This window comes from Pistacia vera, unplaced genomic scaffold, assembly GCF_008641045.1.
Source record: "Pistacia vera cultivar Batoury unplaced genomic scaffold, PisVer_v2 Contig119, whole genome shotgun sequence".
NCBI lineage: Eukaryota > Viridiplantae > Streptophyta > Magnoliopsida > Sapindales > Anacardiaceae > Pistacia > Pistacia vera.
Genome location: NW_022195237.1, coordinates 1 through 64,225, shown reverse-complemented (window position 1 = coordinate 64,225; position 64,225 = coordinate 1). Strand labels below are relative to the sequence as shown.

The following is a 64,225-nucleotide window of genomic DNA, read 5'->3' as shown; positions in this document are numbered from 1 at the left end:
TGTTATTAACAATATACAGTATCACCTCCTGGAATAACTTTAAATAATTTATATTTTTAGAAGAAAATTAAAATTATTTTAAATGATATTTTTGAATTATAATTTCATATGACCAAATTATAGTTATTTTAATTTCATCTAAATTACAAATATTATATAGAATAATAATAAATATTTTTATTCATATTAAAAAAAGTAATTATGCGAACTATTTAATCAATAATCAAAATTAATTTTAAAATAATTAATATATTTCTCATATTATATAAATATCATAATTATTAATATGTGTTGTGTGTGATTTTTCCATCAAGCTCGGAGAAGTCAAAGTTCAGTGAGGTTATAGCTCGACCCAGAATCAGTTCGGCTCAAACGATTGTTCGACCTAACACAAGCTCGTCGAAATATAACTCGACCCAGCTTAAGCTAGTCACAACCAATCTTGACAGTTGTTCAATCAGCTCACAGATAATCTCAGATCCCGGATATCTATGAAGGGATCAGATCGACGACAATCTTGGCACAATCTCAATGCTCAATCAGGAGAATATCAGAGTTGCATTTTAATCATAATTGTAATCCCTTTATTTTCGCTCTGTCCTCTATAAAAAAACTTGTATATAAACCTCTTCCAACAATGGAAAAAAGGTTAGCAAATTGTTCTAGGAATACTCTTGTAAGCTTTCACAGCAAATACAAAGAATGGTGGACGTAGGCTCATGTATAACTTGTTAAACCACTTTAAAATTTTCTTGTCTCATTTACTCTATTGCATTTTCCATTCATACATTGCTGATTATCCTTAATCATGAACACATCAATTCTGATTTCGTCAAAGTCAATCAGATTGCTCTAGTTGATGCGGTATCAACATTTTGGAGCTAAAATGAGGGCCTCTGCCAAATTTTAGAATTTCCAGCAATCAATTTCAGTGACTCGTTCATCTGAAAATTCCAATGGCCTGTACCAGAACAAAAACCAACACCGGAAACCATGACAACATGGAAAGCACCAATCAGGAGGTTCAATAGATTGTGCCTTCAGGTCGACCACTAGTGTCGCCAATGTAGCAAATCACGACCCAGTAGGGGGTAGGGAAACAGAATCCCGAGAATGGGTAGTTGGTGGAGATGATCAAAACTATGATTGCATAAGCAGTGCAACAGAACGTGGTTGCGTTAAGAAATCAGCAACTGGCCCCCTAGGACCTTGACCAGCCACGCTTACAAATGTTACCTCGATAGGTCGAAACTCAGCCAGTGACCAATCTGGTTCGTCGACACCAAGGAACGACCGACACCCCCGACACCACAGGGTACAGTCTGCTCATGAACGAGAGTGTCGCGGGCAAACTAACCCTAGGAGGTGACCAGGTAAATAGCTTATCAGGGAAAGTGAAGGCAATGGTCGCCCGAGGGATACTCAACTTGCTCGATGATATCCTCAACGACAGCGTGCCAATTTTAACCCACGCCAAAGGCGAGTTCAGGCCTCATAAGCTCACGAGATGAGTCATGTGCGCTAATCTAGCAATGACCGGCGTTTTGGTTTTAACCAACGTCATGAGCAGCGCATTGATGAGTATGATAGCACCTATCAACCCAACCATCATGACTCAACTTCATACACCACTGCGCACGATGGAAGAGGCTCACAAGCAACGGATCTCCAAACTCATTTGCTTGAGGTAAGGTTGATTAGAGCCCACAACCAAAGTACTCCTCATAATGAGGATTTAGATTGGGTGCAAAAAATGCTCGACGATCTAAGAGACCACCAGAACAATGAGGCAGATGAAATAATGAGTTCTTCATTCACAGAGGAAGTTCACCAAGCCCTGCTCCCCCGGGGATTCAAGGCACCAGAGAGCAAGTTCGATGGGAAAGGAGATCCTAGAGACCACCTAGACTATTTTAACGATCTGATGGAGCTACATTAGGTCTGTAACTTGGCAAAGTACCACTGTTTCGCATTCACGTTAGTAAGGGATTCCAAGAAGTGGTACAAGAGGCTTAAAGCGAACTCAATTCAGTCTTGGCAACAATTATCCTCGCTATACTTACATCAATTCCAAGCGAGGAGACAATTCGCAATGCTGCTTAGCTATCTAATCAATATTCGTCAAAAAAGAGACAAAACATTGACCTCGTATTTAACGAGGTTCCAGAATGAACAAGCAAAAGTCGTGGACGCACATGAAGAGTCAATCCGGACTTTACTGATAGCGAGAATCAGGCCGTAAACAAAGCTATGGAAGGAGCTCCAAAGCAAAGACCATGTGAGCCTGACTAAATTCTATTAAATGGCCACTAAACACCAGAGACTGGAAAGCTCTCTACCGCCCTAATATGAATAATTTAATTCATAGTTACCCAGCATTATAATTTACATATTATTAATTATTAATGATTTATTATTAACAATAAGATATAAAAATTTATATAAATAATATTAATATAAATTATCATTATATTGAATAAAATTATATATTCAGTATTTTATTCTAATTAATATTATAAACTAAAAATATTGAACTTTAGTAGATAACATAAAAAAAAATATTTTTACGTGTATAATATTTTTTATTTCATATATATATATATATATAACTAATTATTTAATATATTTACTTATTTTTAAGAATAAGATATTGGTAGTGACGTTGAGATCTCCCAAGTCCCAAGTCCTTAGTTTGGTCCTTCCTCATGTAGCACTCCAACCCTATAAGCCTTCATGCTAACTTTCAAGCTTGTTTCTCTCCTATGCATTAGGGTGACCATGGTTAAAGGGTAGAACTGGAACCAGCCCCATTAGGAATGGGGCTGGTTCTCGTTCTGAAAAATTGGAATCGGGATTTCTCGAGTCCGATTTCGGTTCCTATAGTGTTGAAATCGGGAACCAAAACCAGAACCGAGGTCTAGGAACGAGATAGGAACCGAGACTAAATTATAACTTTTGCAAACTTTTGGGGGTATAATTGTAATTTTTAGGGGTGTATTTGTCATTTTTTAAAAAGTAAGGGGTAATTAAATTTATCCGAGTACTCAGAACCGGAACCTATTTTTTAGTTTTCAGTTCCAGGTTTCTAGGAACCGAAACTGGGCGGTTCTGATTCTAATTCTGGTTCATTTTCCTTAAAAAAATGCAGTGTACTTGGAACCAATCACCTCTCTATGCATACAATCAACCACTCAAAAGGAGTTAGTGGGGGTATCATTGAACTTACCTATCGACGTTCAAGTCATTTAAACTTTTCTCCAAGTCTTAAAGCCTATTAGGTCTTAGGAGGTTCAAATAGTAAATTTAGTTGAACCGTATTGTAATATATAAATTTACTGGATTTATAAACTTGATGAATGTGTTTGCACAAGAATTAATTTTACGAGAATGTTTGATGAGGTTTTTGAAAGTTAATAAAGGATGTAAGAAGAATTCTAAGAATGCCTTAATGACTACTTTTATTTTTCTTAATAATAAAGATTGACTTACAATCCAATCTTATAAACTTTCTTTCACACTCCCAATATAACAGCTAGTAATTGGATAGATGAGACCTATTTGTGAACTGATTAATTACCAGTTATGTTTTATCGAAATTGTGAGAAAAAGTTTGTAAAATTGATTTAGAAGTATATTATTATCCTTTTCTCAAAAAGCCTTGTTTTACATGTACCTTGAGAGTGTGCCATGTGGCCATCAAATGGTATGCAGCCTATGGGCTTCCCATCTACTTAGGTGGTGTCCAGCAACGCCTTTTTTAATTCTTGAGCACTTACAAGTTACAACATAAAGTGCTGGTCAGCTTTCATTAATTAACATTAAATGTTGATTATTTCTTTTGTCCACTAACAACACAATTGCATGCCTTTTTAACGGGTAGTTGCTTTTTTCCAAGGGAGATAAATCTATGGATTTGGAGAAAACCACTTGAGTGACCTCACCTGACGGCCTGAATCCGTCAGTTCACAGCGTGCTATCGTCGTAGGGGTCCTACTGTCCTAGGTCACTGAACCTAACGTTGTTTCTTTACCTGCCCCTTGACCCTGGACCACGCCAAGTCTATTTCGGGCCTGCCACTTGTTACATTTCAGGCTTTATTTATAGTGTGGATCGATTGAGACTGTAATTAGACGTGGTGGTGAAGATAGTTCTTATCATCTTATATTATTTAATTATCAATAAAACCATGTTAAAAATTTTATATCGAAAATATGTATCAATTTACGTATACTCCTAACTTATATTATACCTAATTTTTTTATAATTATTTTTTTAATGAACGGTCGTCTATTAAATATAGACGGTCATTCACTCATATAAATCCATGTCTATATTATATGGACGAGGGTCCATTTACTATAGACAAATATCCTTATTTAAAGGACACCCGTCCATAAATAAAATATAAAAAAAAAAAAACTTTAGAGATGGTCATCCATAAATTTTGAACGGATGTCCATTCGACGGACATCCATTAGCCCGTCCATACTTTAAAAAAAAAAAAAAAAAAAACGTTTGAATTTTGGTTTCTAAAAATTAAAGAAAAACTTTGGATGGACGGGTGTCCGTAATAAGTTTTTAAAAATAAAAGAAAAACTTACAATTTCACGCAAGGCTAATGGGTTCGAGATCGCCAATGCAGTTAGGAAGTGTTCGTTAGTTGCAGCCATTGAATTCAACACCTCAGCATCACTTGTCTCGTCCTCTAAGCAATGACATCCATTTTCTCCCGGATACACTAAAGGACCGCTTCAGTACAGAGAGCAGCAAGATCTGTTCCCACATAACCATGGGTATCTCTTGCAACTCTTTCAAGATCAACCTAAAACATGCCATCAAATAAGAACGTCACTATACTAAAGAAAAAAGACATAAAATGATTTATAAAAAACCATGAGATGAAGCAGATAACAGTCCTACATCTTCAGCAAGCTTTGACTCTCACCAGCCAACTTTGACATTATTTCAGGTCCATTAATCAAAAAGAAGAAAGAACCTTGACTCTCACCAGCCAACTTGACATTATTTCAGGTCCATTAATCAAAAAGAAGAAAGCACCTGTCTTGTTAGCAACAGCTCTTGCAATCAAGGTTTTTCCAGACCCAGGTGGCCCGTATGAAGCTTGCTGAAGATGTAGGACTGTTATCTGCTTCATCTCATCGTCTTTTATAAATCATTTTATGTCTTTTTTCTTTAGTATAGTGACATTCTTATTTGATGGCATGTTTTAGGTTGATCTTGAAAGAGTTGCAAGAGATACCCATGGTTATGTGGGAGCAGATCTTGCTGCTCTCTGTATTGAAGCGACCCTTCAGTGTATCCGGGAGAAAATGGATGTCATTGGTTAGAGGACGAGATAAGTGATGCTGAGGTGATGAATTCAATGGCTGTAACCAACGAACACTTCCTAACTGCATTAGCGATCTCAAACCCATCAGCCTTGTATGAAACTGTAAGTTTTTCTTTTATTTTAAAAAACGTAAGTAATGGCGTCCATTCCTTACGAATGCCCATCCCATCCAAAGTTTTTCTTTAATTTTTAGAAACCAAAACTATTATTATTATTATTTTTTTTTTAAGTATGGACGCCCGTCTAAATATAAAGGACGGGCGTCCATTAGGAATGGACACCCATCCAAACGTAAGGGACGGCTGTCCAAAATTTATGGACGGCTATCTCCAAAGTTTTTTATTTTTTATTTTCATATTTTATTTATAGACAGATGTCCTTTAAATGGGGATGCCCGTCCGTAGTAAATAGACCCCCGTCCATATAATATGGACGGGGGTCTATGTGAGTGAACGGTCGTCCATATTTGATGAACGACCGTTCACTAGAAAAATAATTATAGAAAAATCAGGCGTAATGTGAGTCAGGGATACACGTAGGCCGATACACATTTTCGGTACAAAATTTTCGGTGTCCGTAGCTTTGTTGTTTAATTATTATGTTTAATTGATAAATAATATAATATTTTAAAATTAATAATAATTATTGTTAGCTATATAGAAAATAATCTTATTATCTCAATTTTTTTAAGTATTTTAAGATTATTTGATAATATTATTTTTGTTAAAATTTTAGCTTTAACTATTAAATTTTTTGGATAATAATATTTTTAATTTGAAAACAATTTATAAATATAGTCATGAACTATTTTATCCTTATATACAAATTTTTTAGGATATAAATACCATTAGATTTTAAAAAAATTATCCAATGGTGATGGCCAGATCAATCGTTAGCCATTGCTAGAATGACACATGATCGGTCAGATCTGTGCTGATCGTGCGTCGATCTAATCATTTTTTGTCAGATCTACGACTTCTAGTTGTTGACGACGATTAGATCTCTGGCCGTCGTCAACGAACAACGGCTAGATCTCTACCTGTAGATTCTGATCATTTCTAGCATAATTAATTCAAGCGTTATCAATTCTCAAAACATTATAAAAATAGTTGAAAATGCCCTAATTATTATATATTTGTCAAATTTACAAGATAATAATTGATAATCAGACAAAGCGAATTTATCCCAACGCTATAATGCGCTATAAATTGCAATAAATAAGGGAAAATAGGGAAGGAACCCTCGCGTCTTTTGGGTTTGTATTGGGCCAGTTTATTCATACTATTCAAACTCATTTTCGGAAAGTAAATAACTTGAAAGATTCATTACAGCAGCAATTATTATATATGCATCGAGGAGAATGAATATTTTCACAGAAGTAGAGCAATTCTGAATTAAAAAGAACATCAATCTAATATTAGTATCGAGACTTCAAATTGATAATATGCATATCACGAAGACTTATATCCTCTGTTAATGTTATGTTATTTTAACAAACAAGTTCAATATTACAAGTCCAACATGCATGTAGCAGTCTAACTATCTCAAAGCAGCGTCACAAAAACCATATATAGTCAAAAAGTAAAATTCCCTTGAAAGTAATTTAATATTATAACCCAAATTTTTTTATTTATATTTGTAATATAAATTTTGTGTCATTAATCTTACTTAATTCATTGAACTTGAAAGAGAAATTAAGGGAGATATTTTAGTATTAACTCAATAAATTTTAAATTAAATAGAAATTAAGGCTAATAGTCCCATGGCCTTGGATGGCCTCGTGACTACCGCTTGGCTTTGCATAGTCACTCGAGGCCTTGAAATCCTCTGTCTGCCTCGGAGGCCTAGCAATGAGAAGGAAATGATGAAAAAATAAAGAAGGGAGAAAAATATAAAGGAAATAAAATGAGGGCAAAGAAAAGAGAAGTAGAGAGATAAAAGAAAGAAGAAACTCATAAATAAAGAAATTAGTAGCCATATAATGTTTTATTCTTATATTGTATTTAACACCATACTAAAATTATTATAATAAAATCTTTAATATTTTTATTTGTACAGTTCAATATTCCAACTAGTTGAACTCAAACTTTCTTAATTCATAATTAGATTCTAAAAATTATAATCACGGTTAATTATATACGTTCACATATTTTAAAGCTTTTACAAATAAAATTAAGGAAAAAAAAGTTTATTTTATGGTGTCTCGATACACCTCATTAACAATCTAGTTTGTGCCTAGCTAAAGATCAACCAAACGTCAACAACATGTAGTCTTGAAGTCCTTTGAATTTTTGATAAAATGGACAAGACGTAGGCTATCACACTCAAACTTTATTTTTCTAAAATATTTTCTCAATTTTATGAGGAGTAATTTTTTTTTTTTTTCTTTTTCGGAAGTTTGCTCCAATCCCAAACACATTCAATGTATTTCAAAATTAATTTTTATCACAACTCTTCAATGACAGCATAAGATTTCAGATAATTTCTGCATAAGAGAGATGGGAAGTTAGTTTGAAACTAATAGAAAATTCTTTCACTAGAAAGTGAAGTCTGAAAGTGGGCAACCACGCCAAATGCAAATTTCTTCACTGCAATTATACAAGTGAAGACAATTATAAGAAAAGACTTTGAGCCTTTTGAAGCGATTAGTCAATGAAAAGCTTGCTAATTATGGGCTTAATTGATCACTCATTTTCAACCCCTTTCCTTTATAATAACCAATTAAGAAGTAGTAAACTGGATTAATTTGACAAGTTGGGACGTGTTTGTTCATTAATTTTCTTCCACCAAATGGTGCAAACTGCCCAATTAATTTCTAGCAAGAAAAAGTGATGATAGAGATGTGATGTTTGCCCAAGTGACCAACACCTCAGACACCCACTTTCCTTCACTAATTTTAATGTCAATGTCTGTCTCCATACATGCATGTATATATCCTTCGCTTTTCATCGTCTATTTAAGATTCCACCTTGTTTAATACCTAACATTTCTATCTTCAAAACTTTACATTTCTTTAAAGGAATTAATTGATGTAACTGAGAAGCACAAGTTATGTATGCAGAAAACAGTTGATTTTAAATTAACAACAAATATTTTAATGATCGGCTGAATATGTATTCATTAATCTGACCAACTTGAAGGTTTTCTATGAATCTAATGAGCAGTATATTCTACAACTTTCTTATCTTGATGCATGGCAGGCTGGCCGGTCAGTGCCTTGTGAATTTTGATTACTGTATTCACTCATCTATAAATTTACTTTTCATAATTTTTTAATGCACTTGCTCACCATATCTCATAGAGCTCCACTCTAATTGTTTCCAATTGCTTGAACCATTTCCATTTGATCATCAGAAGGTTTTTCTTATGTATGTGCGTTTGTACAATCTCAAAATATCTTATTGAATTGATTACTATTAAAAAATATAATAATTATTTGAAAAAAAAAAAAAAAAAAAACAGAAATAATATAACTTCTACCAAATTGGGACGAATTTAAGTCAAATATAATTACTCCTAGATTTGACGAACCGATTTACATTGACTTGATGTTAACGCAGCATGATAATGCATTGATTAATGATTAATATAATTATATAGTAATTAAGGTAAGATCGATAAATTACACTAGCATGTATATGATGTGTTTCTTATCAATGATATATTTTTTCTCCCCATTGACGCACTTTGGCATAGAGATGCAGACAATTATGTATATTTCAGAACTTATATATATATATATATATATAGGTTGATGAAATGTTGGGGTAAATATGGCGCGTTTTAATTACCTGATTAAAAGAAGCAAAAAAACATAAGTATCAAACACGTGTCAACTAATTCATTAGTATATGATCAATTCACAGGTTAATTTCAGCATAATATAAGGTTTTTATGGTGCGAAGTTTGTCACATTCAAGAATTTGTCAAATATTACATTGGCAGCACCTAGTGACTAAGAGCTTGAGTTAGCTTATTATAAGTTTTGGGTTCTTAAAACTAAGTACATGTGTTTCGAGAAAATAATGGTTGCGTGAATCTTGAAAGCAAAGTTGTCCGAACTGGATTTAAAGCGTATAATATCTTTTTGACTCGATCTTTCATTATATCATCTTGGAGTACCTTAATTTTCCTGTTGCAATCAAATTCCAGTATTAAATTTTGTGGATGAGATTATGAACCGCAAATGCATTCAAAACCAGTATACATGGACTACAATTTACAAAATTAGAAGTGATAAAATACTATTATGAATCAGTAAGAACCATGTTTTTACATTCATTGAAACTTTAAGCTAGGGACGTCATTGAACTTTAAGTTTTTAAAAGTATTTCTTAGGGTCGAGAAAAAAACCAGAGTTTTATAAGATTTCTCTCTTAAACAATTCTGATAGTGGCTGAAGCATGTAGGAGGCACCATTTATTTTACGGACTTAGTGTGGCTTAGTCAAAAGCACTTGCTCCAGCAATTTGCTATGAATTTGAATACCTTCATGGGATTCTTCAAATAATTAGTATTATTATAATTTTAAATGGAAAAGGCATTCATATTCATCTAATAAATTTTATTTTATTTATTTTGAAATTCATTACTATCATAGTAAATACTTAAAGCAAAAATAATAATAATAATAATAATAATTACATTACAAGCGTAAGAATAAAATGATTGGGTTGTCCATCTAAATTTTTTCGCGGCTCATATTAATTGGAAAGCCCACGTGAGTTTCGAAAGTTGTCCAATCCAAATGGCGCCATCGATTAGATTATTTATAAATAAGTCATTCCTTGTTTCCTATGTTCATGTTTTAGAGGGAATATGCATTTGACACCTAGAGATTCATGGTAACAGATATTGAGAACGTCTTATCATAAATCAACCATGTTTATCTTTTCCAGTCAGCCAGATTTAAAAGTTGAAACTCATCAATTGTAACTCTTTCTTTCCCATAAGCAAGTTACTTAATATGCTCTATGTGTCACCATATGACATCGTCCTAACAACACCCTAGAAATTACCAATTCATTAATAAGAGATTTGTAGAATCTAACTCAAATAACAAACATCAGAGTGAAGGGGGATCTAAATCCTCTTAGATTGAGGGCTTGTGCAATATCAAAAAGTATTCCTCTAAAACATCAATTCATGTCAAGTTTCATTCATCCCAAAAAATGATTACCTTTCAGAAAAAGATATTCCCATTTCACCACAGTGAAATACCTGATTGTCTGAATAAAATCAAGTTCCTGCACCCTAACAAGCCAATATTTGTTCCCAATTTTTTTCTTCTTTGGCTGAAAGTTCAACATGCCTCCTGAGCTTAAAAACAAAAGCTACATAAATTTATATATAACATTAACACTGTTGCATCTTAATAAAATTTGATTTATTTATAATTCCCATTGTAAAACAGGCATAATGCCAATCCATTACATCAATAAACCAGTTTTTAAACCAACCTTTCACCATTCAATACTATTACAACAACTAAGTTGTGATCTTTAGAACCAAATAACATAACATGTGTTCATATAAAGGCACATACAGCAAAGTAAGCGGTATATCACACAAAAACCAACAGCAGCAGTGAGTATACCCAAAAAAGTAAAGAGTATTTTTCTTTATCTGCACATCATCTACATGTATTGCACATCATCTACATGTATTGCACATCATCTACATGTATGAGGAAAACATCACACCAAAAATTGTTGCATCCACAAAAGACCAAAAAAAAAAAAAAAAAATACCCAACTCGATAGCCTTAATGTTGTGAACCACCAACCCCACTTCCTGTTAGTATGCAACACCATATTTTAGACTACTTAATCTGCACTAGACAATTACAATTGAAAAAGGAATGATATCATTCACACTAACCTCTTGCACTTTGCTCCTGAGTTAGATTTGAAACCTGGCTTGACATTTGACTTGAACTTGCTCCTGCAAATAGTTTATCAGCACACAAAATTTTGGAGAAAAAGGTAATCCAATATCATAAAATTGTTGCAAATAACAAATATACGAATGAGTACCTCTATTAAATGACTTGTGTTGTATTTGAGCAACCATCAACTATACCATTATTGGTTGATGTTGTAAATTGAGTCTAATTAAACAATCCTAAACGTATTCAAACAAACACAAACTGAAAAATTAAAGAAACCAAGAACACCACAATTTTACCGTGGTTCACTTGTTCAAGATTGAACAAGCTACATCCACATTGAGCTTCAGAATATGGAGCCTCGCTACGCTAATATTAACACCTCAAGATTAAAGATTACAACCTTGATTTTGCTCACAAAATCAACCTCGCTCGTTAACCCACTCTAGTCCCCTTTACACCGCAAATCTGAAAATCCTAGAGAAACAATTACTCTACCCTTGAAGGAAACCCAACCCTGAACAAGATTATACCCAGATTTACAAAGGAGAGACAACAAGAATGAAGAACCCTAGCAGAGAGATTTCAATAGCAAAAACAGAGAGAAATCAAGAGAGAGCAAATTGGGGATTTGCCATCTTTTATAGCGTTGATCGGCTGGGGAGATTATGGCCATTGGATCATTCACTCATCAAGTGGACAAAATTGCTTGGGCTATGTTAAAACGGTACCTTAGGCTTCACATATTTAACAATCTCCACCTTGAAGCCTCCAGTCACCTCTCCTGGCAGAATTCTCTTCAGTGCAGCAAGTATCTTCCATATTCCTTCTTAGCTCTAATGGTTTATTTTACATGCAATAAGTTCAAGCAATACTTGAACTTTGCAAGTGTCACCACCTTGGTTCCCATGTCTGCTGGATTATCTTCAATAGGTATCTTCATCAGGTTCAGTTCCCCTCTTGAGATCATGTCCCTTACAAAATTATACCTTACATCTACATGTTTAGTCCTCTCATGGTATACCAGATTTTTTCCCAAGTGGATGGCACTTTGTCTGTTATAATAGACAGTCACAAGTCCATCCAACAACTTAGCCCTTAAGATCCCTTGAAGCCATATGGCTTCCTTGAATACGTCGGTTACCGACATATACTCTGCTTGAGTTGTGGACAGTGCTAGCAGTGGTTGTAATTAGGATTTCCAACTGACACAGTTACCTCCCAAAGTGAAATAATAGGTTGTTGTGGACTTTCTTGAATTTCTACCACCTGTAAAATCAGAGTCGACATACCCAACTAGATCAAGTGATGTGTTTCTCTTGCAAAAATTTAATCCAACATGCACAGTACTCCTAATATACTTAAGCAACCATTTCAATGTAGTCCAATGTTCACATCCAGGATTTGACATAAACCTACTTAATAATGCTATAGAATATGACAAGTCAGGTCTTGTACTTATCATGGCATACATCATAGAACCTATGGCATTTGAGTACGAAATATTTTCCATTTTTAGCATTTCAGTTTCTATTTTTGGACTTTGTACTTTACTAAGGGTAGAATGGCTTGCTAGGGGCATGGAAACACACTTAGAGTCATTCATTCCAAATTTGGAGATCACTTTCTGTAAGTAAGGTAGTTGATGGAGTTTTAAGCTATTAGTTTTTCTGTTTCTATCTATTAGCATTCCTAATATCTTCTTTGCACAACCTAAGTCCTTCATGTCAAATTCAACATTCAATTTTCCTTTCAAATCATCAATATGAGACTTAGACTTACTTATCAATAACATATCATCTACATATAGGAACAAGTATATAGGAATGTTATCAATATAGGCAAAGTGGAAACAATTGTCATATTCACTCTTAGTGAAGCCTATACCTACTATAAATGAGTCAAACCTCTTATACCACTGCCTAGGGGACTGTTTGAGTTCATACAATGATTTATGCAATAAACATACATGATTAGGCAAGTATTTATCCCTAGAACCAATGGGTTGACTCATAAAGATCTGTTCTTCTAATTCCCCATGCAAAAATGCAATATTTACATCCAACTGCTCTAATTCTAGGTCATGATGTGCAACAATTGATAGCATTAATCTTATAGTTTTAAATTTAACCACAGGTGAGAACATTTTGGTAAAATCAATACCTACTCTTTGAGTGTAGCCTTTGGCCGGCTTTATATCTCGGCGGATCAGATTGGTTGATGCCTTCCTTCAGCTTATACAACCATTTGCACTCCACCAGCTTCGGTTTTGGATTTAAGGTCTAGGTTTTGTTCAACTTTAAGGACTCCATCTCCTCCTTCATGGCAACAAGCCATTTTTTTCTATCCTTGGAGTTGATGGCATCTTCATAGGAGTCAAGTTCAGTCCTCTAAACCTCTACACCAGCAAGCAATGCTTTGTAGATTAGGTCAGCATAGCTGAATGTTGCAGGAGGTTTGATTTCCCTCTTGACTCTGTCTCTTGCTAGCTAGTATGTGCCAGGTCATCTTGTTGGGCCTCCTCAACATTCTCTATAGGGTTTATCTTCATCATCATGATCACTGTCAATTGGTGGATGTTCAACTACAAGTTTAGGCTCATCAATTGTGGCTGCTTGTTCAGAATGGTTAGTTGACTCCATCTCAAATTGAGTACTTTCAATTTCATCAAAATTTTGTAAATCATGGCTTGAAGTACCTACATTGTTATTAGCAACCCTACAAGGAAACACACACTCATTAAAAACGACATCCCTACTAACAATGACCTTGATTCCTTGGGCAACTTTTTCCTACAGTCCATATCCCTTGGTCTCTTCTTGATACCCTAAAAACACACATCTAAGGGACCTAGGTTCCAATTTCCCATCAACATAAGCTGCACACGTAAATACTCTTAGGTGACTAAGGGATGGTTTCCTTCCTGACCACTTTTCCTTTGGATGCTTAAATTCCATTGCACCAGAAAGGGATCTAGTAACTAGATAGGTTGTTGTAATTAAGACCTCAACACCCCCCCCCCCCCCCCCCCCCCCCCCCCCCCCCCCCCCCCCCCCCCCCCCCCCCCACCCCCCCCCCCCCCCCCCCCCCCCTCCCCACCAAAATGACTTAGGCAGTCCAACAGCAAACCAAAGACACCTGACCTTTTCTAGTAAAGTCCTCTTCATCCTCTCTGCAACTCCATTTGTTGAGGAGTCTTCCTAATTTTCTTATGCCTCAAAATCCCCTAGTCTCTACAGTATGCATCAAAATTAAAGTTACAAAACTCCAATCCATTGTCTGTCCTAAGGGCTTTGACTTCTTTTCTGCTTGGTTTTCTAGCCCTTAAACTTACTTAAGGCCTCATTTTTAGACCTAAGAAGGTGTACCCATACCTACCTACTGTAATCATCCACAATGGATAGGAAGTAGCTGTCCTTCCATCTGATTTAATCCTTTGTGGACCCCACAGGTCAGCATGTAAGTACTCTAGACAATTTCCAGACAGGTGAGTTCTTTTTGGGAAACTCAGCCTATGCTATTTACCCAAAATACAGGTTTCACAGAAACTTAGGTCAAACAACATTATCATTCCCAAAATACCCCTACTGTTTCAGTGAATTCATACTTGTTTGGCCTATATGGCCCATTCTTAAATGCCATTTTTCTGTAGAAGAGATGTTAGTAGATATAAAAGCAAAATTAAAATCATTTAGGTAATACTGCCCACACAGAATATACAAACCATGCCTTTTAACCCCTTCAAATAATATTTGATCATTCTTATACATAGATATGCAACCATTTTGTGCCTTATAGTTGCAGCCAGCTTCATCCAAGGTTCCTAATGAGATCGAATTTCCTTTAAGCTCAAGTATGTATCTAACTCTTGTTAGCATTATGAGTTTACCATTACTTAGTCTAATGGTAATGTTACCTACACCACGAACCCTACATGAATAGTTATTCCCCATGAATACAGTTTCAGGTTCACCATTTTTCAAATCTTGGAACCAACCTTTGTTAGGACTCATATGGAAGGAGCACCCTGAATCTAGCACCCATTCACTAACACTCGCAGAGTTTGAGGCAGTGAGTGCTTCAGTAATTTCAATATTATTGCTAGTGCATGCTAGGTTACTCTCAGTATTAGCTTATGTCTGCTTCTTAATTCAATCATATCAATTCTTTTTAAGGTGTCCAGGCTTATTATAATAAAAACACTTCCTAGTCTCTGACTTAGGTTTATTATTAGCTTTTCCCTTCTTTTTATTCTTAAAACTTAAGTTGTGTTGGGTACTCCTACCATTTTCTTTCCCTAATTTTCTAGAGTCTGTCCTACCTTTCACAAATAAATTATTGTCGTTTAACTTAAGTTCTCTATATTTCAAACCAGCAATTATCAAATCAACATTGGGAACAATCCCAGTGTATTGTAATGCATTCTTTACTACTAAATATCCATCAGGTAAAGAGTTTAACAGGATCATTGCAAGGCTTGAATCTCATAATTCCTTATCAGTTCCTTTCAGTATTAATGTCATCTTTAAGAATTCATCTGAATTCTCTTCTAATAAATTAGAAACATCCATTTTAGAAGAAAACAGGGCACCCATTAAAAATGCTAAATTAGGAACAGACTGTAATGCATATAAAGTTTTGAGTTTACCCTAGAGTCCGATTGGTGTGTCTAGGCCATCTACCTTTCGCAGCACATTGTCGGATAAATTCATAATGATCAGGTTGTAGGCCTCTTCGTCTATCTCAAACTTCTTCTTCAACTTTTCTTCAAACCACTTAGTCGCATCTTTCTCCAGTGCTATCCACACCTTATTGTGGGAAATAAGAGCCTTCATCTTCTTCTTCCAAGTGTTGAAGTCCATCTTCCCATCATATTGAGAGATTTCTACGTGCATAGTAGTACTTATGATTTGGTTTTAGAAAAAACCCTAGAAATCACTATTTGATCTTTGCTTGATTTCCTCTAACTTGACCCTTTGAGATCGAAATTGATCTTTGGTATTCAAGAATTGAATAAAGACTCAAAGATTCGAAAACCCTAGAGGTCTAGAAATCACTAAATCGAAAAACCCCCAATTTTGACAAAACCCTAGAAATTGCAACTTTCCCAATTTTGGATCGGTTTAAAGAATAGACAAACCCTAGGACACTAGCTCTGATACCACTATTATAAATTGAGTCTAATTAAACAATCCTAAACATATTCAAACAAACACAAACTAAAAAATTAAAGAAACCAAGAACACCACAATTTTACCGTGGTTCACTAGTTCAAGATTGAACAAGCTACATCCACGTTGAACTCCAGAATATGGAAACTCGCTGCACTAATATTAACACCTCAAGATTACATATTACAACCTTGATTTTGCTCATAGAATCAACCTCGCTTGCTAACCCACTCTAGTCCCCTTTACATCGCAAATATGAAAATCCTAGAGAAACAATTACTCTACCCTTGAAGGAAACCCAACCCTCAACAAGATTATACCGAGATTTACAAAAGAGAGACAACAAGAATGAAGAACCCTAGCAGAGAGATTTTAATCGCAAAAACAAAGAGAAATCAAGGGAAAGCGAATTAGGGATCTACCATCTTTTATAGCGTTGATCAATTGGGGAGATTATGGCTGTTGGATCATGCACTCATCTAGTGGACAAAATTGTTTGGGCTATGTTAAAACGGCAACATGTCACTTAAATGGCAAAATGACACCATAGGCTTCACATATTTAACAGTTGATGATCTACTTCTTCTCTAGAAAGAGAAAATTCAACATATTTTAATAACATCTCATAAATTAATGAAATGCAACAATGATTAAATATTCACCATTACCTTATGTTTCCTATCCTCGAACGAGGTGGGGATTCCCCAAAAATTTCAAGGGCAAGACGGGTAGAAGAAAATTCCCCATCTCCATGTACAGGGATACAGTTGTCCCCGCCCTGCCCCGCAAACTATACATTTATAAAAAAATTTATATTTTTTTCCTTTATTAGATTTGGTATAAAGTTAGCATCCCATTATTTAAGAATTAAGATTTCAAGTCATGTATCAAAATTTTTGATTGTTATCTTAAATTTATTATTGTATACTTTAATTATAGAATAAAAGTAACTTAAGATGAAATGGTATGGTTAATATTAACTTATACTCTTATAGGTGATAACTTAATTCATTTACTAATGTTTTATTATTTTTGTTATATTTCTTAATTCTTATTGTTAATTTGTTATACATATTATTGGTTTCCTTAATTTCTACTTGATAGAAGATGTGTTTGTGTTTGTATAAATTATGTGATTGAATTCTCTTATTATTAGTGACAATTAACTCTTGCATGTATGTTTTTCTTTGATAATATTACATAAGATTAATCACTAAATTATTTTAATAAGAGTTCAAATATTTAATTTAATTTATACTAAAATATTCTAAACATCTTGTCTGCCACATGGTGACATAGAGTTATGGACAATTGGATACTTAAAGATTGTTTAATTTTATAAATTTTATAAAAATTAGATATTTATTTTTATAATACTTTCTAATATTTTTAGAAAGTATTATAGACTCCCTTGCCAAAATTTTATTAAATTAATTGAAAAATAATTTAAAGAGGGAGTCAAATAATAAAATCAATATATTATTATTTTGTTAATTTCACAAAATTCTCTAATAAATTGATGTCCCAACTTATTATTCAAGGGCCACTTGCCCCCAAAAATAAATTTGATTAAATTATTACAAAACCAATATAAGAATACACAAAATTGCATCATAAAAATAAAAATATCAAATTACACAAATTCAATTATCTTTTTAATTAATTAATTGATCAATTAATTATGATGTTAAACTTGATTAATGTTCAGATAATGAGATCTATCTCTTTCACAAGCAGACTAATTTTATTAGTTGGAGTGGAGATAATGATTTATGAATCAATTAATTAATTTTCCAAGTAAATTATGTTAAGATTGAATACAATTTTATTAATTTTATGAAAATAACAAATTTTTTCTAAATTCTCGATAGTATTTAATTCAAAATTTAATATTTATTAAAAATTTTATTTTTATCCAATGGTTCACAAAATTACAAATTAAAAAGGCTTGATGTATGATGTATCTCTAATTATATTAATAATTTCTTATTATTTCAAATTTCAAATTAATAAGTAATTAAATAAAATAATTGATCTATGCTTACCATATTTGATTATCACAAAAGAGTGTTATCAATCTTGCGTGTATTTTTAATTTTGATAGATAGTAATTAACATAATAAAAGTTTTGTAAACATTTGAAAAGAAAAAATTTGCAATCATATGACGAATGAGTGACGAAAAATCATCACAAGGATTCTTCCACGCAAAATCCCCGCATACAAGGCAAGGTGGGGACAGGGTCAGGGAATGAGGTCCTTAGCCCCGCTTTACCCTACGCCTATCTCTAGGTTGCAAGAGTTTTTCTAACAACTTCTTCTATTATGTCCTACAGTGTTGTAGAATCCACACCTGAGTGTGGAAGACCTTTTTAGCTTTGACTCTTCATCCGCATTCCTCTTCCTTGCCTTGGCAAGTCTTCATTTCTTAAAATTTTTTGGAGGTGGCCATATCGTTTCAATGTTTACTTCTGACTAGCCCAACTTATCAGGCATTGAATGAATATGATATGAGTATGACTTCATGTATAACTCAATGGACAGTGAATGGGGCACATGTTTCTCATAGTTCTTGATGTTTCTTAACATCAAATAGATCATGGCATGGATGCAAGTGACCTCAAAGATTTTCCAAATTCCACAGTCATAGTTTTGTGCTTGTACTCTAAGTGTGTAAGTCCTACTTGGAATGAAGTTCTTATCTTTCACCAGGCCATATCAAATCTACATTCCTAGCAGGTTCTATTAAACTATTCAACTTCCTATACACCACTAGTGGAACTGGAGTGATCCACTTAGAACCAATTTGTTGACTTGCTTATATGCTAATCATGATCCTTCTTTGGTAGAATTCTAATGAACTCAATATTGGTAGTTCCTTGTCCTCTCCCAACCATTAAAGCATATATACATGTTTATAATGTGTTCAAATTTGACTTGAGGATTGAAATTGTGTCTTGACCAGCTGAGTTGTGTGCATCTTTTATCTATTGCTTTGACTTCATTCAATGCCTTGAGAAACTTTATCTTATTTGCTGCCCTACTAATAGTCGAAAACAAGCTCCTTAAATGAAAACTAAGAAAATCTTTTTTTGAAATTAGCATACATATGTCTTGCATAGTGCCTAACATTAACATTTGGCAAACAAGTCTCTATCACATTCAACAACCTTTTTTGCCTATCATTCATGATAGTGATAGGTTGAACATCCCCAAGAAAATCATGAAGCGTACTCATAAAAAATCCCTATGAGTGCTTGTTCTTGTTAGAGTAGGTGTCCTAGAGCCAATCTGTTTATTGTATATTGACTCTAATGTATCATGTTTATTCTTTAATAAAGGCAATATTTCTATATCATCTAATTTGTATTAATTTATGCTATAATATATGTCCTTAGAATGGTAGAACTGTGACGAGGGAATCAAGTGTTTTAAATCTTGATTGTGAGATCCCTGTGAGCACATTTGATGGCCATTCTAAAAACCTTTGTAGCCTCGATACTATTGGGAACAAAGGCATAGATAATACGGTAAGGCTAATATCGTGTTGTGATAAAAGCTTGAAAATACACATATACTTAGTGGTTTATGAGAATTCTTTATGCGAAATTAGGTTTAATTTATGTAGTTTAACTTAATTATTTCATAAATGTCTTTTATGAGATCACGAGTATGTTTTTAATGTTTTCAGGTCACCAATGCTTAAAGATGATATTCAGATGAAGAATAATGCTGGCAACAAAATGTGTGACGATGAGGACTAAACGGTTCATGAATCAGAGTTGAAACAAAGAAGTTATGGTGTTTTAAAGTTGAAGTGCAAATCTTGAAATACACTCTAGTTTGAACATGTTTCAGTATTTTGATAATAACTTGAGATGTAGACATCAGATTGAGATAATTCATAGACTGTTGGAAATCTGATTCAAAGGGCTACATTTCATATGTTTACCAATTGGCCATATTCAAATGTTATCATGTCCAAAAGTTACCATCTTTTTAGTGCCGCAGCATAATGCTGAGGCACAGCAGATTTTGGACAACTTAAGAGTTTTAGGGTAGAATCAACCCTGCTGAAGGATAATGCCGTGGCACAACCAAGATTTTGGAAAAATTTGCATCCGTTTTATGATGGGTATTTTGGGAATTAGGAGTTCTAAACTAAATAGGAAAAGGGGAAACACCACCCTAAAACCCTAGAACTATAAATAGGAGTCTTTAGCCATTATTTGGGGGGGGGGGGGGGGGGGGGGGGGGGGGGGGGGGGGAGAGAGGGGGGGAGGGAGAAGAAGGGGGGGGGGGGGGGGGGGGGGTGTGGAAGAGGAGATTAGGCTCTATTTTTAAATCAAAACAACAACTCTTGGGGTTTTTGGTTCATCATCTAGGGAAGTTTTCTTTTATCTTTTTTCTTGAACTTATGTGTATAATGGTTGTTCATTTTTATTTGATTATGATCTAAACAAAATTTCTCGGTCTAAGATGTAGCCCAATTTTATGAATATGTGTTGATGTGTTGTTGTTAATTATTGTTAAGCATATGTTTTCTAAGTTTTATTATGGTTCTTAATGCTTCAATTCTTATAGGCTTGAGAGTTGATTGATTTAATGGACTAGGTTGAGATCGAGAGATGAAATCTAGTTAGTCTAATGTAATAAGACCATAGGTTGAGCGAATGCTAGAGATAGGTTACCACGATCTGTGAGGCTTTGGTAAATTCTATAAAGCGTAATGATCTCTTAAGACTTAAATCCAATTTAGAGATATCTTGGGTTAGTAATAAAGGTTTAATCTAGTAATTTTTTGAGAGAAAGTTATTGGAATTCTAGGGAGTTTGGCTTGTAGAAAAAGCTTAATAATATTAGCAATAATTATCAATACATAGGAGTAGAATTTGTGTGAAGTTTATGCCCCAAGTTTTGTCAAATTTGTATTACAACCAGCGCTTTCTAATATAATTATAATTTTTTTTTTACAGATTTTTAATTTGTTAATTTTAGTTTATCCTTTCTTTAAAGTTTTGGTTAACCAAATAATAATAAGATAGTTTATTTTGGTAATTGGTAGCTAATAATTCTCTAGGGTTTGACATCTGTATACTTACACTTTATTACTTCCACGATTTCATATACTTGCGAATATTCACATCATGTTGAACGACCCTGTAGAAAGACAAGGACAGATCTCACTTGTCAAGGTTGTTCGGTGACAACCTAGTGCGAAACATGGATGCTTACTATAAGCAAGTTCACTAGACTGGCCCTCTAAAAGATTCCATATAGAAGGTAACCCTAGTGTCTATGGAATAAATCCTCTAATGGATGGTGGTGCATGTGATCCTTAGACTTAACATTACCAAAGTGCCTTGTATATCAATTGGTGTAGTTTGGCCTAACGTAGTCTTTTTTAGGGTTGTCAGAATGGTAGTGATTGGCTACATCGAGGAGTACATTGAGGCTATGGTGGATTGAGAAAAGATTCATCAGTGCCGGGTACATGAGAAGTTATCTCACTGTGCAGTTCGGTTATAATGGCAACGAGTACAAATCTCTATAGTGGGATTGAGTTGTCGCTAATCCAATTTTATTTCGATCGTTGGTCCATTAACCGAATACCAATTTATCAAAGATTCGATTTGAGGTTGACACCATTGATGAGATAATAGATGATGAAAGGATTAGATTGCATGGTAACCATATCGTTGACAGGTAGTAGTTCTTTGTTGAATTTCTATTTATTAGGTGGCCATGATGCCTTGCTAGAGGCTAATCTTGGTCTGTGAATTGTTGTATCGTTTGAAACAACTACTAGCAAGTGCACTAGTCTCAAGTAATATAGTGTAACAAAGTACAAGTTATCGTACCCAAGGGATTGCATAAACAAGTACTAAAATGTTAATTAATCTTAACTTTATCTAGATAATCAAAACTTAGAATGGTGATCTTTAAAACTAAAAATATTAAAAGCTAAAATATTAGAAACGAACAATTGCAAGAAAACTAAACTTAAGAATTCAATGAGAGAAAAGTACTAAGACTTAAGGCTCATCTATAACTTCTATGCACCCCTCAATTTACTGTGGTCAATGAATTTATTTAATTAGTGTAACAACAGGATTTCCTAGGTTAACCAATATTCTTTCTCAAGCGATATTGATTCTACTTCTATCTCCCAACCTAGATATCTCTGTGTAGATTTAAGGAAATAGACGAGCATTAAGTTTTATGAAATCCTCTAGCTTTCAGCACAAGTTAATCTTGCCTATGATTATTGCATGTATCAATTCATATATCTGTATATCCAATTAATCCATGGTACTAGAGCACTCATGTGACATCTCCTCTTGGTCTCAATCACACAAAACAATTCTATCAGAAATTGATTAGGTTCCTAATAGCATTAAGCACATAATACAAGCTCATCATTAAAAAAATAATTCAATAACCATAGTGCAAAAGATTGATCACAGATCCATAAATAAAATATCCCTAGTCTTAGCATAGAAAATTAGTTCATAATAAAAAAAAAAAAATAAGAGCAAATTTCAAGAAATAAATCATATTGAAAAAGTAAAGACAAACTCTGTGATGAATTTCGTTCTTGATTCTCCTTTTCTTCGTTGCAAAAATAATCTCTCCAAAATATGAAAAATTTGACCCCTAACAAGTAATCTCAACCACACTTAAATACCCAAAAGAATACTAAGCAAACAAGGAAAGAAAGCCTAAAAAAAACCCTAAAAGTGTCTGACACGGCTAGGGTGTCCAAATTTACATTACCACGGCCAAGGTCATGGTGCTTCCTGCCCTCGATATTTTATCCTTATTCCACCACCATGGCCGTGGTGAACCACCAAGGCATGGCCATGACCTTCAAAATTGTCAGCTAATCTCAATTTCTTCAAGTTTTGAATCTCAATTTCATTCCAATGCTCCAATCTACTCAATTAAAGCCTAAAAATCACAAAAATTCTCCAAATCAATAGCTGACCATTCACATCTCAAACGTAACACAAACTAATATCAAAACAAAGAAAACAAATTAGAATTTAACTAAACGGCTATAAAAACAAAATGTAAAACAATAAATTTACACAACTTATCATGAATAGTGAGAGGATTGATTGGTGGTCAATCATGATACTATTCATTGTTAACATAATAGGGAGCCCATGAGTCACATGCAAAAGAGGGTCGAATGCCAAAGCTTAAGTATCAAGTGGTTTATAGAGTGAACTATCGAACTCCTAGAATTGTGTTGTTTCATAATGCTAGGAATTAGGGAAGACAATTTTGATCTCTTCAAATAAACCAAGTCAAGAAGGTGATTTGAGAATTTTTAAGTGAGAGTGAATTTTGGTCATTTTGATCGAAAAGGTATTTTGGTAATTTTGCCTCGTAATGAAATAATATTCTGAGGATGTCGCCTTTACCTATTTCTTTACAAAATAGAACTAGCAAAATCACAAAATTGTTTTAAATTAAAATACCTAAAATATTGAACCTTTTTTTTGTATGACTAGGGTGTTCGGGCTAGCTTGCGCACACCTCAACTAATCCCCAAGGCCTATTGAACACCTTACAAGCCAATGTTTCAAGGTAAGCTACCAATGTGATAGGTGGCCTCAGGGTGATTCGAACTTAGGAAGTCAATGAAGGGAGCAAACCTTCTTGACTGCCAGACAAACCCCTTGGGGTTGAATTGAACCTATTCCCATTTGTAATAGGGTTATAATCCTATTCCTATATGGAATAGGGTTATGTTAAGTGTGCATATAAAAGCACACTTAATAGTAGGATTTGGGCAATAATTTATTCAACACAATTATTTGTGTGGAAAATTAGAAAGAAATAAAACCCTTGCCATTCACTCTCTCTCACACCAAAATTATCAATCACAATTTCGTTTTTGATCTAGCAATCAAAGTGTTCTTGGCTTGCTTCGGCTACTCTTGTGTGGACATTGTATGTTCGATTCTATTCTTGAACCAGGTTGCGAAGGATATCGAATCTAGAGAAGGAGCCTCCAATGTTGGGGAGATTTCTTAATCCTTGTATGGATTTTATTATTATTAACATGTAAAACACATATAATCGTTCCCTTGATCTTGGGAATTAAAGGAATTTATTGAAAATTTTGTTTGTATTCTACTGCGTTATTCAATAATTTCCTTATAGTTCTCTGTTTAACAAATGCAAATTGCAAGTGAAAAAATTCCACTATGGGAATCCATTGATACTACAGACAACAAAACACCAACAAAGGGGCTTTTAAGGTGGCACCCATCCATACTTATAAAATGTCTACACTCTTATATGAACCCATTCTTCTGTGCAGCAAAACTTACAAAATACCTATAAAACTTTGGACTTTTAGGATTTGTATCGACCTTAATTAGCAATTGTTTAGACTTGGAACCAAAATTAGTATTCATCGAAATGTAGTGGTAATTTTTTAACCATGAAAATGAGTCAACATGTTCCTTATCTAACTTTCTTTCTGCCCTTTTTCTACCTTGGTATAGCTTTTGCCTTTGTAATTCTAAGAAGTGAACCCTCCCAATTTCATCAAATACAGGTTTGATGCTTGTTCTTTTATGTGATACGATGGAATCTCCCTTTTTTTTTCAACCACCTAAGTACTTGTAGCTTCAGGGTTATTATAATCCCTCATGCAATAATGTGTGTGCTCATATATTCTCAGTTGATAAGTCTGTTTATTAGGTATAAGAGCACCATACAAATGAAAGGGACAACCTATTTGTTTACATACTGCCTTGAATCTTCTTTTCTCATTATACATCTTCCTCATAGCAAAACCTCTTTGAATTATGTAATTTTTGACAATGTTTCTAAATGAGCAACACTTTTAAACACTTGCCCTACACTATGATAAATTTTTCCATTAGGACTATTTTTAAACTCATAGCCTTTCATACTCTTCCTTAACCCAGTTACAACATCATCATTTTCATTGCACTCTAAATTGGTAGCATCATCATTATTTGATTGATAGTTAGACAATTTACACCCATTTTCATAGCCTTCACTGCCGTCATTTCCAAGCACATTTGTCTCTACTTTGGTTTGTTTCCCAATATGAACATCATCATCAGATTGATCACTCCAATAGAATTCATCTTGACAACCTGTTTCTTCTATGTCATCTCTAGCCTAGGAAGGAGTTTCATCTTCATATTCCTAAGGTGGGGACTAACATTATTGGGCTCATTCCTTTCCATTACCCTTATAGCTTTAACAATGTTAAGGGAATGGCTTCTACATAAAATTTGATGGTTTTTAGCCCCTTGACCCTATACTTTTGAAAGATAAAGTTCATATCCTTGTCATCATTTACTAAATACCCAGCCCTTGATAAAGGTAACTCAACCTCAACCTTAAATCTCTCAATTGGGAAAAATTCCACTATTTCATTCTCATTAGCTATACAAGTCTTAACAGTTTTAATAAAGGGGTCAACCCTCAATATCTCATATTCTTGTTCAGTTAAAAACAACTTTAATTCCTTCGCAAGTACACGGGTCGCTATTGCAGTAAAGTGCACAAGTAAGGGTCAATCCCACAGAGAGTCGAGCTATCAATTAATCTAATACTGTGCAAAAACAACTAAAATAATGAAATCAAGTGAGAAAATAAAATTACCCAACAATTTAATGAATCCAAATTAACTAAAATTCAAAGTAAGAATAAAAAAAATAATAAAATAACAACTAAGATAAAAACGAGATCTAAACAAATGATCAAACAATGAGAAATGGTCTAATGTGTCCAATTTCACCATAATTATCCTACTTTATCTTATTAATCTAACTGATGTTTCTCGATCCAAATCTTAGGGTTGATACTTACTAGGTAAGGTCGTGTCATGGCCAACCAGATCAACCTAGTGTTTTCATCATCCAAACTAGCTAGTGGTGTGTAGCCTAATCTAAACAACAAAAACCCATTATGCACAAAAGTACCAAAATGAACACAAACCAACTCACATGTGTGGAGGGCATCGCACAGACATAAATCAATTGTTCATTAGAGCAATCTGAGATTAGCTACTGGTTTATAGCCTAACCCTAACTCACATAGTCAATCAATCAACTATTAAGCATGATCAGACATCAACAACGATCAAAGATCAAGAGATATTCAAGATTAGCTACTGGCGTATAGCCTAACCTTGACTCGTACAACCATTCAACCATAAATCAAAGGCAATCATGCAATAATAATGATTAATCAACTCAATAAACATAAATGAATGAAACTAAGATACCATGGATCAATTAAACATTCGATTAAACAATAAACATAAAGTAGTCTAATTAGATTACATTGGATACACTAGGAAAGAGTTTACCTACTCATAAATACAAGAAAACAAACCTTGATCTCACCTTTACACATTTGGAATCAAGATCCACTCAAGATGATCAAGGCTTAGCTTTATACAATCAATCACTCTCTCCCGAGCCTCAAAAGTTGCAAAAGTGTTTTATATAACCTAATTATAATGAAAATCAGATAAAGTTGCCTTTATATAGTTTTTAGGAAAAGTGGCAAAGTTGTAAATATTGGTTGCCAAATTTAGGGTTGAAAATGCGAAGTTTTTCCAAATATCACGATTTGCGCTGCGGAGCGACTCCAGGTGATTTTTCCTTTGAAAAAAACCCTATCACGCCATGGCGTAGATTAATTGAGTCGCAGCGCAATTTGGATTTTGTCGGCTTTATGCCCCAGCTCGATGATTCTTCGCTGGGGAGCAATACGAGTTGCATCGTCTTCACCTGCGGCTAAAAAAAGTGTGATGCGGCTCAGTTGCAGAATTTCACTTTTTTTCCGCTCCCCTTGATTTATCCGCACTCAACGGGTGCAATATGTCCGAACACTAACACAAGCACGAATAATCTATCTTTTTGCACCTAATTACTTGAAAACACAACAAAACCCATTATTCTGGAAGATAACAAAACAAGTAAGGAAACGCATTCTAAATAATGTGATAAACATTGAATTCCTTATAATTTCACCCCCATATCACAAAATAAATCCGCATTTTTACCACACATCACAACCCCCAACCAACGTATTGTCAATCCCTACCAATGAAAGCGATAAAATTTAGTCCTAACTAAACCACTTCTGTAGGTTGACATGGTTGCATTTAGCGTATGCAATAAGGCTTTAAACCCCAAGGTCTCCCTAGTGGACGAGTTATAGTCTCGTGAGGGTTTTCAACGATGCTACCGACAAACATCCTACCAATTCCTAACACACATATTATTATTATTATTATTATTGTTATTATTATTAAACCACAAACCCGAGAGTTTCGAACTCAAGCAAAAATCAACATTCAGGATAATTCTCAAATTAGTGTCAAAATCACCTCTTCTAAATACTACATGTCATTACAGTCAACAATATCACAGACATTTGACATTATCGAGGAAACACAAACTTCCATAAACCAAAAATTTTTAGGCATGCAAAAATTTCATGCTTTCCCACCCTGAACCAAAATCCTACATTGTTCCCAATGTAGCAACAAAACAACGTAGAGGTAAAAGGGAAAGAAACGAGTTACCCCCCTTTGAGTAACAAATCAGAAAGTCCAAAAGTAACACCACTGAATGCATATCCTGTAATCACATGAAATCTACCAACACAAAAGAAAAGGACACATGGCGTCTTAGATAGAATCCATGTTGTCTGTTAATCTGCATAATGATTATGGAAATAAAAATAAAACAGAAATGAAAAGAACATCGAATCAATAATAAAGTAACTAAAGTTTATACAATCGAAAAGCAAAATCACACATAAATAAACTAAAAACAAAAGTACAGAAAATAAAATAAAAAGCATGATATCCATCAGTAAATCCATCCACTCTCTCACTGCTGGCCACCACCATCACCATCACCATCACCATCACCATCACCATCATCTATATCATCACCATCCATGTCAACATCACCCCATCACCACCTACAACACCAACAACAGGTGCCCTTGGCTTATAACCCCCTAGGTAGATAGGAAACACAAACTGTGTCGGATCCATTCCTGACTAAGATAACTGAAACTGCTGGATCTGCTGTATCGTCTACAAGCACTCAGCCTGATATTTCATCTGACTTGTGACCCATGTCTGCCACTCTCTCATCTCTGCTCTTGAGTCAGCTATCTGACCATGTACAAGCTAGGTGGAAGATGTTAACAGGCGTAGGGCTCTCTGTCTACGCGGCTGTGCTTGGGCTGCAGCTCTCTTACCCCTACTGGTAATCTTCTGGAGGTACTTTAATGTCAACGGTGGAAGTGGTGGTCTCTTCACTTCATCGTCCCCAATAACAACTCCCGCAGATACACATAAGGCAGTGATAAGGCTAGGAAACAGATAGGATTTATAAGATCTGGCCGCATACAAAATCTAAAAATGGATAATCTGCCTTATGTTGATCCACATCCATTGAGATATGGCATACATCATGAGAGCTTTCTCAGTGTCCATTAGGCTAAGGTGCCCTGAAGGATGGATCTTAGCACATACAAAATACTCCTACAACTTGTGAGTGAAGTCACATTGAAACCCTTTCTTCTATTGTTCCGACCAAGAATCCACTCTCCCTGACCCTCTGTCAAACATTGTAGTACCTCATCTTAGTTTGGGTCTTTGAGGAATTTAGAGAAATCATCATCCTATTCAGAAATAGTCGATAACCCATAAATCTGGTTAATCATCTCAACATCAAATCTCACCTCCTTCCCTCTAATCCTAATTCTTCCATTTCTATGCTCGAAGGCATCAGCGTAAAACTCTATAAGAGAGGCTCAATAGCTGCGTTTGGTTAGGTTGTAAATTCCTCCCAACTCAAATCACTAATAATGTCAGTAAGTCCCTCATAAGGACATTTAAAATCAAAGTCTCATTCATCCACAAATCCTCTACCATTAATAGCATTGTCCTTATACCTATCCTCAATAACTGAACTCAGAAATCTAAGGTCATGGGTGTCCTGTGAAAAACCTCCAGGACCTCTACTAGAACTAGCCAAATCTCTATCCCTCTTAGTTGATGCCATAACAACATATCAGTATACCGATACTCCTAAAGATTAAACAATAACACAACTCCACCAACAATCTCGCCCAATGCCAAATTACATAGCAATCACACAACACCCAATACACCGGATCACACCAGAATCAATTTGCCCAATTACATGACAATCACAAAGTATAAAATCAATCTCAATCCGCACCCAAAACAATATCCAAAGCAATCAATCAACTCAACTCAACTTTCTAGAATCAAATCGGAATCGGCGATCAAAACCTTGGATTGAGATGTTTTTGCCCCAAAATAAAAAATGCCCAAATCAATCCAGGCCAAAATCGATCCTTAATCTACAAAATCAATGTCAATCAAGTGTTTAGGATGTGTTTAGGTGATGAATGAAGTGATTTTTGGAAAAAAAAAAAAAAAAAAAAGGAAGATCAATTGAAAATTTGAGAGAAAAGTGAAGAATTGCGCTGTAGTGCAACTGAGAATTGATCTGTCTTTTTATAATCTGCGAATTGCGCCACGACGCAAAGTTTTGTGCCTCGACGTAATTTGATTTTCAATGCTAAAATGAAGAACAACATAAACGTGCCACAGCCTAAAAAATTTGTGCCCTAGTGTATTACGGATTTGAATTACAAAATCGCTGCATTTGAGCAGCGGCACATGAAATTGAGCCACAACCTAAATACGCGTTTGTGTCATCGTTAGGTATGATGCCACAATTGTGCCCCGACTTGAATAAGTTACACCAAAGCGTGAAGTGAATTTTCTAAAAAAGTTAAATTAAGTGTTAGATTTCCAAAAAATTCAAACACATAAAATAAAATACACAAAATAACACACTCCTAATGTAATTAAAATAGTAAACTGAAAATAAAAATAAATAAATAAATTAAAAAAAAAACGAAACAAACAAAGGAAAAGAAACATTCGGGTTGCCTCCCGAAAAGCGCTTGTTTATCGTCTTCAGCTAAACGGATGCTCAGTCGTCCTTCAGAATCATTAAAGTACTCCACTTCCTTGTTTGGAGCATAATTTTCCTTTCCCGTCTTCAAGTTTTCTATCTCCACCGCGCCATAAGGGTACACCTCTTGAACTTTGAATGGCCCAATCCATTTTGATTTCAACTTCCCTAGAAAAAGACGCAACCGTGATTCATAAAGTAACACTTTCATACCTGATTGAAATTCTTTCCATCATATTACTTTGTCGTGGTACAACTTAGTTCTTTCGTTGTAGATCTTAGCGTTCTCATATGCTTCATTCTTAAGCTCATCCAACTCATTTAGTTCCAATTTCTTTTCCTGTCCAATCTTGTCCATGTCAAGGTTCAATCTCTTGATCGCCCAATACACCCTACGCTCTAATTCCATTGGTAGATGGCATGCTTTCCCAAAGACTAACTGATAGGGACTCATCCCGAGTGAAGTCTTGAAAGCTGTCCGATATGCCCATAGAGCTTCATTCAGTTTCACCATCCAATCTTTCCTTGATATGCAAACTGTTTTCTCCAAAATGGCTTTGATTTGCTATTACTTACTTCTACTTGCCTTGAAGTTTGAGGATGATACGGAGTTGCCACCTTATGTTTAATGTCATACTTCTTCAACAATGCTGCAAAAGACTTGTGACAAAAGTGACTCCCCCCATCACTAATAATAGTTCTAAGGGTACCATAATGGGTAAAAATAAAGTCTTTAATAAAACTAAGTATAACCTTACTATCATTAGTCTTTGTGGCAATCGCCTCAATCCACTTGGAAACATAATCAACGATGACAAGTATATAAGTATAACCAAAAGAGTTAAGAAACGGACCTATAAAGTTGATGCCCTACATGTTGAACAACTCAACCAACATAAATGTCGTGAGTGACATCTCATCTCTCTTGCCAATATTCCCTGTCTGTTGGCATCGATCACATCCTACACAAAAGATAAAAGCATCTTTAAATAAGGACGACCAATAGAATCCAGATTGCAATACCTTAAGTGCCATTTTCTTGCCACAAAGTGTCCTCCACAAAGTGATTCATGTCTATATCTTAAAATGTCTTGCTGCTCAAAGTTGGGGGACACATCTCCTTATTATTTGATTTGAACAACTTTTAAACAAATAAAGATCGTCCCAGAAGTAATGCGTAACAGTGGATAAGAATTTCTTTTTTTCCTGCAAGGTCAAATCAGGGTCAATTATACCACATGCAAGATAATTCACAATGTCAGCATACCAAAGTTCTTTTCCAAGGATGGAAAAAAGTTGTTCAGTAGGGAAGGTCTCAATGAGGGGGTACTCCCCATCTTGATTATGCACTTCATGGCTTCTTGTCTCAACAAGTCTAGACAAGTGGTCAGCCACTACATTCTCACTTTCCTTCTTATCCTTGATAGTCAAATCAAACTCTTGCAATAATAAAATCCATCTGATTAACCTAGACTTAGCATCCTTTTTACTCAACAGATATCTCAATGCAGCATAATCTAAAAACACAATCACTTTAGAACCAATCAAATAAGAGCAGAATTTTTCTAAAGCAAACACAATAGCCATGAATTCTTTTTCAATGGTCGAGTAGTTAATATGTGCACCATTCAAAGTACGACTAGCATAATGAATAACATGATGCAATTTTCCTACTCTATGTCCCAAAACTGCCCCTAATGCGTAATCAAAAGCATCACACATCAACTCAAATGGAAGTGACCAATCAGGTGACATAAGAATAGGTGCAAATGTGAGTTTATCTTTCATAATATTAAAAGTAATCAAACATTCATCATTGAAATCAAAAGTTGTTTCTTTAGCCAAGAGATTACACAAAGGTCTACTGATCTTAGAAAAATCCTTTATGAACCGCCTATAGAAACCTACATGACCAAGAAAACTTCGTACACCCTTCACAGATATGGGTGGTGGTAATTTAGCAATCAAATCAACCTTAGCTTTGTCTACTTCAATACCCCTACTAGATACCACATGCCCTAAAATAGTTCCTTGCTTCACCATGAATGACTCTTTTCCCAACTCAATGTCAAATTCGTTTCAACACATCTTTTCAAAACCAAAGTCAAATTATCAAGGCATTTGTCAAATGACGACCCAAAAACAAAAAAATCATCTATAAACACCTCAATAAATTTTTCAGTTATATCAGAAAAAATGGACATCATACATCTTTGAAACGTGGATGGAGCATTTGCACAATCTGAAGGGCATCCTCCTATATGCAAAGGTTCCAAATAGAAATGTGAATGTCGTCTTCTCTTGATCCTCTAGAGCGATAAGAATCTTATTATAACCTAAAAAACCATCAAGGAAACAATAATAAGAATAACCAGCCAATTTTTCTAACATTTGATCAATAAAAGGAAGAGGAAAATGATCCTTTTTAGTTGTAGCATTCAACTTCCTGTAATCAATGCAAAATCGCCATCCTATTATCATGCTAGTCAGCACTAAACCATCATCAGAATTTCTTACCATAGTAATGCCCAACTTCTCTAGTACCACATGAACTGGACTCACCCACTTGCTGTCTAAAATAAGATAAATGATCCCAACATCAAGTAGTTTCAACACCTTAACTCCCACCACCTCTTGCAAATGCGAATTCAACCTCCTTTGAACTTCACTAGTTGGTTTGGAATCTTCCTCCAACAACACTTTATGCATGCACATAGTGGGGCTAATTCCCTTGATGTCTGCTATTGTCCAACCTATGGCTGCCTGATGACCACTCAACGCCCTAAGCAATTTCTCCTTCTCCGATATGGTTAGGTCTAAAGCTATAATCACAAGGAGGGTTTGATCTTTTCCTAAGTAAGCATACTTAAGGGGAGGTGGTAAAGGTTTTAAATTAAGCTTAAGTGGGGATTTAATCGAAGAAACTAACTTGACATTGACATGTTTAATCGCCATCCTCAATTCCTCATCAGACATGTCCCTAATCTCACTATCCAACTCTGCCACATACTCCCTAGCCTTATTATCACTCAACTCACCATCCCCTGCTATCAAAGCCAACTCCTGTTTATCTTTAGTCTCCCCCTATAGAAAACTAGACACAATGATAGGATCCAAAGAATCAACTGCAAAACAATCATTAGTATCTAGAGGTAAAGACATAGAATTGAAAATTGAAAATTCAACGGTTTGATCAAGAACTGTCATTTTTAGCTTTCCATTTTGCACATCGATGATGGTCTTTGTTGTGGCCATGAAGGGACATCCTAGCAAAATAGGCAACTCACTGATGTGCCTAAAGTCCACTCCATATCTAACACCACAAAATCAACAAAAACAATTAGTTTGTCAACTTGAACTAAAATATCTTCAACGATACCTCTTGGATATTTCACAGATCAGTCTGTCAATTGCAAGGTCATTGTTCAAGGTTTTAGTTCTCCCAGCCCCAACTGCTAATAGATGGAATATGGCGTGAGGTTGATACTTGCAACCAAGTCCAACATCACTATTTCTTCTTTCTTGTTACCAACAGTGATGTTGATAACAAAGCTCCTCGGATCTTTTAGCTTGGGTGGTAACTTGCATTGGAGCACCGTACTCACAGTCTCTGAAATCATCACTTTCTTGTGCGGCTCATACTTACACTTGCAGGTGTTCAACTCCTTGAAGAATTTCAGGTAAGCTGGCATGTTCCTAATCATATCAAGCAAGGGTAAGTTCACGTTAACCTTAGAAAAAATGTCATATATATCAGAAAATGACTTATCCCATTTGCTTTTAATCAAGTGACCCAGAAAAGGCACAGGTGAAACATAAGGCTTCGGTGGCACATATGGATCTTCAATCTCCTCATTCTGCATGGGCGCACTTGATTGCTGCCCCTTTTTCTTTTTACCTACAAAATCAGACAAGGGCTATTTATTTTCAGAATTGATATCCTTGTTAATTACCTTACCACTCTTCAAAACTGTGACCGATTTTTCTTGCTCGAATTGGCTTAGTAACTTCCTAGGGACATGGCCTTGCAATGACTCTGTGATTTGGCCTATCTGGACCTCCATCTTCCTTATGGATGCATCTTGTTGTTGGAATCTCTATTTGAAGTTTTGATTGTTCTTTTGAGAAGCTTGAATGAAACTGTTCAATGTCTCCTCCAATGATGGATTCTTTGGTTGCATGATGTGTTCAGAACTTCCTTACAACTGGTTGTTTCTCTATGAAAAGTTTGGATGGTTCCTCCACCCAAGATTATATGTGTTCAAATACGGATTGTAGGGTCTTTGGTTGTAAGGTTTCATCATGTTCGCTTGCTCCACAACTTCTGGAAAACTCTCACCTGAAGGACAAACATTAGTAGTATGGCCAACATTACCACAAATAGCACATACGTCATTAGAACTACTATGTCCCTGCCCCATCATCATGTTGCACATGGTCTTGACTTGCTTTGTCAATCCGAACACTTGCATCGCCAACTCAGTGTTAGACTCACTTCATAAATTCCCTTTGCTTTCCTTCCAACACTTTTATGTTGTGAGTTGGCGCAAGCGTCTCATACAACACGTATGTCTCCTGTGCAGTCTTTTCTCCCATGGCACCACCTACAGCATTATTAACTATGGCTTGGCAAGCCTGTGTCAGTCCATCATAGAAAAACTAATTCAACAATTCTAAAGGGTATCTATGATGTGCACATTGAAACTAAAATCAATTTAAATCTTTCCCAAGCCTCATGGAACGGCTCACCATCAAGTTGAGAGAAAGTAGCAATTTTACCTCTTAGTTCTGCAGTCTTTGCATGAGAATAAATTTACCTATGAACTTGTTGTAGACCGCATCCCAAGTGGTAACTGGAGCTGGTGCCAATGACATGAATCAACTCTTTGCTACGTCCTTCAATGTATATGAAAAACATCTCATCCTCAATTGATCTTTAGTCAGACCTTGCAAAGGAAAAGTTTGCACGATTGAGTAAAAATCTCTAATAAATGTCAATGGATCTTCAACGGCCATCCCATGGAATGAAGGAAGTGAAAATGAATACTCTTCAACTCATAATTCCTCACTGCAGCACTCAAAACAATACAAGAGGGCGACGTTCCAATGATAGGACGCGCATACTCCTTTATCAGGTAAGGTGGATTCGCCATCTCTTCTTCGGATTCTAAAGTTAATGCACTTGATTCTTCCAAATTTTTAGGTTCTCTTCTCTTTCTACCAATCAAATTCACCCTGTCAAAACAAGGAAGCACTTCTTCACCCAATGATCGGGCGATCTTGCATTCAAAAAAAAAAAAAAAAAAAAAACTCAAAACAAAGAAAAATTATAACACAAAAATACACAGAACAACTAGAAAATAATAAAAACAACTAAAATAAAATCTAACTACAAAATAAAAACACAAATATTAATGAAATCAAATAACTCCAACTCCCCGGCAACGACGCCAAAAACTTGTTCGGTTAAAAACAATTTTAATTCTTTCGCAAGTGCATGGGTCACTATTGCAGTAAAGTGCACAAGTAAAGGTCCACCCCACAAAGAATCAACCTATCAATTAATCTAATACTGTGCAAAAACAACTAAAATAATGAAATCAAGTGAGATAATAAAATTACCCAACAATTTAATAAAATCCACATTAACTAAAATTCAAGTAAGAATAACAAAAATAATAAAATAACAACTATATAAAAATGAGATCTAAACAAATGATCAAACAATGAGAAATGGTCTAATGTGTCCAATTTCACCATAATTATCCTATTTTATGTTATTAATCTAATCGATGTTTCTCAATCCAAATCTTAGGGTTGATACTTACCAAGGTAAGGTCGTGCCATGGCCAACCAGATCAATCTAGTGTTTTCATCATCCAAACTAGCTAGTGGCATGTAGCCTAATTAAAACAAAAAAAATCCATTATGCATAAAAGTACCAAAATGAACACAAACCAACTCACATCTGTCGAGGGCATCACACAGACATAAATCAATCATGCATCAGAGCAATATGAGATTAGCTAGTGGCGTATAGCCTAACCCCAACTCATATAGTCAATCAATTAACTATTAACAGGATCAGACATCAACAACGATCAAAGATCAAGAGATATTCAAGATTAGCTACTGGCGTATAGCCTAACCTTGACTCATACAACCATTCAATCATAAATCAAAGGCAATCACGCAATAATAATGATTAATCAACTCAATAAACATAATGAAAGAAACTAAGATACCATTGGATCAATTAAACATTCGATTAGACAATAAAAATAAAGTAGTTTAATTAGATTACATTGGATACACTAGGAAAGAGTATAGCTACTCATAAATACAAGAAAACAAACCTTGATCTCACCCTTACACATTTGGATGCAAGATCCACTCAAGATGATCAAGGTTTAGCTTTATACAATCAATCACTCTCTCCCGAGCCTCAAAAGTTGCAAAAGTGTTTTATATAACCTAATCATAATGAAAATCGAACTAAAGTTGCCTTTATGTAGTTTTTAGGCAAAATTATAAATATTGGTCACCAAAATTAGGGTTGAAAATGCGGAGTTTTTCCAAATATAGCGATTTGCACCGTGGTGCATTTGAATTGCACTACAGCACGCTCCAGGCGATTTTTCCTTCGACAAAAACCCTATCACACCGTGGTGTGGATTAATTGAGCTGCGATGCAATTTGGATTTCGTTTACTTTATGCCACGGCTTGATGATTCTTCGCTGGGGTGCAATATGAGTTGCGTCGTCTTCACGTCGTGGCTTAGAAAAGTGTGTTGCGACTCAGTTGCAAATTTTTTCTCTTTTTCAACTCGCCTTGATTTATCCGCACTTGATGGGTCCAAGATGTTTGAACACCAACACAAGCATGAATAATCCATCTTTTTGCACCTAATTACTTGAAAACATAACAAAACCTGTGATTCTGGAAAATAACAAAACAAGTAAGGAAACTCATCCTAAATAATGCATTAAACATTGAATTCCTTACAATTTTACCCCCAAATCACAAAATAAATCCGCATTTTCACCACCCAATGGGCTCATTCCTTTCCATTAACCTTGTAACATCAACAATTTAAAGGAATGGCTTCTGCATAAAATTTTATGGTTTTTAGCCCCTTGACCCTATACTCTTGAAAGATAAAGTTTGTATCTTTGTCATCATTTACTAAATACCTAGCCCTTGATAAAGGTAACTCAACCTCAACCTTAAATCTCGCAATTAGGAAAATATTCCATTAACTATACAAGTCTTAACATTTTTAATGAAGCATATATAACTAAATTCATTAGGGTCAACCCTCAATATCTCATATTATAAATCAAAAGCTTTAATTTTCAAATCAAATGTAACTGCCTTGAACCTACATAAACAATAAGCACCAAACAATGAAAAACATGTCAACTAACTACATAATTTAAACATTGTAAAAGTTGGACCTAGCCTTTACCAACGCCAAGAGGGCAAATCAGCAACAATATCAGTGAGGCAAAATTCAGCTTCCTGATCTCAAGAGTGAGACATCCCATATTGCTTGGGAAGGAAGAGCATGAGCTGGTTAAATGCCTGGGAATCCCCAAATGTCCAGACGTGTTTTGGGCTTAATTAAGGGTTCTTGGGCGTGAAAACAAAACGGTGAAGGGTTGGGCTTTGGATTCGGGCCACCCAAGTTATAAGAGCTTGAAAGTATATATTTTGTTAGTGATTCAATTGGATTATTTGTGGAAAAATGTGTTTAATTTATGAAATTTGAGTTAATTATTTCATAAATACCTTTTACGGGGATCACGGGTGTATTTTGAGTATTTTCAGGTTAAAACTGATATTTGAAGGAAAAGGAATGATGTCAATGGAATTCGTGATGAGTAGGAACAAACAGTGCAAGAATCGGAGTTGAAACGAGAAAGTTGTGACGCGTCAAAGATACAACGTAACATCTTGAAATCCTTTAAGATGAGCATGCTTTGATGTTTCGATCATAACTTGAGCTGTAGAAATTAGAATTTGATGATTCTTATGGCGTTGGAAAGCTTATTAAGAGAGATATAAAGTTTATGTTGATAACTTTTCCAAATTCTGAATATTAAAGACTTGTGGGACAGAAAGAATGATCACTGTAGCGATAATTTCTGATCACCACAGCGATGGATCACGAGCTTGTTTGGGTTATAGTATTCTCCGAGTCCGAATCTGAATGGTTTAAGGCATTTAATTATTTCCTAATTAACCTCCAAACCCTAGCACTATAAATAAGGGTCTTTAATTAGTTTTTAAGGGAGATTAGAGAAGGAGAAAGGACGGCTACTATTTTGGAGATCGGAATTCTTGTAGTTCTCGTTCGCCAATTAGAGAAGTTTTTCTATTTTTCTATCTTGAACTCATGTTATTGAATACAATGGTTGTTTTTATTATTACAATTATGAACTAAATCTCTTTTCTAGGGCTAAAGATGTAGCCCAATTTATGAATATGTGTTGACGTTATTGTTGTTGATTTTTAATTAAGCATTAATTCTAAGTTTTATTATTATGTGTAATGCTTTCAATTCTTATGGATCCAAGAGTTGAATGATATCATGGGTTGGGTTGAGATCGATAGATGAAACCTGATTAGTCTAAGGTAATAAAACCATAGATTGAGCGAACGCTAGAGATAGGTTACCGCGATCTATAAGGCTCTGGTAAATTCCATAGAACTTAATGATCTCTTAGCTTCTAAATTCAACTTAGAGATATTTTGGGTTGTTGCTTCAAGGTTAATTTGCTAATTGTTCGAGAGAAAGTTAGTGGAATATTATGGAGTTTGGCCTTTAGAATAAGCTTAATTAGGTTAGCAATAATTGTCAATGCATAGGATTAAATTGGTGTGAAATCTGTGCCCTAGGTTTAGTCATATTGATCTTTTTGCCAAAGTATTAATAAAATTCTGCTTTTGTTTTGTTTTTAGTTTGTTTTCTTTTTCATTAAATTCATTCTTAAAATTTTGTTTCATCAAATATCAATAAAATATACTACTTTGGTACTTGGTAGATAGTTCTCTTGGGATTCGACACTCGTTTACTCGAGCTTTATTACTTGCGCATTTTCATACACTTACGAACAGCCTATCACCAAGCTACCAAAGCGAATAATATCTTGAAAGTGTTAGGCCGACTATGAGCCGAGGTGTTATAATTGGTATCAAAGCCAATCCCAACCAATAGTATGCGGATAGTCAAGAAGTCTCGCCTAGCCCAAAAAAGATCGCAACAAGGATGTTGGACCATGAGGGAGGGAGATTAGGACACCCCACATTGCTTAGGAAGGAAGGGCCTGGGCTGGTTAAATACCAGGAAGCCCTCAAATGTCAATACGCATTTTGGGCTTAAGCAAAGGTTCTTGGGCCAGAAAACAAAACCGTGAGAGAATGGGCTTCAGAATCGGGCCACCTAGGTTGCCAAATCGAACAACATCTTGACAGTGTTGGGTCGGCTATGGATTGAGGTGTTATAGAGAGAGCTCATATTAGGTTATCTTGCCACTGTTAAAGGCAGGTCGGGCCTATGCACTTGGAAGAGGCCTAAACTGGCTATAGGGAAGCTTGTTGTGTCTTTGTCGGCTATGATAAGGTAAGAGGAAGAAAAAGGGTAGGTGGGAAAGAGAGAAAGAAAGAAGGGAAGAAAAAGGAAGAAGAAAATAGAATATGGGGGAAAAGGAGAAAAAATAAAACCTAGGGTTTGGTTTGGGAGGGTGAAAAGTCAAAAGTACCTTTACTTCAAAATGAAAATAACAAGTCTACCAAAATTACAATTAAATTTAACGGAATGGGGGCTAGGGTCCAATTTCCCAAACCAGCGGGTGTTTTCTATTAATTCCTCAATCGTGTGAGGGTTTACTAAAAAAATCCCTAATTTAGGGTTAATTTCATTTGCACTATGAGATATTTTGTATCTTAACTACCCTAGCATTTTTTTAAAACTTTTAGATACTTCTATAAAGGAGTTTATGTATCATTGAATTTTTTTCTTAAGATTATATATATATATATAATATTTTTGGATGTCTTTCTTTCTTTCTTTCTTTTTTTGATATTTTCAAAGGGGTTTTTGGTAACATGAGTTAGGCTTCGCTTCACTAATAAGAGATGACGTAATAATATGCTCGTTAAGTCTTGCCTTTTCTTGTTATGAATTGATTTGCATAAGCTTTGGTAACTTGCAATTTATGGATCTAAAAATAGCATCTTGAAAAGCTTGTAATACCCATAGTGGTGAAGAGTACTTCTTGGATTTTGTTGGTCAAGAATAAATTTTATAGAGATAAAGAGTTGTCTTGAATGAAGATATTACTCAACTCTAAACTCCTTTTGATGTATAAGTTTCAATGAGTAAATCAATGGTAGAAGATGTTTTCAACAATAAGTTCATAAGTATAGATTCTGTCCATATTGAATCTACTAATGCAAAAGCTTTCTAGAGTAAATTAGTAGGTAAATATGTTGTCTTCTTCTAATACATAAGTTGTTTGAAGATAACGTCTAGGCTAAATCATAGGATATGGAAATGTTTAGAGTATAAATTAGAAGTTGAAGATGTTTTCTAGATTGAAAATCATTATATGAAAATTTTCTAGAGTGTATTAGATTGATAGAGATAATATCCAAACTTGATCCTCCTAACTCGATATTCTTTCTAAAGGTAATCAATATATCACAGCTTAATGTGGAAATTATGTGAAGCAAATTCATGAATGTTGTTTAGACTTCAGTTGTTGACGCGAAAACATTTTGGAGCAAATCAAAAGATTAAAGCCTAATGTAGATACTGTTTTAGTAAATCAATGGACGTTGATCAAACTTGAGCTTTTGATGCGAAAGGTTTTGGAGTAATATTAGATGCACGATTTCGACTAATATAGTCTAATTTTGTAAAATTTTGGCAAAGTCCTTAATACTTTTCATTAGGATTAGATTGGTATGAAGTACAGCCACCATTTGACTATGTTGTGTAACTTTTGTAATGTCTTCTCAATGGTGGAGGTGCTTACATAAAATGTGTGGTTGAATGATTCGTTATTGACATCTTCAATATGTCATAACTTGTAAGGAAGAAAAGTGCCGAGTCGGTCATTACGATTACAAAATTAATCATAAATACTGTAGTTAGCGATAAGCAGGGTCGAATCCACATGGAGCAATGACTATCAACCTAAAGTGTATTCAAGTAAATTGAGTAATTTGATTGATGAAAAACTAAGAAAATTAACTAATTGCAAGAAATTAAGAATGCTAACTAAAACACTAATATTAAAGACGTTGGCCTTACGGATTTGGTTCGACCCAATACTAACTCCCACAATTCCTCTCTTCACTTTCCAATTTCCTAAACCTACAAGGCTCAGAAAATCAATAAAAACATCTCCTAACAATCTAGGTATAATCTATCATGTCTCCATGTCGTCTTAGTTATAGATCGATTGGTTAAAGATGATCATCGATTAACCAAAAGCTCTAATAATTAAATACCACTAGTTGGTACAACGCTAACAAATACAACCCATCAACTTTGTATTATCCAATCAACCAATTACACAACAAATGCATTCCTAGCAAAAATACTAGTAAATGCAAATATCACTTGATTGCAATCAGAATTGAAGCAATTGAAAGCAATAATAAACATTCAATAATCTCAAACCAACATTCAATTGTGCAAAAAGTTTTATATCAACAAACGTTCTCCATGGACATTATCAATTCAACACATTAATCATCAGAATAATATAAAAGCATCGCGAACAAACTGAAATGAAAGTAAATATAATCTGAATACAAGAAACTTAACTAATTTTCCAATTCCTCTGGGCTCAATCCAACCAGTCAAGAGCTGATATGAAGAACTGTGGCCATCGATCTTGGTCTAGACTTCACCGTGACAGGCGACCGGGAGCTCAACCACTCATAGAGGTGTCGATGACGTCTAGAAAAGCTAGACGGTTGCTGGTCATGGTGGAAAATGAGTCACTGACAGCTGGAGAAGGTGGTTTGTGGACAAGGAAGACCAAAAGAGGCTAAGGAAGATGAACAGTCATAGTGGTGGCGGCTTCCAGTAGTGGTTCCTGATGGCTTGTAGCGAAATGATGAAACTACTAGAAGGTAGACTAGGTGTTAGGGAAAACAAATCGATAGTTGGGAAGGTGAAAAGTCACCAGAAAGTAAGTAAAAACACACCAAAAACGTGAAAATTCGTTGACAGAATATGAAGAGTTTCGCGCCAAATCTCAATGGAATCGGTGTGGGAGAGCTCAGGCAAAGCTAGGAAGGGAATGATCGGCACAAGAGGAAGTTGATCAGTCACCAAGAAGTCTAAGAGACATTGAAAAAAATGAAGGAATGCCATGGAAGTCCAAACATCTCTGGTGGAGGGAATATGAAGCGTAGCTGACGACAAGAAGTGAAGAATGATGAAGACCAGCAATGAGGGAAGGTGAAGAAGCTCGTCGGAAAGTGGAGATGAGTGGTCAGCTATGGTTGGTGAGAGGCGGCCTCGGTTTTGAGACCTTTGGATTTATTTTTATAGTCAATGCGACAAATTTTCGTTCAATCCCTACACAAAACAAAAATGACAAAATAAACCCTAATTATTCATATTAATTTGACCCCTGAACAACACAAAAGAGATAAAATCAACCCTAGATAATAAATCACACTCTAGTATCAACTTACTCAATCCAAAATTTTAATTCAAGCATGCAAAATTAGTAAGACAAACTCAGAATATGATTTCCATGCATAAATTCATAATTTCTCATATTTGTCTCCATATAATTTCATTTTCAAGCACAAATGGGGCATTTTAATTACCTTAGTAGATTCATTTCATGACTCTAACACACTCCCCAACTTACTCTTTGCTCGTCCTCGAGTAAAGTCAAAGCAACTCTTTTATCATTCTCATAAAACCATACATAACCATATTCATCAACAGCTAAGGCATTCATGAAATGATAAAGTAAAGAATTTGAACATATCAAGTCAACAACACAATCCTAAATAAAGAACTAAAATTTCTGTCAATATTTGTCTATCTCCATTTATGCTTCTCAAACACGCATCCCATGCTCCTGTCATAATGTAAGAATGCAGTGCAAGACTCCCCAACTTATGTGCATGCAACATACAACTCATTTTCCATACAAGATTGTTAATCAATTTTCATTTTCATCATTTTTCATTCATCACTTGTTTTCTCATTTTTCCTTTATCTTGTCTTAACTTTTTAAGCTTTCTAGAAGGTCCATGTAGCAGGCTTTAGGTTAATGACTCCCAAACCTGACAGCTATAGGGCATTAAGTGTAGAACACCCCTCGGACTTACTTAACCGAACCAACTAGGCTACAAGTCAAAACTTTTTTTTTATATATATAAAGCTCATGATCTATGGAATGACTTAGTAAGCTTTCTAGAGAACCCATGTAGCGAGCTTTGGGCCAACCACCCACAAGCTACATAGCTTTAGGGGATTAGGTTTAGAACACCCTTCGGGTTTATTTGCTCAAGTCAATTAGGCTTCAAATCAAAACAAAATCACCAACCAATAGTTAAGCACTTTCAAAGACAAAGATTAACATTTTTAATCACACAAGATAATAAATGAAAATTTGCTTAATAGGCATGAAAAGTATGTGGGAGACTAGCATAAACACTAAAACACATGACATTCATACAAATCAGTGTCTAACCATAATTATGGACAAACCTAACACATAACAAAAACAATAATTCAATGTTTAAAATTGTGTTGCAACAAACTACCTTCACAAATGTCACAAAACCTTTCAACTTGGACCTTAATTGTTTGCAAAATGATTGTGCATGAATTCATGAAAATTTAAAAAATAGCTCACTTTTTCCACTTTTGGACCTACAAGAGTAGGATTTCAACATATTTTCCACAAAAATTTAAGCACAACAACTCAACCCATAATCAATCAGCACACATTCATCAACTCAACACAGAATCAAATCAACACTTCTACCCAACTTCAAATGTCATTGTCCTCAATGACTAACAACTACAAACATTCTCCCCAACTTAGCATCAAATGATCTCAAACGACAATAAAATCAATAACAATTGAAATAGTCCAACACACTTGAGAACATATCCAACAATAGCAATATGTAAGGTGGAGAGATACAGCCTGAGTGACAATGACGAGGTTGCCAAGCATGTTTAAGACCATTCAGTAGCCACACAACTTGAGTACTCAACCACGACACCCACAATAAATCATGCAAAGACAAAAACAACAAAGGAAATAAAGTAATAAGACATATTTAAAAAGGTGGGTATTGAAGTGTTGATGAAAGATGTTGAAGTGTTGAATTTCTTCTTTTGATCTTCAAAGTGAGTGTTACACTCTTATTTGAAAAACAAGAATGGATATGCTCTATGTAAGGGGAAGCAATTGTCCTCATCTTGTTTTGGGAGATGCATATTCTAAGGGGGAACTTTTCAATTTTTGTTTTTGGCATATTGTGTATGGTTTTATACTTTCATATGAATCTCAAATTTTGTATAATTTTTTCATCAATAAAAAAGGAGGAGATTGTGGAGCTATCATGTGTTTTCATGTGCCAAAACTAACCAAAGAGTTGATTAGTTATCTAACAAACGTGCTAAGGTATGACAAGAAGTCATAACAAAAAAAAAATGTAGTTTTCCTATTTGGTACGACCATGCAAGACAAAGGAATGACCGCTCCTTGTATCACAAATTTGCTTAGATGGACGTTCCTCTCATCATGACAACGTTCCATGTGATTATGCATGCTTCTGCAAAAAATGGAGTCAAGTCGCTTACACTAGCATGACCAAGCAACATGCCCATTCCATCCAAGTCAAAAGTCAAAGTACTCAAAATTCAAACATCTCGCACCTTTAACAAATCTTGGAAGACAAGCCTTAAAGATCAAGCTGAAGTTCAAGTATCTAAAGTGGAATGATAAGATCATTCTTGGTTGAACGTCAACATTCTAGGAAGTCGTGCATGCTTATGAAATTCTTATGGATTTTTAAGGAGCCAATGGGTTCATCATTCCCTGTGGTGGAATGATCATTCGTGATGATGGCACGCCCGCTAGCGATGGTGGAACGATCATACCTGAAGCCCTAAAGTTGTACGAAATGACTATTGGTGCTAGGAACGAATGTTCGCGATAGTGGAGCGTTCGTTCCTCTATGTCTACAGACTTTTCAAGACTGCATTAAATGCAACAACGACTCTTTACCTTCAAGGGGAGAAGTGAAGCAACAAATAGAACTTTTTATTGCAAAGAAAGACAAAGAGAATATCAGAGATTCAAAGTCTTATAAAAAAACATTCTCACATAATCCCTTGAGCTAAAAATCCAAATCAAATCATCACTTTATTGTACCCATTTGAAAACATTTGAGAGTATTGTTCTTATTGTGTGTTCAAGCCTAGTTGAAGAGACAATCTTTCTCACACTTTTATTCAAACACTTTACAGGTGAAATCCTATAAATCTAAAGGTGAAATCCTGTCAAAATAGTGTATTGGCGCAATCCAATTCTAGTGAAACTTCAAAGAGGTTGCCTTGAAGACAACTATCATTATTTAAGAAAAATACTATTTAAGATTAATTAGTTGGAGACAACTTAAAAGTACCGAAAGACAAGATATTTAGGCTTAGTTTTGGATTGATATAGCTTGTCCCATAAATCACTTATGGGTCAACTTTAGAAATAATGTAAGATTTGTTTGTTTTATTTAATTTTAAATTCACTGTTATTTTAGGAATTGAGACCAATGCAAAAAGACCCAAATAGATATTTTAAAATAACTTTGTTTTATTAGTAAAATATATGAAAATTTAATTTCTTAAATAAAAAGCGTAAAATTTAAAAATTACAATAGCCGGTCAATGGAGTCTTTGACAAAACCCCAACGACTAGTGAGGTGACAATACCGACACCTTTGAGAAAATATGGCAGCGTTACACTGCATTTAGCCTGAAACATTTCAACAAAACTTTTCATCTCACTTCCACATACCAATGTGTTTTCTAGACAAACCACTAACTGTTGGGGTTATGCCCTAAGAGTACAGTGTTTTTCTGAGAGATTGTAAACAATTGTTAAATAAATAAAATTATTATATTTTACCATCATATAACTCCTTTTATTTTACATGTGCATATGTATGTATAGATCAATGGTTAAAGAATCCTGAGCTACCGAATTAGATGAAATGCTCGTTTTTGTGAAGTAGTCATATATGGGAGATACTAGATTTCATCGTAGCTTGAAATTATGTTCACAACCAAGAAACATGAACTGGGCACTTTGTTTCCATAAGGTTGGTGTGTTGTCTATCTCCATGGAGGTGATGAATCTCGAATCACTGAAATATGGAATTCAGGGCATAAACACTTGTGCATTATATATGCATTAGACAAAACCAAGTGAAGTTTATAATTTCTATGTAACTACCATAACAAAAAACATAAACTTCACATCTTAGCACCTAGGCATATGTACCTTTATCCTAAGTGGGAAGTGTACCTTTGATTTATCGACTGCAGTCTTTGATTGGAGTAGAAGGCGAGACTTTGTTGTTTAATAGGTCAATACCCTGGCTGATTGGGATTGTAGTTCTATGGACCTAACAACACTGTTCCATAGATATGGAATTCATAACTCCAAAAGGTTTAAGGGATACTGTCTTGTGGGTTTTATTAGGTCGTGAATGATGAGATTTGGCCAAGCTTTTAATGAAGTGATCATTAAACATTTATCATTTAGTGGGACTAAAATTGGTCATAAGGATAAGATGTAATTGGAAACGTATACCAGTATAGCGATCTAGTTCCAATTATTGGTGTCTTATGGGAGTATATATGTAGCTATCACTAAATGGAATGGCTTTAAGGAAATAATTTAATCGGATTAAATTATTGAAGTTTATGATAAACAGAGTGTTTGATTCAAGAGTGCAACATTGTCCCTTTAGTGGAGTTAGACAACGTTAGTGCATTTGATTCTTGAGTTTATGAGATAAAGGGGTAAGGAACTGAATATGTTGAAACCTGTTATTAAACATTTCTATATGGGTCCACTAGGTAGCCGATAACAGTTATCTTGGACAATATATGTGTACTATTATTCTAGTTTAATTTGAACTATTTAGAATAGTTTGGAAAATTAAATTAGAATAAGTTATAGAAGGCGTTTGAAGACTTGCATCAAATGCGTTAAATAGTTTAATACATTTGTAGAGGAAAGACTTACATGATCGTCATGTGAAGTCTAAGGTAATGGTGAAATTTTGGCAAGAGCGATGATCTCGAGCTTGAGCTCAACTATGAGCTGGTATAATTAGTGGAGGAACACTTGCATGAATGTCATGTAAAGTTGTGGACTTAATTGTTATTGCCCACTGATGGAATTGGGCAAAAGCGATCTCGACTTTGAGTTCGCTTATGGTAAGCTTGAACTCCAGTGCGAGTTAGGCTTTGTTTCAATATAGATAGCGAGCTCGAGTAAGAGATTCAAGCGTTGTATTGTAGCAATCAAGCCAAGTTTAAGTAAGTAGTTACTTGGTGTAGCTCAGTACATTTCCCCATGAAATTCCACTAACTATGAAAAGAGGCCAAAGTCACTATTACATGCAAGATATAGAATCAAATTTTCAAGATCAAGTTGTTGATCCAAAAAATTCTCTCAAAAAGTCAGTTGAACATTCTCTTTTCAGATTGTGTGTTCTGAAAGTTGTTTCAAACACAAATCAATGAAGGAATCATACATACAAGTTCCGGAAAGAGTTTTGAAAGTTCTTCCGCACCCACTTGTTACGTCCAAGAGGCTTCGATCATACCTTAGGAAGGTCCACTGGAGTCGAAACTTCACCGGGAAGGTAGTGATCATTCTCAAAACTTGTTTCAGCAGATCCTGGGGTTTAGGTTTGAGTTTTTCACAGAGTTTGCATGTTGGATGTTTTTCCGATGACTCACAGTTTTCTATCCCAAACCCATAACTAACACCATCACTTAGATCACTGGCAAGTAATCCTAATGGTGTCGATGGTGTCATTTCACTCGTCGTCGATAGTTTGTTAGCAATGGTACATGGATAGCCAATGCCTACAACGGTTAGCTAACTACTCTTTTGGCAAGTTTTTGTATTTATTTTTAATATTTTTTATCATTATATTAATCTAATTTTAAAAGTATTTTGTAAAAAATATATATATAATTTATATTTAATCATGGAGGATTTTGGTAATTAATTTATCTAAAAGCTTATTTGAATCCTAAAACTTAGAAATATCTTCTTTTTAAATCTTTCAACAAAATAAATTATAGTAAAAATAGATTAGTCCATAATCAGTTTGAAATTTGTTTCTCAGACATTTTTTTATTATTACCTTAAAAATAAATGATTATAGAGAAGTTACAACATCCCAAATTCACCTTAATGTCTCAAATATTTTAAAGAGTAAAGGACATTTTCCCACCTAAGGTTTAGCCTAAAGACAGTTTCCCACCCAAAAACTTTCAAAATGACACTTTCCCACCCACCGTTAAGATCTGTTAGTAAAATCCGTTAATTGACATAGTACATTCACTGTAAACGTGAAAATACCTTTTACTATTTGACTTAATAATTTTTTTTTCTTCCACCGCTGGCTCTACCTCTAACCTCCACCATTTACTATTCTGATTTATTTGCACCTGGCAAGGTGCAATTCAACCACCTAGCTAGGTACGATTCATTAAATTATCATCTTCTTCCTGACAAGGGTTTCGCAAGCGTCAGAAATCGTGCAAGTAATAAAGAATGAGTAAACAGATGTCGAACCCTAGAGAATTACTAGCTACCAAGTACCAAAATAAACTATCATATTACTATTTGATTAACCAAAACTTTAAGGAATGAATTAATAAAAACTAACATTTTAAAATAGATTAAAAACTAAAGAAACAAAATAAAACACTAGTTGTTATACAATATGACTAAACCTAGGGCACAGATTTCACACCAATTTAATCTTATATATTAATAAATCATGCTAACTTCGTTAAGCCTTTTCTAAAGACCAAATTCCCTAGAATTCCAATAACTTTCTCTCAAACAATTACCGGATTAACCCTTTATTACCAACCCAAGATATCTCTAAATTGAATTTAGGTCTTAAGCGATCATTAAGCTCTATGGAATTTACCACAATCACACAAATCGCGGTCTATCTGTAGCGTTCACTCAATCTATGGTTTTATTACATTAGACTAACTAGATTTCATCTCTCGATCTCAACCTAGTCCATTAAATCATTCAACTCTCATGTCTAAAAGAATTGAAGCATTAAGAACCATAATAAAACTTAGAAAAGATATGCTTAACAAAAATCAACAACAATTCATCAACACATAGTCATAAATTGAGCTACTTCTTAGCCCTAGAAAACATTATTCAATTCATAATTGTCATGAAAGAAACAAACATTGTAAAAATAATAGACATAAATTCAAGAAAAGATAAAAGAAAGCTTCTCTAATTGGTGATTCAAAGCTTCACGAATGATTGCTTTGATCTTCCAAAATTGTGGCCAGCCTTCTCTCTCCCTTCTCTCCCTCCTCCTTTAAAAATATATAAAGACATCTATTTATAGTGCTAGGGTTTTAAGAGTGTGGTTAGGACAATCCTATTCAAGTTAGGATAATGAAACTCAGATAATACTTTACACAAATTGCATAGAATTTAGACTCCAGGATCTTTGCCATGGCGAATTATTTTTTTGTTGCGATGAGCACACAATTTTGTTACTTCCCTCTTACCTCGAAACATGTTCACCATGGCAAAGATTTTATTTTCTGAGGCGACCAAAGATGTGGAAAATTTAGAATTATGACGTCTGAATAGTGCAATTTTATAAGTATAAGAATTGTAGCCCTTTGAGTTATTTTTCTAATGGTTCAAGAATTGTCCAAATCTGAGGTCTACAGCTCAAGTTATGATCAAAATACTGAAGCATGCTCTAGGTTCAAGCATGTTCTAGGATTTGCAACTCATACTCGAAATGGCATAACTTTCTCGTTTCAACTCCGATTGTTGAACCATTTGTTCTTGGTCATCAAAAATTCCATCACCAATATTAAAGGTGGGTAAGCCTGGGCCCAGGTGGTCTCAGGCCTGGGCCTCAAGGCCTGGTCCCAAATCGAGCCCAAATCCTCAAGGACCGATCTTGGGCCCATGAGTTTTATTAGAGCCTGGATCGATCCTAGGACAGATCATGGGCCCATAGGGGCTAAATGGATATTTATGTAAGGGGATTTACGTAATTTATCAGGGAGTGATTTGTAAATTTGTAATTAATTAGTAAATAAATATAAATGAATGGTTTTAATTTAAAGAGATAATTTAATTTTAGCTTCACAATGTGAAAATTTAATTTTAGCTTCACAATGTGAAAATTTAATTTGAACTAAAACAATTAAATAAATATAAATGGATGGTTATAAATTTATATGGTTTTAATTGAAAGAGAAAATTTAATTTTACCATAGTGTTCGCAATATGCAAATTTAATTTAAACTTAAACAATTAAATAAATTTGTTTTCATTCAATTATTAATTTACATCGTCAAAATTTATGTTTTTGAAGAGGTTGAGTAGTTGCTAATCTTCGGGGTGGTACTATAGTCTTCTATCTGCATGAATCCAATCCCGTAAACATGTAATGACTTCAACCATCTCATTGGTTAAAAAGCATCTTTTATCTTCAGTAATGCAGCCGCTAATTGAGAATGCTGACTCGGATGCAATTGTGGAAACTGGCACACATAAAATGTCATGTGTCATTTGGGTTACAATGGGGAATCGACTTGCATTGTGGTTCCACCATTGAAACACATGCATCTTGCGTTTCTCCTTCTTGGTCATGTAGGACATGGCCATTTGCAGATATCATTGTAGCTTATTTGGTCCATGTCTGTACGCACTAGAGCTGCTACATCCACCACCACAGGTACTAAGTTCCATATACGTCCAGATGCTCAATCCCTATTGATGAATGTCTTCATCAGTTTCCTGCTGGTCGTCTCGGATAGGTGTTCCATTATACCTATTCTGATAGAAAGAAAAAATACTTTCCAATTTTCTGTTAAATTCTATCAAATAAGAATTGTAGTCATATTCTAAATGCTAGCCTATCTCAGTAACTATACAATTAAATACGTTTAATCTAAACCTATAATCTACAATAAGACCTAATCCATATAAGAATAGAACATCTAACCAATATTTCCGTTATTTTGCTTCCATTTCTAAAACAATTGTACTTAAGTCTAGATTATATCTATGTTTAGCAAAGGTTTTATAAATTTGAAGTCAAATATCTAACGCTAAATTAGTAGTTTGATAATAAATATCACTTAATGCATTAGTAGAATTGTAAAAAACTTTAAGAAATGTATGAAAAATAATGCAAACCGTCCAATTAGAGTCATTGACGACTTCGTCCGAATAGTTCTTTCGGTTGATGAAATCTATAATTTGTCTTGCGGTTGGCATAGCTTTTTGCAACATCAAGTACATGGAGTTATAACGGACAGGCATGTCACAACATAGCTTCTTTGGTTGAACCAATAGCTCCTCTTGGCAACAATATTTGACATACTTATTCCATCTTGTATTGCTACCGACAATGAATCCGATACCCACGCGCACCCTATCAATCCTCGCATGTATAGTTTCTAAACCTGCTTTAACAATCAAATTGATGATGTGGCAAGCACATCTGTGGTGAAAAAATTTGCCTTCACCAAGCGAATCCAATTTCTTTTGAAATAAGAAAATTGATGCAGTGTTAGCAGTTACATTATCAAGCGTTAGCACCACAACTCTTTCAGATAATAAATAATCTTACAAAACTTCAATAATTGTATAATAAACAGTGTTAGCACTATGTTTAGCATATAATGGCTTAAAACCTATCAATTTTTGTTGTCAATCCCTACTATGATCTAGGTAATGTATTGTGACACTAAAAAAATATGTTTTTAATCTAGCAACCCATATGTTGGAAGTAAGTGCAATAGATATATTCTAAAAATATTCAAATTCTTTTTTAAGTTTATCACTTATTTTAGTATAAAGTTTTGTTATGTCTCTTCTACTTATACCTCTACTAACATGCTTATATTGTGGACAAAAAGCTTTTCTAATCATCTCAACAAAAAATAAATTTTCTAGAAAGAAATTGGAGAGTCTGTATCAGCTATGTATTTTGTTACTTCCTCTCGTACAATGAGTGAATTGTATTGCCAGTTTGAGAGAGTTGAGGATTGTGGATTAAAATTAAGTTGAGTTTGTATTTGCTTATCAATTCCGCTTGAAGTTGAACCATGCTGCGTTAATTAGGGTGCTTTTCCTTCCAGGTGCCACCTCATCGTAGAAGTCTTATTCTCAGCACCGATCGTAGTATGAAAAAAATTGCATGCCCCATACATCTCTTCCCCCAACCCATTTGACTTTGGCCGTTTTGATTTAGTGAAAAATTACCATACCCCAGACACGGGCCTCTTCATCGGTCTTGCAATGGTGTCGCAGCTCGCCTATGTTTGGCTGGACACAGTCCCAACTGTGTTTAGATTTTGAATTGCTACATCTGAAAATGGTGAAAATAGATCGAATTCTTCCATTTCTTGGGTTGATGGAGGAATTGAAACATAATACTCATTCGAGAATGATGATCCTCCGAATCCATAATTTGGGGAATCCGTTATGATAAAATAATAAATAACTAAAATGGATGAAATTGAATAATGAATAAATATAAATAATAAATTGAATAATAGATGGAATTGAATAATGAATAAATATAAATAATAAATTGACTAATAGATGAAATTGAAGAGAGTTTGAGAAATAACAATAGATGAAGTTGAATATGAATAAATATAAATAATAAATTCATTCTCTTTCTTCTTTTCATGCAAGTCTTCAATTTGTTTGTGTTGAAATGTTTCAATCCAATAAAAAGTTTCATGTGCATTTTAAAACACTAAACCTATAAAATACCGCATAACCATTTTTCTCAAAAAGAAAATTGTGCAAGGGGTGTTTGATATTACTATCTGGACGTTGCATGTTATAAAAAAATAAAAAAATAAAATTGGCGGATTATCAAAATCGTTAAATCCAGTAATCATACAACTGATTAAATTTTAAAGTGAATGACATTGATTAACTTAGGTATTATATAACATAAAAAATTCCCCTGAGATTTAGGAAATAATAGAAGTCCCCTCATCATTAATGAGCTATTAGTGACCCATTATAATTTATATGTTATAAGTTAGTAAATATTACCAAATTATCATCCTATCGTTTATTTTAACATCTAAAACTTAACGGCAAAAGAATTTACGTTATTTTGGAAATCTCAAGTGAATTTTTGTTAATATATCATACATCAAGGGGGCCGTTTGGATCGGGGGTATATATGATAACGAGGGTAATCTTTGTTTATTTTGTAAGATTCTGGTGTTCGGTTTGCAAGTAACCAAATATTACGGTAATCTTTTATTACAAATAGTATTTACTATTAATAATATGGGAGGTAATCTTATTACCTTGTTAGGGGGTGTTATTAAAACATTATCAGGGTAATATGATTTTTCTACCCATTTTGCCTTAATTAAAAACCATTTCAGACATAATTATCCTCAAATGTCTAGCAAATAATAATTATCTAGCCCCTCTACATTTGAGAAATTAGCTAAAACACCCCAACCACAAAAAAAGTTTAAGAGTTAATGAAATATCCCCAGCCACCCAAGACCACCGTCGGCTGTGACTCACCACCATTAGTTGTGACTCACCACTGTTGACCGCCAGCATCAGTCGTCGTAATAGTGCACGACTGGCGAGATCTTGCCGGTCGTGCACTGGTAAGGCCTTTTCCAACCATGGATCACAGATTCATGGCTGGAAACCACCAGATCTAGCGTTTCTATGGTTGTTTTATAGCCAAAGATTCACGACCATATATCTGGCCGTGAAATGGCACGGCCAAAGCTCTGGCTTTTTCACGGCCACTTCTTTGGCTATGAAATGGCCATAGATCTAGCCGTTTTTCGATCATGGATTTGTGATCTATGGCCATTTCTGGCTTTGTCGGCACATGGTCGGCCGTATATAGCCAATTGTGCGTCATTCTGTCAACTGTTGACGACGGCCAACGGTTGTGGCTGGCTGTCGACAGTGGCTTGGGGTGGGTGGAGGTGATTTTGCTACAAATTAAAGTTTTATATGACTGAGGTGTTTTAGTAAAATTTTAAATGTAGAGGGTTAAAAGAATGATTCAAAAAATAATAATAAAAAATACAATTATATTAATATTTAAAAAGGAGGATAACTTAATAATTTATATAACATACCTACCCATTTATCCTCCCAATCAAACATATTATTCACTAATTTATTGGAACAAATCAAACACATTTTCTAAACATTCTAAGTAATCTTCAAGATAATTTTTCTTTCCATTAATATAATATACACCTATAATAAAATATCATATAATCCAAACGCCCCCAAGGGGATAAATGTTATTAACTCTTAAATTTACATAAAATGTGTAAAAAAAGAAGGTAAAAAGACTAAGGTGGGTTTGGCAAATAGTAGAAAAAAGAAGGTTTTGATGGAAAAATCAAGCGACACTCGAAAAAATCGGAGAGGACTTGTTGGGCAAGAGAAAAAGTATGGTCCCGTCTTATCTTCTATAAGCAACTGAACCGTGTCAGTTACCAAGAATTATATGGGTGCAGGACAGCCACTAGAAGAAGATTCTTTTTAGAGTTTTAGCATTCAATAAACAGGTAGATGCTGTAGTAGTAGTACGTGGCGTGATGCTATTTGTTGGAGATGCTAAGGCGAAGGATATATTGTCCGACTGAGCTTTTCACTTCGCTTTTTGCAGGTGGGCCAGTTAAGAATATGGTGCTGATGTGGCAGGAAACAAAGTATTAAATCCATGCTAGCTGTATAAGGGAGCCAGGTGGGTCTATTGCCACGTGCTTATGTGGCAAGTGGCTTCACATTTAATAGGTTGTGAACAGAGGAGAGCACCACAAAAACAGACCAAGAATTTGAGTTTTCTCCTATCAGACTACAAATAAAAACCAGTTCTTTTTTATTCAATGCACTTACTATTTTTATTTATTTATTGTAATCTTTTCATCTCTTACTCACTTCATCATTGAAAAAGAAAGACGAAGTCTTATCTATTATTTGAGATAGATAAGAAAAAAATCCAAAATATTTTAATAGTGGATTGAATGTTATATTTATCAACTTTCTTATGCTCAATAGTGTTAATTAATTGAATTATTTAGATGATTTATAACTAAATGAAAGTTTTTAAATATTAATGAATTTTGATATTTAAATTAAAAAACAATTAATTGGAAGAATTGAATTATGAATGTTAGGATACAATTCGAGAAAAGAAATGAATTGGAAGAATGGAATTATGAATGTAAGGCAAGGGAAGGAAGGAAGGTGACATGGCAAAAGAAAAAAAATGGAAAAATGGAGTGACAAAATAGCACTATCTTTTTCTAGCAAAATGGGGGAATCAAGACAGCATGAAAAATCTCAAAGGCCACAAGAACTTGTGGCTCACAATTTTTTAACCTTTGCTGATGTGTCATTCCCCATATCTTTTAAACCCCTCCTTCATTTTCACCATACTTCCTCTCTCATCTTCCTCGTCTGCTCGAACCAAAAAACCAGACATTCTAATTCTAAGTAACTACAACACCACACAGGTAACACAAACATTAAGTACTGTAAAGTGAAACAAATTGCGTAGCTTTTGTATTTGTAAGGAGTACGAGAATGTCAGAAGTTAAAGACTCTGCTATAAAGCTGTTTGGTAAAACGATTTCATTGTCAGTAAAGTGTAATTATGATCATCACTTTTCTTCTGCTGCTGATGATTTTGAGGACTCTTGTGATCGCAACCTTGAAACTTCTTTACATGAAGACACCTCTAATATGGAACTACAACCCGATGATGAGGTATGAATATTATCTGTGTAACTGTTTATAATACATTGAGTTCTGTTAATTCTGTGAGCATCTCATGTTCTTATTTTCCGAGTTGAACGACACCCCATTTTTCAGAGCTTCCGTATTGTTGATGGGTTAATTTTAGTTTCTCAAGATTTCACGAGGGAACATGGACTTCAGTTTAGTTTTCAACCGCTCATATTTTCCCTTTTTTTTTTCGCCTGTAATTTGTTTATATAAATATTATGTTTGTCCACAACCACTACCTTTCTGTTTTAATTTTAGCCCTTTGGAATAATTTTCAGGGTTTTGGTTTTAAGATTTCGTCGCTTATAAATGTTTCGTAGCTGCTTTGCAGCACAGTAGCTTTCAGATATCTCTTTAAAGGAATTTATTCGTTATTATTGCGTCAAAAGTTTTGGATCAGCTAGTTATCAGAAATAAGCTCCTTTGAAATCTAAGTTGTGAAAAAAAATTAACATCTGAAACAAAAAAACTGTCAGATCAAAGCTTCTGACGAACTCAACAAAGGTTTTTGTTTGTTTTCCGTACTATAACAAATCTTCAATTTACCTAATATCTTCTTCTTCTTCTTATCACCTCTTAATTTACCGTTTAGTTGCACGGTCTCTCCATGTTCATTTGAAGGGTTGATTTAATAAAATAATTCGTTTGTAGTGTTGGATTTCTAAAATAAATTATAATTTTCCGCAATATGAATTAGAGTATATTATGTAAAATTCTGGGAATTCTCTGTTTCTAGTAAACTGGGCCTGAATTCGGTTCCTCTACTCGTCTCATTTCAGTTATAACATGAAGTCATCAATAAATCAACCTTATTTCTTAGCATAACTTTGAACAACAAAACTGTACAACAGACTGGAATCGACGATTAGACTTATGCATCAGCATGAAGTAGAATTTTCGTTCACGACAATCATTTTTCCATATTTACTCCTTATTCGAGGCTTTACATAATCTCGATGCTTCGTTGTTACTTATGAATTATGATATAGATAATAATTTATCTGATTGGAACTATTGCTCATCGAAATTTTAGGAACAGTCAGAAAAAGAAGTGACTGAGGATAAACTGGAAGATGGATCTTCTGAAAAGTTCAAAGATCCACCCACATCATCAGTCATTAGCGATAACCCCAAAACTCCCTCTGTTGACAGAGAAACTTCGTCGCTGAAAAGCTCAAAGAATGAAGAACAAAGTGAGACAAGTACTTCACAGGGAAAACCATTGAGAAAGCCGGACAAGATACTTCCATGTCCTCGATGTAACAGCATGGATACCAAATTCTGTTACTACAACAATTACAACGTCAACCAGCCCCGGCATTTCTGCAAAAACTGTCAGAGATACTGGACTGCTGGAGGAACCATGAGGAATGTGCCCGTAGGTGCTGGTCGCCGCAAGAACAAAAGCTCTTCAACTTCATATTATCGGCAAATTATGATATCAGAAGCTCTCCGTACGGTTCAGGCCAATGTCGCAAATGGAGTTCATAACCCCTCTTTCGGAAATGGTACTGTCCTTAACTTTGGATCAGATTCTCCACTCTGTGAATCTGTGGCTTCCGTATTGAGCATTTCAGATAAGAGACAGAATTGTGTTCAAAATGGGTTTAATAATAGACCTGAACAAAGAATTCATGTATCTCATGGAGGAAGAGATAATGGGGAGGATCGGTCAAGTGGATCTTCGACAACAGCTTCACATTCATCGGAAAAAGGAGGAAATTTTGGTTCACAAGAAGCAAGGACTAAGAATTATCAATGTTTTACCCCTCAATTACCTTACTTTCCAGGGCCTCCTTGGCCTTATCCATGGAACTCTCCAATGCCTCCTCCTACTTTGTACCCGTCAAGCTTTCCCGTCTCATTCTACCCAGAAACATCTTATTGGAGCCGTATAGTGCCAGAAAATTGGAATATGCCTTGTGTCTCCCCATCATCTTCTTCTCTTAGTCAATATGCCCCACACTCTACTCCTGCTAGTCTAACCTTGGGGAAACATTCAAGGGATGGAAACATAATTAATCCAGGCAACTCTTCAGAAAAAGAACCCTCAAAAGGTACCAACAATCCAGAAAGATCTGTTTTAGTCCCAAAGACTTTGCGGATTGATGATCTCAGTTAAGCTGCAAAGAGTTCAATATGGGCAGCACTTGGGATTAAGAGCGACAAGACCAACTCTGGGGAAGGTCTATTTAAGGGCTTTCAATCAAAGGGTGATGACAGAAATTTCATTAGTCCTGGCACATCAGCCGTGTTGCAGGCCAACCCTGCAGCCTTGTCACGGTCATTCAATTTCCATGAGAGCACATAATGAGCAGAGCTGAAATTTAGTACAATAAACTTACTACCTCTTGTGTGCAACTGGTAACAAATTGGAGCCACCTTTTCTCCCTTCATGTTTTATGATCACAATTGAGTAACCAACCTCAATGCAAGAATCTGTTGGGGAAGCAATCCAAATCCCAACACAGAGGAAAACAAGGGAAGTATCCTCATGTATGCATATATATATGTTTACCTTTGGAGCAATCTTTCACAAGCTCATATAGCTGCTTTGGTCGCCTGTGGAGCATAATGAACCAGATGGTTTTTGCCCAGACTTTAGATGGTTTGTTGAGCAAGTATCTTTATGTACTGTACATATCTATATATGAGAGATCGTGAGATATATAGCTAGAAACAAGAGAGATTCTTGGATGAAACAACTTCCAAATATTGTAACATAAACTTGTGAACCTTAATCAGCCACTTTTCACTACTTTTTCCCTGGAGCTTCCAATAAATAATATGGATTTAAATTTTGCTTATTCTCGATCTCAAGCACTCTACCTTAAGCAGATGATTGTTCATCGCTAGGATTCTTTGTCCAAGTATCGAACTAGCACTTGCCAGATTCTCCAGCTATAGGAAAATTAGAAATAGAGCGAAACTTTTTTTGTTTTTTTTGGTTTTTTGAAGTTGGCCCTCGCACAATAACTTTGGATGATGCAGTGCAGCAAAGGGTTGGATGGAAATAGATTTAGATGGGAGGGCAAAATGATCAAAATGGTTTTGAAAAGGAAAAAGATCGGAGATAGAGGGAAGGTAGATTCAAATAAAAGAAAAGTTAATGTAGGGCCTCATTTTAGCCGATAAACTTGGATTTATGTCACAAAAAGTCTAGCATCTTTCCCTTTCAATCCCAAAGAATCCAAACAACTCACTAAAAGGCTCAAAGACTAGAATAAGGTTTACTTTTTCTTTCTTTTTTTCCCTTCCTTTTTCTCTTTCTTCTTATACTTTTTCTTTTAGGAAGATACAGATCTTATGATACATTAAAAAGTGTTTTTATACAGTTGAAAACTTAACTCAGTTGCCAAAAACATATTGTATATATTTTTTACAGTGTTGACAAACACTTGTATTTTCCTAAAGAGTGCTTTTAAGTATTTTTGGCCCAAAAAAAAAAAAAAAAAAACCTTCTATTCAGAAACATTTTCTTAATCCAAAGCAATTTTGAACACATTCTAGATAACTTCTACCAACTACCCATGTGGTCAAAGTTGCAGACCTTTATTTTACTTTGGTCAATCAATATCTTAAAATTCTGTTCATTTAATTGTTTCAGATTTATCAACCAGAGTGAAACATTCAGGCACTTGTGTAGTTGTTATATCAGCATTAGAAGGCCACATTTTCCGCGAAAGTTTTGTTGTTCTGGGGCCCAATGCATGTGAATTTAATCGCCATAACTGCAAACTTGGCCACATTTTCTTTGTTTCCTTTTCTCTACTTTTTCTTTTTTTTTTTTTAAATGCAATATTCTGTTCTCCAATCAGAGCATCGTTATTTAAACATCACTATAAGCTACAACTATGTGGAAAGAACTTTTACGTAAAATTAAATTAACTACGGCTATGTAATTGAAGATTAATAATAAAACATTATTATTTGATCTGGCTAGTTTAATGAAACTCAAAAGATAAGATAAGAATATAAAATATACATCTATTTTTATCCTTTAAAGAAGAAAGAATAAATTTGGGGGATAGCCACGATACATCATAGTGACTCACTGGCAAGTATCAAATTCACATTCACATTCACTGCAATTGGTGGCTTTCTTTTCTCTTTAAGATTCTCATTCGAATTCGATCTGACCAGCATTCATTGTATGATGATGGACAATTATAATTTCATGTCAGATAACATTAGACTGAAATTATAGTCAACAGTAACAAATAAATCAAAANGGTATATGTGACGCCATGTTAATTCTTCTAAACCTTGTATTCTAGGCTAAACCATGCTTTACGCTATTCATCATAAATGTGCAATGCATCATTTCTATTTTCTCTGATGCTGTCGTTAGGTTCTACTTACAACTCCCACTACTCCAAGAGATAGAATGAAATCCATTGTTGAAGTATCAGAGGGATTTATCTATCTTGTAAGATCTTTTCTTTCTGAAGTTCAATTTCTTTATCGTGTTCTTTTAATTTCCACTGATCCATGTTGAATTTTGTTTCCAGGAAAGATAAACTTGTGATAATATTTTAACATCCTTTTTATATTTTGCTGGAATGATAGGTAAGCTCAGTTGGAGTTACGGGGGCACGAGCATCTGTCAGTGACAGAGTTCAAAATCTTATCCAAGAAATCAAAGAGGTTTGTTTCTGTAAATGCGTTCTCTTGTTGGTTGTTGTATCACAGCCATGTCTAGCATTCCAAATAGTCGATTGATTGTCTACCCTGTTCCATTAATGTATATATGCTGTCACTCTCATCAAAACCAGAACTACATTTTGAATTCTCACAAAAAGCTCTCTTCTTTGTGATTGGTCACATGTTTCATGGGTCCAAGGACATTATGTTCGTTTGAATCAGGGTGCTTAATGATTTAAAAATGATTTTCATTTTCCAAGCAAAAATTTGCCTCCTGTAATCAGCTTATTGCTTAAGTTATATACTTGTTTTACTTCTCTATCATAGGCATCAACTATACCAGTAGCAGTTGGCTTCGGCATATCGAAGCCCGAGCATGTGAAACAAGTAAGTGTCGAAGCATAAACCTTCATGCTTATATAATTGCTTGTTAATGCCTCCATGTATGTGTTACTCAAATATGAAATGTTGCTCCAGGTGGCGGCGTGGGGAGCTGACGGCGTGATCGTTGGGAGTGCAATGGTGAAGCTACTGGGTGAAGCGAAATCTCCAGAGGAAGGATTGAAAGAGCTTGAAAATTTCACAAAATCCTTAAAATCTGCACTGCCATGAGGACAATTTTATGGCATCAAATTAAGATTTTGGCTCTTGTTTTGAACTTCCAATATACATTTCGAATGGAATAAAGTAATTTGTATTGTCTAGTGTATGACATATTAAATTTCGTTTCTCTGAGCAAATGATTTTATTTACTTACCCATAAAATGTTACCTACGAGGAACTTGAGAATTAGTGCAACTGCTTAAGTTTCCCGCACTGCACCTTGGTGATTTCAGTTTGTCTCTTTCATTACCTCTGGAAATTGTCCCAACTTCTTAAAAGATTTTAGTTCTTGAAGGAATCGGAGAACTACCAAAACTCGAAATGTTGACTACTAAGTGCAGCAACTTTTGCCATTAACTTCAAAAACATTATCATCATCACCAGATTGGTCTCAACTTCCAGATGATATTTTGCTTTTAATCCTACAGCGGTTGACTCACCTTGATTTACTCCGTTTAAGCACCGTCTGTTCTTATTGGCATCCCATCGTGAAACAACATATTATATCATCCCAGTATAGCTTGGCTCCTTGGCTCATACTCCCTTCAAAACCAGAAGAAGGTGCAGATATAGACGGTTGCCGTTTCTTTTGTGTCGATAAGAATGAGTTTTACGTACAAAAAAAATAGTGTGGCTGAGAACTTTGGCAAGCGGCGTCGCATTGGATCATCTCACCGATGGCTCATTCTCTTAGATCAAAAGGTCAATCCTTTTCTTTTCAATCCCTTCTCATGTATCCAGATTCCTCTTCCTCTTTTCGAAACTTTTAGGGAAGTTTTGGACTATTCTGAAATTTGTACAGGTGATGGTTTTTATGAAATTCTCTTGGAAAACTCGGATTCTAATAATACGAAACGTCTGGTGGACATGAGTGAGGATGATTTGCTCTTCAATTTCATGGATGGACTCCAAAATTGAACTCAACAAGAAATACGAAGGCATAGGGCATGGGTTGTTTGGGTGTGTTAGATTTAATTTATTTTTATTTGCTCTGTTTATTTTCCTTTCATTTATATATCTGAGTCCACTAAAGCCATTGAAAATGCTTATCGGAAATGTCCATTGATAAAATCTCTAATTGAGAATAACTCCGTTTTGGTTTATAATTGTTATGACTAAGAAATCAAAAGGCTGACGTGGAGTTGCGTGAAGAAACGTGGCCTGCTTCCGTTAGAACGGTAAGCGCACGTCAGGCTTGCCAAACGCCCTGGTGCTCCCACGTGTCCGCTAACCTGCTCCAAATCGCGTGAAATCGGCTTGGAAAATGGGTAATGGGACGTAAAATCAGATTAGGTCCTGACAATCACACCAACCCAAGGATTTAGTGATGATTACGCACATTCAACTGGGTATAAGAAGAGGAAGACCCCTTCATTAAGGGAATTCGACAATTTTACATAAAAACTCTCTCTCTTGTAAACAACACATTTACTTTTTTCTAAATCTTTTGTAAGTCAGTCCGCTGTTGCGACCTGACCCACACTATCAATATCAATACAAATCAGTGGACGTAGGACTTGCTACCTTAGCATCCGAACCACTTTAAAAGCTCTTATAGCATTTATTTCGTATTGATAATCCATATTCACGTGCGTTCCTTGTCCAATCAACGTTGCTAAATCACGCATCAACAGTTTGGCGCTAGAAGGAGGGCCTGATTTAGTGTCTACCTTTCATCAGGAGAATCTTTGACCCCCTGGTCCCACAGCTACAAATGGCCCGCGCTCCAGAAGAGTCCATCCAAACACTTATAATAGCTGGAGTTCGCCCGCAATCCGACCTGGAAAGAACTGCAGGCTGAGGACGATATTTCCCTCACCAGATTCTACAACCTGGCAGAAAAGTATCTCCGAATAGAGAATTCATTGGCGGCACTCCGCCGTCGCGATCACGGCACTTCCAGCAGTATGTTTGGTTGGGGAGATAATAGGAGAGCTGATCGCAAATGAGACATTGACGATCAGCGAAAAGGGAAGAAACCCCGCTACGTACAGAAAAAGTCCTATGCTCCTGTTCCTCGTCGCGACCGCGACAGGACTCAATACACTCCGCTGAACATGTCTATATCTGCAATCCTCGACAAATCCGAGGAGGCCAGCGTGCTCGGTGAGCCCGAACCCATGAAAACCCTTGCTACGGCCAGAAACAACAAAAAATACTGCCATTACCATCGGGATAACAGGCATCACACTGATGAATGCCGAGCTCTAAAGCAGGCTATCGAAGAGCTCATCAAGAAGGGGCACTTCAAGGAATACATTGATGACTCCCCAAAAGAAAACCAAGGGGAGCGAAAGAAAAAGCGTTGTGATCGCAGCGGGTACAGCAGTGTGAACATAATTTTCGGAGGTCCGCACCTTGCGGAAAACACGCGAGGAACGCAGGAAAGGTATGCTTGCGAAGCG

The 64,225-nt window shown here is 35.1% G+C and overlaps 3 protein-coding genes across 3 annotated transcripts; 2 read left to right on the top strand and 1 right to left on the bottom strand.

Annotated features, from left to right (window-relative positions):
* Nucleotides 1-32,636: 32,636 nt before the first annotated feature.
* Nucleotides 32,637-34,885, bottom strand: LOC116111316. The gene is made up of 3 exons (XM_031397515.1): nucleotides 34,789-34,885; nucleotides 34,055-34,347; nucleotides 32,637-33,533 (listed from the first exon to the last, which is right to left on the bottom strand). The coding sequence occupies exons 1-3, from the start codon at nucleotides 34,883-34,885 to the stop codon at nucleotides 32,637-32,639; spliced, it is 1,287 nt and encodes a 428-aa protein (XP_031253375.1).
* Nucleotides 34,886-56,152: 21,267 nt separating this feature from the next.
* LOC116111408 (cyclic dof factor 2-like) lies at nucleotides 56,153-59,380 on the top strand. Its single transcript, XM_031397599.1, has 2 exons — nucleotides 56,153-56,555; nucleotides 57,607-59,380. Exons 1-2 carry the CDS (start codon nucleotides 56,373-56,375, stop codon nucleotides 58,693-58,695), a joined length of 1,272 nt encoding a protein of 423 aa, XP_031253459.1. The 5' UTR covers nucleotides 56,153-56,372; the 3' UTR covers nucleotides 58,696-59,380.
* Nucleotides 59,381-59,618: 238 nt separating this feature from the next.
* On the top strand, nucleotides 59,619-61,952 carry LOC116111305 (tryptophan synthase alpha chain-like). The gene is made up of 5 exons (XM_031397505.1): nucleotides 59,619-59,657; nucleotides 60,925-61,002; nucleotides 61,143-61,220; nucleotides 61,545-61,604; nucleotides 61,695-61,952. The coding sequence occupies exons 1-5, from the start codon at nucleotides 59,619-59,621 to the stop codon at nucleotides 61,827-61,829; spliced, it is 390 nt and encodes a 129-aa protein (XP_031253365.1). The 3' UTR covers nucleotides 61,830-61,952.
* Nucleotides 61,953-64,225: the final 2,273 nt, after the last annotated feature.

Coding starts and splice junctions, on each gene's coding strand:
- LOC116111316 (XM_031397515.1), bottom strand. CDS start 34,885: ATGTGCAACATGATGATGGGGCAGGGACATAGTAGTTCTAATGACGTA. Junction 34,348..34,788: donor TACTAATGTTTGTCCTTCAG/GTGAGAGTTTTC, acceptor CTGATTTTGTAG/GTAAAAAGAAAAAGGGGCAG. Junction 33,534..34,054: donor AAGTGATGATTTCAGAGACT/GTGAGTACGGTG, acceptor AGTTTTCTATAG/GGGGAGACTAAAGATAAACA.
- LOC116111408 (XM_031397599.1), top strand. CDS start 56,373: ATGTCAGAAGTTAAAGACTCTGCTATAAAGCTGTTTGGTAAAACGATT. Junction 56,556..57,606: donor AACTACAACCCGATGATGAG/GTATGAATATTA, acceptor TCGAAATTTTAG/GAACAGTCAGAAAAAGAAGT.
- LOC116111305 (XM_031397505.1), top strand. CDS start 59,619: ATGGTTTTGAAAAGGAAAAAGATCGGAGATAGAGGGAAG. Junction 59,658..60,924: donor AGATCGGAGATAGAGGGAAG/GTAGATTCAAAT, acceptor TGCTGTCGTTAG/GTTCTACTTACAACTCCCAC. Junction 61,221..61,544: donor TTATCCAAGAAATCAAAGAG/GTTTGTTTCTGT, acceptor TCTCTATCATAG/GCATCAACTATACCAGTAGC.